Source organism: Solanum dulcamara, chromosome 12 (assembly GCF_947179165.1).
Source record: "Solanum dulcamara chromosome 12, daSolDulc1.2, whole genome shotgun sequence".
Taxonomy (NCBI): Eukaryota; Viridiplantae; Streptophyta; class Magnoliopsida; order Solanales; family Solanaceae; genus Solanum; species Solanum dulcamara.
In genome coordinates, this window is record NC_077248.1 from 45,329,980 (window position 1) to 45,402,068 (window position 72,089).

At 36.1% G+C, this 72,089-nt stretch overlaps 1 protein-coding gene across 1 annotated transcript; it reads right to left on the bottom strand.

The window, feature by feature from the left end:
• Positions 1-37,043: 37,043 nt before the first annotated feature.
• LOC129875737 (uncharacterized) lies at positions 37,044-37,385 on the bottom strand. Its single transcript, XM_055950990.1, has one exon. It carries the CDS (start codon positions 37,383-37,385, stop codon positions 37,044-37,046), a length of 342 nt encoding a protein of 113 aa, XP_055806965.1.
• Between the last annotated feature and the right edge of the window lie 34,704 nt (positions 37,386-72,089).

Consider the following 72,089-nt stretch of genomic DNA (forward strand, 5'->3'; position numbering starts at 1 on the left):
TGTAGGAGTCAAACCGTTAACATGGGACAACTAGATGGCAGCCTATGCCCAACAATATGCATCCCAATTGGCTACTGATTGCAACCTCATTCATTTTCAAGGCCAATATGATGAGAACCTAGCTGCCGGTAACAGTGACTACATGACGGCCACAAAAGCGGTAGATATGTGGGTCGATGAGAAACAATACTATAACTATGACTTAAATACATGTGATGAAGGTGTTACACCCCACACTCTCGAACTCGGAATGTCTCTTAAGTTCCTTAGACATTATCATGTGAGACGGATAATCTACGACACTATCAAATGACTCTAAGGAAGGGAGAATGTGTTACCCCATAGTAGAGAAGGTTGGAAATAGAGTCATAAGAATCCGGAAGGAATTGGAGGCCAAATAATGAGTCGTAGGACTCGATTTACCTACTTAAGCTACCAACTTAGAGGTCTTACATACTTGAGCTACTTCAGGACATACTAAGCTTACGTAGCATGGATTACATAGGCTCCTAAAATAAGATGAGATTACGAACCCACGAGGAAGGGGAAAAGACGACACATGGCAGCTAATGGAGGAATGACACGTGGCAGCACCTCAAGAAAGCAGGTAACCCACCTGCTTGGGGTCAAGTAGGTGACCCACCTACTTGGGGGAGGTGAGCCCCACTACCACGTGGCAGCCCCTCCTTCAATTCATGGATACGGTGGCCCAATAGGGGATGGATACGTGTCCCCCTTAGGGAATGACACGTGTCACCTCTTGGAACCACATATATGTATGTATATGTAACATATACTTCAGTTCCTGCACCTAAATCTGCAGCAAAACAAAGAAAACAAACCCTAAACTTTGAGAGAAAAGTGTGGCGGCTTGGAGGAAACAAATAGGTAAGTCCCAATTTCGTTCCATAAATTAATTATACATCATATACCATGATGATATGAAGGTATTAGAAGTATAAAATCATGACTTGGTGCAGCCAAAATGGACAGCAAATAGTCCACACAGTTTCAACGCGACTAGAGAAGTTCCGAGGAGAGTTTTGGCGAGTTTTGGCTAATTTCGGGTAAGGTAAGACTTCTCCTTTAAATTTGAACTTTATGGGGTTGTTATGTAGGGTATTATATACCTTGTATACTGATGTAAGTATAAAAAAGGTCGTGTAAATGTTCAACAATAGAAACAATCGAGAGTGAAGTCGTCGTAGTTAAATTATAGTCGAAATGGGGTGTTGTGCATGTGGGGTGATGCTGCAGGTGTGTGGTGATGTGTTGCAGGGCCTAAATGTATTTTAAAAGGGGTGTGGGTGATTCTGTTTGTATCCAAATGACCCCTCATTTTGTATAATTAAAGGTTTTGCAAAACAAAGACTAGAAACTCTATTTTGGTATTACAATTTTCAGCAAGTTGGGTGGAGTTTATATTGTGTAATGTTGCCATGTTTTACTTGTATGTGAGCTGAAGTTTGTTGTTGTTGGTTGGATGTAGTAATTAGGTATGTAATTAAGAATTCGGATAGGACATATTATAGGGGAGATGCTGCCCAATTTCCGGTAACTCTTTAAACGAGTTAAGGAACTAGTCAAAGAGGCGAGCAAGGAAATGAGTTATGTGAATACTAAGGTGCAACCGAAGGCTCTGAAAAAGTTTAAGGTTTTGATACTCGCCTTTCTTCCATGTTAAATAGGTTTGGAGGATGATGACGTAGACATGATTAAGAGAAGTCTATCATACGAGGTATGTGAAGCTTTCTTTTGGCGTGTTTTTGGAATAAGTATGTAGAGTTATCTTTCTTTTCTTTTGGCATGTCTTAGATGTAAGTTATGAATGATATGTATGTGATATTTGGGATTCAATCCATTCATAAATCCCTGAATATAAGTTGAAACTCTTATTTACTTTTGATGTTAGAACTCGTGCAATATCTGGGTTGTTGCCTTTAAGTCTTTTATGTGATGAAAAGTAGTACATGTAAAGCCTATCTCTTCTTTCCTTTAGAATGACTTAATTTTAAGTAAAATGATATATGATATGGGTTTAGAGGTAATTCCATTTATGAGATCTGAGTGTAACTCGTGACTTGTAGTCACTTCTCAACATTAAAAGTCTGAAAGTAGTCAAACTACTATTCTCGAGCCTGCTATATAATGAATAGTAAGTGGAGGTACCAGCTCTTCTTTTTAAAGGCTCTGAAATGATAAATGCGTCTGATTGCATAAGTTGAGTCTTTGACTAGATAAATTGTGTTTTTGATTGCATAGACTATATTTTTGATTGCATAAATTATGTGGCATTATCTTGATGCATGTCTATGATCCCTGAAGCCCCAACTAATATAAGCCCTAATGATATCTAAAGGGGTACCTCGGATAATTACTCCCTTGGTCTTCAGGTGATGGTTCACTTGACTATTTCATGGAGTCTCAAATAATGACTTAGTTGCATATGGTTTCTTACTACTCTACTCGTGCATACTATAACCCATCCTTCCTCGAGTCCCACGATGGGCTGGGAACGTTATCGTGCACAGTTTTACTACTACTTCTTTCACCACGTCCTAGGCCAGATATGTATTATTCCATACACGAGGAGACGATTCCGTATGTGAGGTGTGATATATGTTATATGTTATGACTATATGATTATTCACTGAGTCCTGGGCCGACTGTAATATGATGGCATTGTGGTAAAATAAGGAAGGAACATCGAGTCCCTCCTTAGAGGGCTGGATATAGTATGTATATTATGATGGTACGCTATAGACGTACACCACTCCATTAACCGAGTCCCTCACTAAAGGGCAGGATACTTTATGTAGGCATACATATGAGATTAGAGTGATATATTTGTGACCCCAAGCCCCGTAGTGAACCAGATATAATATGATGACATATATGATAAGATTATACCGTATACGATGATATGATGAAATAAAATGCATGATGATACGATGGCATATGAATATGATGAAATGATTATGACACCGAGTTCACTAGAGGACTGGGCACAACATATGATGATGTATATGATTATGTGTCCTAAGTTACAGGTACAGAAAATCATTAAATTATTATACTTGTCCCCTGCATCCCTATTTTAGTTATGGTCTCAGTTATGATGTGTTATGCTTTACATACTCAGTACATATATCGTACTGACCCCCTTTTTCTCGAGGGGCTGCATTTCATTTCCGCAGGTACATGTGTTTATTTTGGAGTTCTGTCAGCTTAGGATTTCCTCCCAGCTATGTTGGAAGTGCTCCATTATTCTGGAGCCTAATTTTTGATACTAGTCATGTAATATGTATATATTTGTATATTCAGGGGTACAACGGGGGCCCTGTCCCGCCATATGATATAGTTATTACTCTTAGAGGTCTGTAGATATATGTATGTAGGTTATTTGTAAGTTTATTTCAATTGTGCTCATACGACTTATTGTAAATGTTTTCATAGTATGACAGCCTCGTCGGCTCGCGTGCCCTTTCTGGTTATGATACAGGTGAATGAGGCTACAGGTTTTTGGAAATTTTTTTTGACCCATTAGAGTTGTATATAGTATCACATCACACATGGTTCAACTTAAGTGTAGCTGATAGGTACGTATACGGTGGTCTAGGTCAGACTCTAGTCGCGGCCTACGGGGTTGGGTCGTGATAGAAGGACAGGTGTGCGGACATTATACTCAAGTGGTTTGACAGTTTTGAAATGTTGAATTTGGTCTAGAACAACCCTTTATTTTCTTCCCGAGGCTTCTGATCTAATACCAAGGTCCATTATGGAATTTGACTCAAAATGGCACTTGGGTGTGGGACTCATATTTTGTTAAGATAAACTCGGATGGAAATTTCGAGTGCGTCGTTGAGTTTAGAGCGTCGAATTTGGTGGGGTAGCATAGTTTATTTGAGCGCATGGGTTTTGAATGAATCCTAAGGACCCCATATGAGATTTTAAAAATGAGAATAATCTACTAGTGCGCTGGTGCACCGTATCTGGTGCGCTGGTGCACCGTATCTGGTGCACTCTACCCTATAAGACAATCTTTCTCATAATTCTTCTTTTAATTTCAAAGTTCCATGTCTTGAGCAATTTAAGCCCGAATTTAGTGTTTTAAAGGTCTATCTTGCATGATTCTTCGTGGAGATCATCATGGTATAGTCGAAATTTGTTGAAGACTAATCTTTGAGGTAAATTGAATATTTTTCTGGTGCCATTATTGAGTTTTGAGCTAAGTTTTTTTAGAGAAATTTGAGACTTGATTTCCTAGGAATTTTAGGTCCGAATCTAGTAGTTCAAGACGCTAATCTATGATGTGTTCCGGGTAGAATGCGTTGGTGTGGTTGGAATTGATCTGATTCAAGATCATTGAGAGATAATATTCATTCATTGAATTTACAGGCCAAAGGCATATTTTTGAAGTTTCGTTAGAGGTACGAATCGTGATTTAGCTGAATCCATAGCTTATTTCCGAGCTCCAATTTTGTGGAATTATGGAGGATGATATCTTGCTCATTTTAGGTATGAATTTGGTGATTCAAGAGCCTAGACTTTGTGATTTTTCATGAAGATCGTTATAGTGTATTTGATTTCAGCTGTTGGGCATTTGTTTTTTGTAATTTCTTGGATATAGCTTCTGCCCTTGTTGTCCTTTTTAGCTTATTTTGGGTTATTTTTCATGTTCGCGTTGGGGCTGTTTGGAGCCTCGAATTGTGTTCCTTTTTGGAATGTAAGTTCGGGGTAGCATTTAAGATCTTTTTACGGAGTCAATTCCATAATTTACGTCCATATTCCAATTTTTGACTCCAAAATTTGGCCCATCTACGATTTTAGTAACTTTGGTGTTAAACTACCGTATTCACATTGTGATTCTATTGTTTATAGCATGGAAGCATTCTGAGGCCATTCAAAAGGAAATAGCTCCAGTTCCTTGAGTTGGAGCACGCACGGTTGGACTACTGGTAGGCTCTCATTTCTCCCTCTTTAGATTGATCATATTTAGGCATTTATATACTAATTTGTTTGTGTTTGGGGATGTTTGGATTTCGAGCATGCTAAATTCCTATAATTTATATTGTAGGCTCTATATTCGGGGAAGTCGGGCTAGTGAAGCATGTCTCTTGTCAAGTGTTGATCATCCATACCTTGTGGCATGTATTATGTGTTTGGTTTATGCCCTTGGAAGCATGTTTGAACTTAGTCTAGGCTTAGACTAGTGTTTCCTTAGACTTGGATAAATTTGGTGTCGGCTGGCCTTGAAACTTCTCCGACGTCATTTCGGACTACTTAGCTCCTTGTACATTGATAGCAAACTTGAGTCTAATAGTCTGAGCCTTATCTAGGCAATAAAAAAGCTTTGGAACCTTATCTCTATAATATCCTACCATTCTACCTGTTCCGTATCACCTGGTTCTTTGTTCTAGAGGTCTATTCGTCGATCTTGGTTGGATGTTGATCGGGCTGGAGTGATTTATTGATGGCACTTAGATTAGGAGTACTCCCCGTGATGCCCGATTGGTCCCTGACCCTAATTCTGGCCTCTGTTCATGGTTCAAGTCCCCAATTCACTCTATCGGATGCAATTTAAGTCCCTACCTTGGGATTATTTCCTCGATTTGAGTCCATTGCTTTACTTGGCCGTGGTTCAAGTCCACCGCTGCTATTAACCTTGCTTTAAGTACATAGTTACTTACTAGCCCTGGTTCAAGTCCATAGCTACTATTACCTAGGTTCAAGTCCTTGGTCTCTCCTGCACGTGGTTCAAGTCCATGATTATCCATACCTTGGTTTAATTCCTTGGTCTGTTTTGCATGTGGTTCAAGTCAACGATTATCCATACTTTGGTTCAAATACTTGGTTACTATAAAATCTCAATTCAAGTCTCTAATCCTATATGATTGTTCAGTCCAAGTCCTTAACTATTGTTCAGCTTTGGTTAAAGCTTCAAGCTTACAGAATAATTTGTTTCAAGTTCGCGGGAAGTTGCGACATTATAGGAACTTCATCGTATTCTCTTATTTTACTTCAACTATCTTTGATCCTGTCAAGCTTATGGGATTTCGTTCAGGTTGGTACTTTTAACTTGTGCACGAGCGTACCCATTGGGTTTATGGAAGCCCGCTAGATTTAGATACTTTCTCTCCTTCTCCTTGTATGTTGAGTAAGCTAATGTACATACCTAGCTTGAGTTCTTTTTTCTATCTTTGGTTGTGGTTAGTTCTTGCATTTTAGTTTACTTTTGCTTATCTTGCTCAGTTAGCCTATGATGCTTACTAGGTACCTATTCTTTTGGTACTCATACTACACTCTACATCCGTTTTCGTGATGCAGGTTTGAGTTTTAGCTATCAACATTGATTTCGAGCTAGCTGTATCGTGATCGGAGAGCACACAATGTTCTGGATTTACCTGTCTCCTATATATATATTTATTATTTTTTCTATCTTTTTCTCTTTGAGATAGTCTTATTTCTGTGGTCCACTTTTGAGACTTGTACTCATTTTATTGTAGCTCTGTACATGTGAATTCTAGGTTCTGGGAAAAATTGTTTGGTTTGTATATGTTTTTATTTGCTTCCCCATCTATTTGTGTTCTTGTTCTTTCATTACTTCTTTTAGTTTAAATTGTTAGTCTTCTACCCTAACATCCTATTACTAACAATTTTGAGATATGGATCAGCTTGCCTATAAGAGGGTTATAGTAGGCACCATTATGACCTTATAAATTCAGTCATGATAAATTGGTATTAGAGCCCAGGTTCACCGGTATCACTTGTACAGAGTTAATATCTATAAGAGGGTTATAGTAGGCACCATCATGACCTGATAAATTAGGTCGTGATAAATTGGTATTAGAGACAAGGTTCACCGATATCACTTGTACAGAGCTAACTTCTAGTAGAGTCTAGTAGATCGGTGCGGAGACGTCCATAACTTATCTTTAGGAGGCTACATGATGTCTTTAGGAACTTGTCTCTTTTGTATCACTATCGTGCAGTGTGTGTCTTATCATTTTCTAGAAATTTCACTTTGTCCACTCTTTTATAGCATGGCTCACACATATGATAGGTCACCAACTAGGGGTAGAGGCCGACCCTGAGGTCATGCTAGGGCTGTAGCTCTAGCCCGGGACAGGGAGCAAACTCTGGACCAGAGTTGGAGCTACCAGTAGCTCCAGTAAGGAGGAGTTAATATTCAAAATGGGTATGTATCATCCCTTGTGGAAGTTGTGAAAGAGAGGCAAGATCAAGATCATATCCTTCTTCGATTAAAGTAAGTTGTCCATAAATAGAAGGTGATGATTTTCTCCAAAGAGGGAGATAGTGTGTTGAGGTACTAGAATAGATTGTGTGTCCTGAATGTTAATGATGTACGAGAAAGGATTATGGGAGAAGCTCATAGTTTCAGATACTCTATTCATCATGGTTCTACAAAGATGTACCATGACTTGAGATAAGTCTATTGGTGGAGTGGAATGAAGAGAGATATCACTAAATTGTTTCCAAGTGCCCGAATTGTCAACAAATTAAAGTTGATAATCAAATGCCATGTAGGCTAGCTCAGAATATAGAGATTCTAGAGTGAAAGTGGGAGATGATCAATATGGACTTGGTTACAGGTTTGCCGAGGTCCCATAAGCATAATGATTTGATTTGATTGATTATGAATAGGATGACTAAATCATTCACTTCCTGATAGTTAGGACTACTAACACCGCATAAGACTACATAAGATTGAATATCCAGGAGAATATTAGATTGCATGGGTTTCCTTGTCTATCATCTCAGATAGAGGAGCTAAATTCACTTCTCAATTTTGGAGATCCTTTCTAAAAGGACTACATTCAAAGGTGAATCTTAGTACAACCTTTCATCCCTAGATAGATATCCAGGCAGAGCACACTATTCAGACATTGGAGGATATGTTGAAGTCATGTGTACTTGACTTTAAAGGAAATTGGGACGACCACTTACCTCTCATTGAGTTTTCATACAAAAATAGTTATCATGCAAGAATTCAGATGACTCCCTATGAAGCACTGTATGGAAGGATATGTAGATCACCAATTGGGTGGTTTGAAGTTAGTGAAAGTGAGTTGATTGGGCCAGATTTTGTTCACCAATCTATGGATAAGGTGAAGGTTATTCGAGATAGGATAAAGACAACCCAAAGCTGCCAGAAATCTTACACGAATATGAGAAGGAGAGACCTAGAGTTTGTGGTAAATGATTGGGTATACTTGAAAGTATCACCCATGAAATGTGTCATGAGGTTTGAGAAAAAGGGAAAGATTAGTCTCCGATACATTGGTCCTTACCAGATTGTGAGGAGGATTGGAAGTGTCGCTTATGAGTTGGATTTACCTTCTGAGTTAGCCGTTATTCATTCGGTATTTCACATCTCGGTGTTAAAAAAGTATTTGGGAGAACATTTATTGGTAGTGCCCATTGATAGTATTGGTGTTAAAGATAGCTTGTCCTACGAAGAAATTTGGTACAAATTCTTAATCGTCAGGTTCAAAAATTGAGGACCAAAGAGATTGCCTCAGTCAAAGTCCTATGGAGAAATCAATTTGTTGAGGAAGCCACATGGGAAGCTGAGGATAATATGAAAGCTAAAAACCCTCACTTATTCATGCCCAACGATGAGAATTTTGGTACCTGCGGGTATGAAATGCAGCCCCCCAAAGAAAAGGAGAGTCAGTACGACATATGTACTAAGTATGTAAAACATAACACAATAGGACTAGAGGCATATCTGAAATAGAAAAGTAGCGGGTAAAATATCAAATTAGAAACCTGTACCTGGAGAAGTAAAATCATGCATGCTCAAATTTTTAATATATCCGGCCCTATCAGAGATCTGGTGAATCATAACTGTAGTAACATTACCTCCTTATTACAACACATCATCATATCATTATATATATATATATATACGTATTGGGCCCTCTAGTGAGGGCGCAATGTTACAGTATGCACGAGTAGAGTAGTGAGAAACAAAACACCAATACCCTCAACGTAATTTATAGTATTCTAGGAACATAATCTCATGTCGTTTCTCCCCCTCTATTTCAGATTCTTTCATCTCGCGCGACCACACCCGCACTATCACACTAAATTCTACCAGAATTTAGAAGTTAAGCATGCTTAGGTGAGAGAAATACTGGGATGGGTGACCTCCTTGGGGAGTCCTCATGTCGTATTTCATGGTAATCCTTGCAATAATGTGTGGGGCACTCAACTTAGCCCAAAATTTATCTTAGCGTCGTCTCACTAGTCTTTATGTGTTGCCTTGCCATTTTCTCTGTTATCTTGCAATTAGTATAGGGGTAGATCTTTAGTTCAACTACGACCATGTCCCTTTTGGGTCAATTTGGTTTAACTCCTCCTATTGTATTCCCCTATTTTTGTACGCACCCATTCATTGGGGTTGGCTACTGAGTAGCACTAAAGTTCATTCATATAGTGACCTTTAGAGCCACTTTGAGTTCCATCTATCCTTAGTTGGTATAGTCCCGAAGAAGTTTGGCATATGAGCTCGCCATCTTGTAGTAACCAGCTAGTTTTGCCCGTCTTACTTAAACCATTTTACACTTTCCTTACCCCAACTAGTAACACTTTATTATTGTTATCTCGTGTCTTCCTTTACCTTTACGAAACTGTGAGAAGGTGTTCAACTTAACTTGAGAAATACCCTAGCATCATCTCGCTAGGTCTCACCTTGTCTCACTTCTTTCCTTTCCCCTATTTACTCTATGTTCTTCTCATTTCCTACCATAGGAGGCTTTCTATTCTTTTGTCCTTGGTTATACATCTATCATAATATCATTTGCGACCAACTCTATAGCTAACATTTTGGCATTTGGTCTAGCCGCTGTCATTATCTTTTGTAGTGTCCCTTGAGTTATTCGATATCCTTTCATTGCTATATTCTTTTTCTTTTATACGTACCCACCTTCTAGCATTATGTTATCCAGGTCTTGCTGGAAACTTCTTAACACTATCTTGCATAGCATTCTAACTTCTATCCAATTATTGACGACTTCCAAATCCTTCTAACTTGGTTCAACAAAGGATCCTATTGAAGTTTAAGCATCCATCTCGAACATGTTGCCATATCAATTGCCTTTATCTTACCCTTTGCAGTTTTCTAACTTGCTTCCCCCCTTTAGAGGGTACTTATACCTTTATCCGCTTATACCTTGCTCTATGTCCAGTCTCAATTTGATCCAGTCTCCTTCCCAAATATATTTGGTACTGTATCATGTCCCCATCTTTCTGCATTATTATTTTTTTGCCAACCTGATTATCCAGGTAAGGAACCTTGGCTAAATTACGAAGCTTCGAGAACCCTTTTCATACATAGTGTGACACCTCATCTATTAATCTATACTTGAGTAACGGGACCCATGGAACAACTCGTCTGAGGCCACATTCTACTTGTGTTTATAAAAAGTTAATATACACTTGTAGCCGTTCTAAATTTTCTTTTAAACTAGGCAATATTTGTATTATGGCATTCATTGTCCCATGTTCTCTTGGAGTAGGGGCTTTCCCAACTTATATCCTTTGTTTCTTGAGATGAATGGAAGCTGCGCCTTTTATTCCTTGGGGTGAATGTAGGTTACACCAATTTTTGGGCGACATTGTGTACACGCGTCATTTCTTTGTATCTTAAGCTCCATGCTTTTACTGCGTACTCAACGCAGGCTTTTAACTTAGTCAACGTATACTAAGTGCGCTTTACTAGTGGTCCTACTTTATCCCTGTATAATTGTATCATCCCGTTCAATTCATACTTACATATCTCCCCTTTTGTTCGTACTCATATTTAGTTCCTAACATCTCTTTGTGGTGCTCCTGTTCGAAGCTCTTTCCCCAATTAGTCGGTGGAGGACTATAAATTATTATCGTAAACCATTTTCCAACCATTATTTAAAGATACTACAATCTCTTAAAGATCACAGTACTTCTTTTAATACTTGACCTACCTAGTCTCCTTCTAGGTTTATCCTCGACTTATGAACAACTTATCTAATTTACAATTAGGAGTTGGGGGCTTGGTACTTTCAAAATGAGGGAAGCTCAATTACTGGACATCTTACCTTTCAACCTGAGCTTCTCTTTTTTTTCTACAACATAATTACGGCTGGAGATACTGTGGTCTGAACTGTACTGCTCAGACAGACTTTTATTTTTCCGTAATAAAATTCCCCGAGTAAAAATGGTGTCCCTTATCGTCGACATGAAGAGTACCTCTTACAGCTTTAATTTGGCATAATATGGGTACTCGGTATCAATTTCGAAGACATGTTATAAAGCTATGTTTTATCCCCTTTTTCTTGTTCTGGGAAAATTTCGGCAGAGTTTTCTCTATATTTCTTACTTATCCCAAACCTGCACACAGAAAATACCAACAATGCCTCACAGGGCCAACACATATATATTCGTATCATATCACGGCCGCACAGGGCTTTCAATATCATCTATATTATAGCCACACAAGGTTTTCAATGTCAATAATAATATAAAAATACTGGACTTACCTCGTATCTCCAACTTCAAACTACATCTGTTGCACTTCCTGTCTGCTTTCCTTTCAGGTTTCAACTTTATATTTCAATCACATGTCAATACCTTACAAAATAGATCTCTTTTGGGCCATTACTTTACTTACCAGCGTGCTTCACAACTTCTCATGTCGTCAATTACTTCCTTCTGTTAAGATCCAAGGTTAGTATAAGGAATTTTCCAATGACTCGGATCTAAAGCACGATCTCAGATGTGGAAGAAAAGTAACATTCTAAATGTCCTATAGCTTCCTGTTTATGGATGTGACGCGCAACACAGGGATAATCAAGACTCTACTAGACACGGTCTGCAGACAATCCAAGGATGAACTGCTCGGATACCACTTCTGTCACGACCCAACCCCATAGGCCGCGACTAGGATCCGACCTGGACCCTCCTCCCCCCCTCGCCATATACCGAACTATCAACTGTGGTCAAATTGAATTGTAAATAAAACAATATCATATAACAGAGCCCCATTGGGCGATAACATTTTCATAAACCTATAGCCCTTTTCATTTGTGTCGTAACATGAAAGGGCATGCAAGCCGACAAGGCTTCCATAACATAATAACATATACCATACATCATGTAAACCCAGTTGAATCAAACTGATATACACAACCCACATTTACATATCTCCAGACCTCTAACAATATCAATGACAACATATGGCGGGACAGGGCCCCCACCGTACCCCGGAATAACAAAACAATACTACACATCAACGGCCAATGCTAAAAACTATGCTCCAATATAATAGAGTCTGTTCCAGCTGAGCTAAGCGGGATCCTAAGATGACAGACTCCCAACACCTATACCTGTATCTGCGAGTAGGAAATGCAGCCCCCCTGAGAAAAGTGGGGTGAGTATGACATATGTACTGAGTATGTAAAACATAACACAATACCACTAGAGGCTTATTTGAAATAGAGAAGTAGGGGATAAAATATCAAATCAGAAACCTGTACCTAGAGAAGTAAAATCATGCATGCTCAAATTTTTAATATAGCCGGCCCTATCAGGGATCCGGTGAATCATAACTGTAGCAACATCACCTCCTTATTATAACACATCATCATATCATCATATATATACATACGTACCGGGCCCTCTAGTAAGGGAGCGATAAACAATGCAGTAGAATTGTGCACAATAACTATTCCCGGCCCTGGGGTCGATAAAAGAAGTGTTATAATATGCACAAGTAGAGTAGTGAGAAACAAAACATAATTTAAATCATTATCTGAGACTCAATGAAGTCATCAAGTGAACCATCACTTAGAAGTAATTGAAGTACCTGCTAGGTGTCACGAAGGACTATATGGAGCATCAGGAACCATAGACATATGTCAAAATGTTGCCAAACAGCTTATAGGATCCAAACATCTGTCCTCGTGGATCTTTTAAGGATAGAGGCCTATACCTCCGGTTACTATTTAACCTATCGAAGACTCGAAGATAGTAGCTTACTACTTTAAAGTTTAACATTCAAAAGTGAGTGAGGGTCCTGAAGTCATATTCAGAACCTTGGAATGGAATTACCCCCAAAGCTCATATCATATCCTTCTTACATCTACTAAGACATGCCAAAAGAAAGAGACAAGATAGGCTTTACATACCTATACCAAAAACATATCAAGAGAAGCTTCACATACCTCTTATGAGTTACTCTTTATCCCGTTTGCCTAGTCGTCCATTGAACCTATTCAATACAAAAGAAATACAAATATCAAAAACCCTTGACTGTTCAGCACCTTTAATTATATACGAGCATTCACAGAACTCATTTTCTCGCTCGTCTTCTCGACTAGTTCCTTAACTAGTTAAAGAGTTAACGGATATCGGGCAACACCTCCCCTATAATATGCCCTATCCGAATTTCCAATCACACCCATAATAACTACAGCCAACCAACAAGAACAACCTGCAACATATATACAAGTAATTCACACCAACATTACACAATACAAACCCCAAGCAACTCACTCCAAACTATCAAAATGTGAATTCTGGATAGCTTACTATCTTGCATTGTCGCTTAGTTTCGAAGGGGTAATTGAGGGAAACAGGCCTTATGTCCACATGAACGTTATAGACATATGTCTTAGGGTCTCATAAAATTTTGAATCACCCCTACATAAATTCTGTACAAAAAGATATGCCCAAAATACCAACAGCAGTCCATGTAAGATGTCCAAAACGAAAATTTGGGCAATATCTCTTCTATATTTCATCACCTTTTTTCGAGCAGATAAAAGCAAAACTGGATTTTAAAGGCTAAATAAAAGTTATATACCTATAAAATATCTTTCCAAAACATATTGAATCACTTAAAATGAATCTGTACACAAGAAGTTATGTTGATATTACTAATAACAGTCGCATTCAAAAATGGGTTTGTTAACTAGCTCTTAACGTTTTCCCTCTTTGTTCTTTCAACTTTCTCTCAAGTTTTCAAGTGTAAGGCTGAAGTAATGACTCATTATTCATCCTAATACATATATATACACCTCCACATGTCCGAGGAACACCTTCGATAATTAATTCACGAAGAAAATTTGAAGAACATACCTTTAATTTCTCAAGAACATGGCTGCCTTGTTCCTTGTCCTTCTTCATGTTTTTCTCTCAAATTCCTTAGATGAATTTTGGATAATGAACAAGTTAAGAGTCATATAATACATATATATATACACTTCTTTGGAAGGTGCCACGTGGCATCCCATAGGGTGACACGTGGCAGCCTTCTAAGGTGCCACCTCAACTTGTTCGGCCAATCACATGCTGCCATATGGAAGTGGGGTCCACCCCAAGCTGCTGCATTACCTACTTGACCGTAAGTAGGTGAATCACCTACTGGTCCAAGTAGGTTCATCACCTACTTACTTCGAGTAGGCGCGTCATTTCCTTATTTCTTTTTGTGAGCTCGTAATACCATCTTACATCAAGAGCGTATGCACTCCTTGCTACTTAAGCTTGACGTGTACTCAAGTAGCTTACGTGTGTAGGGCTTCTAAGTTAGTAGCTTACGTAGGTAAGTCGAGTCCTACGACTTCTTACTTGGCCTCCAACTTCTTCCAACTCCTCATAATCCTACTTCCAACCTTCCCTACTATGGGGTATCACATTCTCCCTTCCTTGGAGTTGTTTAATGGCGTTGTAGATAATTCGGCTCACATAGTAATTAATAGGAAGCTTAAGAGACATTTCGATCTCCAGAGTGTGGGGTGTAACATATTAATCTGTACTTAAGTAAGGGGACTCGTGGAATATGCGTCCAAGGCTACATTTTACTTATCTTCAGCAAAGTTTAACTAGTACTTGTAATCATTCCAATTTCACTTAGATGGTGCTAGTATTCCGAAGATAACTATTCAAGGTTCTTTTGAAATAGTATCTTTACCCCAACCTATATCCTTTATTCCTTGGGGTGAATGTAGGTTACACTAATTATTCCTTAAGTTTGCCGTCTTTGTCTTCTAGGGGTTTTATTATTTTCGAGGCAACGTTATGTACACGTGTCATTCCTTTCTACCTTATTCCCCTTGCCCTTATTATGTACCCAACACAGACTTTTAACTTAGTCAACGTATACCAAGTGTGCCTTCATAGTGGTCCTACTTTATCCCTATATAATTGTATCACACTGTTCAATTCATACTTATATATCCCCCATTTAGTTCGTACTCATATTCAGTTCCTGACATCTCTTTTAGGTGCTTCTGTTAGAAGTTTTTTCCCCAATTAGTCGGTGGAGAGCTAATAAACTGTTATCATAGAGCGCTTTATGACCACCATTAGAAGAAAACTAGAATCCCTTAAATATCACAGTACTGCTTAACACTTGCCCATATGGTCTTCTTCTGAGTGTATCCTCGCGTTATGAAAAACTTATCTAGTTTACAACTAGCAGTTGGGGCTTAGTACTTTTCAAGAAAAATAAAACTCAATCGCTGGACACCTTACCCTTCTACCTATTTTTTTTTCTTATACCACAATTACGGCTGGAGATACTATGGTCTGAACTATACTGCTCAGATAGGCTTTTGTTTCTCTGACATAAACTTCCCCAAGTAAAAAGGGTATCCCTTATTGATGACATGAAGAGTACCTCTTACAGCTTTAATTTGGGATAATATGGATACTCGGTAGCAATTTTCAAGATATGTTATAAAGCTATGTTTTATTCCCTTTTTCTTGTTTTGGAAAAATTTTGGCACGCAACACATCGATAATCAAGACTCTACTAGACACAGTCTGCAGACACTCCAAGGACGAACTACTCTGATACCACTTCTGTCATGACCCAATCCCGTAGGCCGTGTCTAGGGTCTGACCTGGACTCCTGTATATATATCTACCAGCTATGGTCAAATCGAGTTGTAAATAACATAATATCATATAACAGAACCCTATTGGGTGATAACATTTTCTAAACCTGTAGCCTCTTTCATCTGTATCACAACATGAAAGGGCACGCAAGCCAACGAGGCTGCCATAACATAACCACACGAACAATATATCATATAGACCCAGCTAAACCAAACTGACATATACAACTCACATATACATATCTGCAGACCTTTAACAATATCAATGACAACATATGGCGGGACAGGGCCCCCGCCGTACCCCTGAATAGACAAAATAGTTCTATATATTAGTAGTCAGTACCAAAAGCTAGGCTCCGATACAATGGATCCTCTTCCAGCTGAGATGAGTTGAATCCTAAGCTGACGGACTCTAAAACCTGTATTTGTACCTATGGGCATGAATACACCCCCCTCCTACGAGAAAAGGAGGGTTAGTACGACATATATATTGAGCATGTAAAACATAACACAATACGACTAGAGGCATATCTAAAATAGAGAAGTAGGGGATAAAATATCAAATCAGAAACCTGTACCTGGAAAAGTAAAATCATGCATGCTCAAATTTTCAATATACATGACCCTATCACGGATCCAATAAATCATATCTGTAGTACCATCACCTTATTATTACAACATATCATCATATCATCATATATATACATACGTACCCGGCTCTCTAGTAAGGGCACGATGAACAATGCAGTGGATTGTGCATGATTACTATTCCCAGCCCCGGGGTCGATAAAAAAAGTGTTACAGTATGTACGATTAGAGTAGTGAGAAACAAAACACAGTTTAAATCATTAATGGAGACTCAATAAAGTCATCAAGTGAATCATCCCTGGAGATTAGGGCAGAAAGTACCTGACGTATACCCTCTAAACGTCACTAAGGACTATGTACAAAGGAGTTTTGGAATATTAGACATATACCAATATGAAATATCTTATAGAAGTTAGAGCATTGGTTATCTCAGAGCCATTCCTTTTTTTACAAACAAGAGCTTAGTCGAATCAATCGTCATACAGTTGTATAGAAGACTGGAGGAGTAGGAATTTAACTACTTTAAAAGTCTTAACATCCAGAAGTGATCAAGAGTCCTAAAGTCATATTCAGAACCTAAGAGTGAAGTTTCCCCGAAGCTTTCATCATCCATAGCCTACATCTAAGACATGCTAAAACGGAAGAGAAAAGATAGGCTTTACATACCTATGTCAAAAACATGCCAAGAGAAAGCTTCACATACCTCTTATGGGTTACTCTTTCTCCCGTTCATCTCGTCGTCCTTTAAACCTAAGTAACATAAAATCAATACGAGTATTAACAACCCTTGGATTTCCAGCACCTTAGGCTACACATAAGTATTCATAGAACTCAACCCTTTGCTTGCTTTCTCGACTTGTTTCTTAACTAGTTAAAGAGTTTACGAAAATTGGGCAGCACCTCCCCTATAATGTGCCCTATCCGAATTTCCAATTCCACTCCTAATACCTACAGCCAACCAAAAATAACCTGCAACATATGTTTAAGCAGTTCATATCAACAATATACAATATAAACTCCAAATGACTCGTTCGGAGCTACGATACCAAAATATGGTGTCTAGCCTTTATTTTGTAGACCCTTTACCTATACGAAACGAGGTGTCGTGTGGATTCAAATAGAAGCACCCCTACACATTTTAGAACATATTTAGGCCCTGCAACAACACACCATACCCCTGCAGTAGTACCTCATAAGAACAATACTTTACTTCGACGACAATTCAACTATAACGACTACAATATAGTTTATTTCGAATGTCAAGCATTACTATGATATTTACACATTTCCAGCCACCTATAGGGCGTGTAAAATACTCCATGACAACACCATAAGGCTCAAATTGGAAGAAGGAACCTTACCTTACCCGAAATTGGCCACAATTCGCCAAGACGCACCTCAGAACTTCTCTAGACGCGCTGAAATTGAGTGGACTATTTGTCTGACTTCCTCGCTTACCCAAATTGGAATTTATTGTTATTAAACATTTTTATATAACCGTGGGATACCATAAATAATGAATTCACGGAACAAAACTCGAACCTAACCTTTTTCTTGAAGTAAACCCGTAGCTCCCTCTGCTTATGTCCCTAGCATTTTTGTCTTTTCCTTTCTCACTTTTCTAGGTGTAAAGCTAAAGAAATGATTCCGTAGACATCATAAGATACATATATATATCTCCCCATGATTAAGGAACACCATAGGTAAGTAATTCATGGAGAGAAACTTGGAAACTTACCTTGGTTTCCTTGTTGCCGCCATAGTACTCTCTGTTAGGCTTAGGTTTTCCTTTTTTCCTTTTGTTTAGCTCTTGGCTGAAATTTTGAATAAGTAATGAACTCCTTAGTCACATATTAAGCATATATAGGTGGGCTTTGGAGGTGAAACGTGTCATTCCCTAAGGGTGACACGTGTCTAACCCTTATTGGACCAACGTAGCTAGGCAACCAATTAAGGGATGCCATGTGTCCTCGGTGGAGCCCACCCCCAAGTAGGTGGGTCACCTACTTGACCCCAAGTAGGTGGATCACCTGCTTCCACATGTCACCTTTCTAGGCTGCCATGTGGCACCTCCTCTTGCTGCCATATGTCATCTTCTCCTCTTCCCCATGGGTTCGTAATCTTATCTTATTTTAAGAACCCGTGTAATCCTTTCTATGTAAGCTTGGTATATCCTTAAGTATCTCAAGTGTATAAGACTTCTAAATTAGTAGCTTACATAGGTAAATCGAGTTCTACGACTCATTGCTTGGCCTCCAATTCCTTCCGGATTCTTATGATTCTATCTCCAACCTTCTCTACTATGGGGTATCACATTCTCCCTTTCTTAGAGTTGTTTGATAGCATTGTAGACTATCTAGATCACATAGTAACTTTTAAGAAGCTTAAGAGACATTCTGAGCTCAAGAGTGTGGGGTGTAACAACCCAAGGTCGTATATAGTAAGATGAGGATCTAATTAAGTTTATGATTTTCTATGTATGCTAAGTAGTATATTTGGGTTGTCAATATGTAGTAGATTGATGGAAGCTTCCTTTATTAGCCTTAAGAGTTTGGTTGAAGGGATCATATATAAAAAATGATGAGCCTCTTAAATATAGTTCAAGTGCCCTCTAGTTAGGTAGTTATGAACTTAGAAGAGTAGTATTAGCGAGTTAAGGAGTAGAAGTCAGACTATTAAGAGTTGAGTAATGTTTCTTTATAAGGTGATGCGGGTGATAATTATAGAAAGACCTCCATAGAAACCAGATGAAGTTAGGAGAAGGATCTCAGAAAGAAGCCCTAAAAGGAATCTTAGTACCTGCACTTAGAGAGTTCAATAGGCATGAGATTGATATTTTTCTAAGTATTAGAGTAAAGAGAATATAGACCAGTTTGGAGAATGTGGAGTAGGTCCATAGCATTAGAGTGTCGGCTTCAGAACTAAAGGAGATATGATGAGTGAGGAACCAAGCCAAGTGATGAGAATCAGATAATGATGTATTTAGAAAAAAAGTTTTGGTGACATATAAATCCATTCCTACTCTAGCGCATTCCTCAAATTTCTATCATTATAACACCGCATTGATGTCCCACATATCAGTAGTATGACCATGACCTATGCTCATACACTTCAACAGATTTACGTTTATGCTCGGTTTCCAGAATAAGAGATGGAGAATCTAGCTTATTGATCTCAAATTTTACTCCATAAGGTTTCAAATATCAGCCTCAACATATGAATTTACTCATATAAGAAGTCAAGTATCATAGTACATTCAGTCTCGAGGGTGCATGATTTACCCTCAGTGGCTTATAAAATAATGTTACATCATGAATGTTCTCAAATTAGAAATCTTTAATGAATCGTCCTTATGATCTTCTGATCAAAGTCTTTTTAATGACCCTTTTTTTCCGTCTTGATAGCAATTTTGATTATAGTAGTTGAGTTATGATAGATGGGAGAGAGTGAGTGCTCTTGATTTTGATATTTGTGGTGTACTTATTCTATTTCAGGTTATAAATATAGAGGAGAAGTGAGATGAGATTTTGTTATGTGCAACAGATAGGTAAGAGTATATCCGGTGTACATCTTAGTAGAAATTGATGTAATTGAAGGTGTAGAGATGATAATGTTGGAATGAGTAATCTTAAGATATGTTGAACTCAAAGAAACCATAAAGTGATTAGAATAATAGGCTTGAATGAGTGGTTGCCATTACGTAAGTGACTGCAGTAGGCTATTGATGTCCTCTTGTTAAGGGTTTCGAGTAAGTGTATTGGAATAGTAATAGTACTAGGCTTGAATGTGGTATTGATGGAATATGGATGAATGCAAGATGCGTTAGGTACTTCTTGATTTGGACTCGAGGTTGGTTGAATATAATGATAGGAGTAGTAGTCTTGGGATAAAATTCCTTGTAGAGGTATAGAACATGAAGCTTATGGTTTAGAATAGCATAATCATCTTATGAGTAGTACCCTATGACTTAGAATTAAGCTTGAACATAGTAACAACATGAAGTTACACTTAGGCTTTGGTGGGAGTTATAAGTTCAGCAAATGAAGCATAGAATTCAAAAGAAGAGCATTGTTCAAAAGAGTTACTATGATCGAAAGCTATCAGTCATATCACGTAATGCATAGTAGTCCTATTCTTATATCAGGCCCATAATTATCTTCCCAAAAGTTATAAGAAATTTTGATGAAAGCTTTTGAGGTAATACTTCTTTCCATGATTCAAATTTAGTGTCTATTTATGAATAAATATTTTAGTTCCAGCATTGCATTCATGCCTTTTATCTTTTCCCATCTAGGTCATCATTTGAGGATGAATGATCCCAAGGGGAAGATATTATAACAACCTAAAATTTTTTATGCTAAGACCTGAAAAATTCTTCATATACTTATAGGCTCAAACTTGATAACTTCTAATTGTATATATGTTTTAGGATCAATTCCTAAGTATTTAAGGTGTATTAAATGTGGTTTAAGGTCATAAGAGATCTCTAACACCAATCCAAGTCCAAAGAATTTCTATCGGCTAAGTTTTTGTATGCATATATGTATAAGGGTCAAATTCAAATGACCATATCTATCAACATATAAGAATTTAGGTAAACCACCACCTATAAAATTAAAGGTCTACATGTCTTCCTTTCAACAACACCAAGATTGCATCAATTGGTGTTAAGAGTAAAAAGTTATAGCTATTTTACCAAAGACGCTCCAACCTGGAAAAAGTCCATGATGGCTCCGCGATGGGGAGAGGATACAGACTTCAGTTCCAAAGCTGAATGACATCTATTTTATTTTGGAATCCTTAAGTTAGGGAATAGGTCTACGACTCATACCTGTGAGTACATATTTTTCCAATCATTCTTTTTAATAAGGGGCATTCCGATCTTTTTTCCACCTTTTCAAATTACCCAATCTATTTTGGGACTAAAATATGTCCCTTATTAGTACCCAATTTGGGGGAGGGGGGGGTTCCCTCATTAAAACCTGAAATATTTGAGAGCAAGAACTAAAGAAAAAAGGAAAAGCTAGGTTTCAATGATTTCAAGCCTACTCTTCAATTGTTTCTTAAGAAATCTTCATTCCAGGTTTGTAAAGCTTAAATGAGAGTATTCATTTCACTCTCATGTCTAAATATATTTAAAATCTTCAAAAACTAATGATATATTGTTGGAATCAAAGCTAGAGTTCTTTATGAAGCTATGGGTTTTCTCCAATAAGATAAGATTTAATTGTTCACTTTGATTTTAAACCTCATGGTACTGATTTAACATGATTTTATTTATGGTCATTACACCCTTATGGCATATTAAGTATGAGAATAAGCATGACACAAATTACAACTTTATGTATGTTATTTTATGATATGACTTATGATCTTAGCCTCTGATATTATTGAAATGATAAGTGATTTTAATACCTATGAGCACTATATGTATACACTGTTTTGGGAGGACTATTTTTTACGAAGAGGATACGGATTTTAGAAAATTACAAGACCCATAACTATGTGCCAATGTAGGATTTGAGTGTACCACCTTATCGGGAAACTCCATAGTCCCTGAGAGGCATACACTAGTGGATCCATCTTGGTATGATATGTTCCTATACCCCAGCAAGGTATAGGATAACCCACCCAATTGGGTTAGCTGTTGGACATTATAAGCTCACATGGTGTATGTCGGTTATAAGAAACTCCTTTATTTTAATTTTGCAATATTACGATGTGTTTTCATATGTTATGATTATTTTAGCATACTCTATTATATATATGTATATGAAAATTTTATGAAACAAAAATTCAGCGACATGTCTATGAATATTTGGAAATAGATTTTTATGATACTTGTTTGGACTCCACTGTTTTCTATTCAGTTCTCATATCATGCATATGCTTTTGAAGGCTTTATTTCACTGTCCACATACATGCACTCTTTTAAATGATTATACTTGTTCCTCTCACTTAGTACATTCCATATACCAATGCATATTTACTCTATGACGTATCCTTTTATGATATAGATTCCGATGCCCGTTCTCAGACTCATGGCTAAGTGATTGCAGTAGTTCCAGTCAGCAGTTGGTGAGTCCTACTTACCTAGGGACTTCCTGGATTAGTTGTTAGTAAGATTTTAGTAGTTTATGTTTTTTTGTTTAAGGTAACTAGAGGCCATGTCCCGGTAAACTTATTTGCTTCAGAAAAAAATTAAAGGCTTTATTCAGGCAGTAAATGTTCAGTTATCATAGATTTATTGACTTCTAATTAAGACTTGTTAATAATATGTTTCATCTTCCACATTAGTTTCATACGATATTCTTATATATGTTATGCGAAGGTTAGCTCGGAGCCACTCATGGTTTTAAGTATTGTGTCTCGGCTAGGGTGTAGACTCGGGTCATGACATATAACTTTCCTAGAGCATTGGTGTTTTTGAATAGACAACTTAGGCCAAAAGCCTAAATTAGGGGTATGATAAGAATGAGGAAATAAACTGGATAAAAGGTTTGAGGAAGTGATTGTTGAAAACATGTGATGAAAGAGATGGAACCCCTCCATATAAAAAAGAGAGAGAGAAGAAAAGGGAAAACAAATGAATGAAATGAACCTGTTGTATTTTGTTTTGAAAATAAAAGGGGTGTCCAATGAGCTACATCAAAAATTTGTGTGCTATGAAGATACCAAGGATGATTTGTGAATTTGAGAAGAATTATAGAAAAGGAAAAAGAGTGAATTTTAAGTCATGCTTGAAGAAGGTAGAGTCAACTGAAATGATCATACCATTGCCCTCAGCCTAATTACAAGTCTTGAAAGACCTTTGTGATATTTCATAAGCCAATTGATGTATTGGTTGAAAAATACGGGCAAGTCTATGGGTGAAATTGTGCATTTTTTTCTCTTTGGGACTATGAGAATTATTTTTTATTCATTAATTATAGTCCTTGATTGACTTTGAGAGAGAATCAAATCATTATTGATGTGAGGGTATTATAATACTTTTGTTGAGCATAAATTTGCATCTGAAGTAGGCGTTTGTGAGCATGAATTCTAATTGATAATGGATAGTTATCGTTTGAAGCTTTGAGTAAATAATTGAACATTGCATGTTTAGATTGAACCTTGTTTGCACTTTCATGTTGATTCTCAATGATTACTACCTGTAGACATCATTTTTGAACCGATTGATTTCTTGATTTACTTGAGGGCAAGCAAATATGTAAGTTGGGGGTGTTGATGAGCTGGGATTTTTTACTTATTTAGGGCTTATAATATAATTGAATAGTGTCCTCTTTGCCTATATTGTGTCCATAACTGACGTAAAAGTGTTGATTTGCAGATATAAAAGATTAGAGATAATGCATTGGCACAACATCGAAGAAAACAACTAAAAATTTAGCAAAATAGTTAAAAAGGAGGTTGGCTCTCACAAAGAAGGTATTGGCGACTAGCCAAGTTGCACCTTTTATCGCCTAAGGGCCTTGAAAGATGAAACCAATAATAAACTATGCTTGGAGAGCCCAACTCCTAAAATGCGACTAATCAAAGTGAAAGGCAAATGCGATCGAGCTCGCAGATATATGTTGAAAATCTTACCTAGGTGACAAGATAAAAAAGCGAGAGGACTGAGAGAATGGCAACACGCCAAAGTGCTAGGCGAGCTCAACTAAGCTCAACCCAAACTTCCTACAGTAATTGAGCACTCTAAGAAGATAAAAAGTTGGGGAGAACTCCAATTGGCGACTCGCCAAAATGGAAATGCGGGGACTTACCAGCTCTCTGTAAGGTCAACCTGAGTCCTAAAGAATTGAGTAACTGGAACAGGAGAATTCTTCTCCATTGGTGACTCGCTGATCCGATCAGTGAGCGCGACTAACATCACTGAAGTGGTCCAAACATGGTTTTCTGTCATATTTTGGGGAAGTTATAAATAGTCTCGGAGAAAGAAAAATGGGTATCTTTACACTGCTATAAACTCAGAGAATAGAACATTCCTACTGATTAGGATTTTAAACATTGCTTTTGGGTTTGGGATTTTGAGCATTGGGCATTTGAAATTGAAGTGAAATTTAGCTGAAACTAATGGGAGAGAATTACTTTGGTATAATTTCTTTCAATTTTGCAATATGTAGCTAAACTTTATCCTTTTTGTGGGGGGGAGGGGTGCTAATATAGTTAAATTGTAATTTCTGAACTTGGATTTTTATGCTAGCTCAATACTTTGTTAATTTGATATAGGTTTTATTAATTCAACATGTGTTCATTTATGAATTAGTTAGGGTTGCAAACTTAGTTCTACTTTTTATCTTCATATTTGCTTGAGAAGGTTATATGATGTGGGTGAATTAATGAATAGTCTTTGATTTATGCTTATCAATTGTGAATTTCTCTCTCTCGAGAAAATTGTGCTAAGGATTGGGTTAATTTGTAACAACATCCATGTTTAGGTTTGACAGAGCTTGCATGGAAAGTCAATTAGTGATCGAAAAATGCTTAACGAGTGATTGTTTAATCTATCCTACTCATTGATATTTAACTATATTGAGTTGTAAGTCTACCTCGTTTGTACTATAATTCTAACTACCACCTCCCCTAGAAGTCACTCCTATACTTGTTTAAACTCTGTGAACAATAATCTTGTTAGAGATAGACTATTAAACTCTTTTAATTTATAATTGAAACTCAGAATTTATATTTTGTTACACTTTTTTTATTTCAACTCTTTTACCAGTTAGAACACTTTCTACTTCATATTTGAATTCTTTTCAAATGCCATTCCTTGTGGGATTCCACCCTGACTCTTAGTTGTGTATCTTTTATTGACAACGATCACTTATGCCTGAAATTATAAAAGTACACCTGAGTGTTATTAGGTGGGCAATGAGCTCTAAGAGCCATGGATTTAAATTATTCGAGTTTTAATGGACATCAAAAGTGAAATCCAAAAAATATTGATATACGAATTAAATTAAATAGGACCTGTTTAAAAAAATGGAGTGGCCTACAATTTATCTACTTCCTTTGTTTCAATTTAGGTAAAACACATATGTAGATCTTTAAACTTGCCCCTAATTTTATTTTGACATTCCAACTCAACCTTATTCCCTTTTAACCTTCAACTTCAATTTTCATGTACCATTTAAATACAATATTTTTACATAACATAATTATTAGGTGAGTGTTAGAAAAGTAAAAAGTATTAAATTACATACTATCATTTATTTTATTTTCTCCATGAAATCAGGATTAACTCAACTCTAATATGGATCCTTATAATTATTTTCTGTCATGACCCAATCCCGTAGGCCGCAACTCATACCTGAGTTGGACACTCATACGTATCCTTAGCCCAAATTAGCATATTACCAAAATAAACAAATATAAAAATTAATTAAGATCACTAGATTGCACACGAAAATAGATGCAGCTCACGAAAGACGATAAGGCCGTCACGGAACACAAAAGCCCAAAATATATACAGAACCCATAAATACATATCTACAGACCTCTACAACACGATAGCATAATCATATGACGGGACAGGGCCCGTTCGTACCCCTTACCAACATATACATATAGACATAGCATAACGAGAGAACTAATAAAAGTGAGCCTTGTACTTAGATAAGGATAGGGATCCTTGCTCCAATCTGTCAAACTTATCTCTATACTGATCATGGAGGATATAAGGCACAAACCTCTCAAGAAACACCTTTGTAAAATACTCCCAACTAATCATAGGGGAAACAACAGGTCTACGGGAAATAACCGATCTCCACCACTTTTTTGCGACCCCTGTAAACTGATATGAAGTGTAAGCTACTCCATGTGCCTCAAGGATTCCCAGGTTGAACAACCTTTCCTAGAGAGCACTGTCAAACAGTAGAGTGGATGTTCTATGCAAGTAGATCGGCAACTCAAACGTCTATAACTCCGAACATGTAATACAGCCCCCAAAGAAAGGGGGTCAGTACATAAAATATATTGAATATGTAAAGCATGGACTGTAGTAAATAAATTTATCACCAGAACAGAATGTACAAAACAAATGAGCGAAATATCCAGAAATATCAAAATTCTTATCACAACCCCTAATAATGCATGCAGAAAAACATATGTCATATCCGTCCCTATTATGGGAAGCAGTGAACAAAACGTGGTCTCCATCCCGTCAACGGCGCCACAGCACAACATAACTCCAGGGTAGGGAATATCTTTGTAACAGATCATATCATATCAAATGGCCATATCATATCATCAGATATCAACATATGTGTAAATGGCACAACATAACTCCACAACCCATGTACAGGGTATACCTTCCCCCTCACGTCGAGGCACGGCGAACAAGGCAGAGAAGTACGCACGATCATATATCTCCTAGCCCGGGCTCAGTGAAGGACATATTGAGGAATCCACGAGTAGAGTAGTGAGAAACTAAATATAATTTAAATCATATTTGAGACTCAATGGAATGATCAAAATGAGATATCATTCAAAAATCAAGACAAGCGCCATATCAAGTACCTTTTGAATGTTACTATGGATTGCATCAAAATAGAACCTCTGGAAATCTAAAACATTGGAAATCCAAGTGGCTCTAAGAATAGGAACTTACTTGGAAACATATAAAAATCATATATTTATTTCATAAAGACCATGACAAATAAAGGAAGATAGCTTTATATTTTTTTACTACTCTCCATCATATAGAAGGCTTGAGAGCCATAGCTTTATTATTATGGAAGTTCTAACATTAGGTAGTAGATAAGAGTTATAAATCATGCTCGGAGCTTTATGGATGGGATAACCACCAAAACATACATCAAGTAATACTTATCTCAAAACATGTCAAGAGAAGAAAGGGGTAGCTTTACATACCTATGCAAAAAACATGCCAAGAGAAAGAAAGTAGCTTCACATACCTCTTAGGGATTACTCTTAACCACGTTCACCTCGTCGTCTTTTGAACCTATTTAACATGAGAGTAATAATAAGATTAATAACCTTTCACTTTCCAATTTCTAACTCTACAACCACGTATCCATAAGAATCATTTCCTTATCCATTTCCCTTAACTAGCTTATTACTAGCTCCGGAGTTACCGAAAATTGGGCAGCATCTCCACTATAACTTCCACATCCCCAAGATTTCAACTCGGCCAAAATATCAACAAACATACCAACAACAACAACCAACAACATATTTACAAGTAAATTACTTCAACTTTACACAATACAAACTCCAAACAACTCGCTTAACTACGATACCAAAATAGAGTTTTTAATCTTTATTTTGTAAAACCTTTAACAATATGAAACAGAGGGTCATTGGATGAAACCAGCATCAACCACACCCTTATTAAAACACCTTCCATACCTTCACCACGCAATCAAACCATCTGCAACTGTAGCACCACAATCACAACACATTACCCGACTTCGATTCAACTATAACGACTTCAATTTAGTTCATTTCTAACGTCAAGCATACTTATGCAATTTTTCCACTTATAACCTTATTTAAGACATTTAATATACCTCATAACATCATCATCAAATCCAATTTTAAAGGAAAAACCTTACCTTTCCCAAAACTCGCCAAAACTAGCCAAAACTCGCCTCGAAAGTTCCTTTAGCGCGACTAAAACTTTGTGGCTGCTTGTTGTCCTTTTGGTGCTGACCCAAATCTTAAATTTATATTGCTAACACCTTAATATCATCATGGTATACCCTACATAATTAATTCATAAAACAAAATTGGAGGACTTACCCTTTTTTTCTCCAACCTGTGGCTCTCTCTTCTCTAGCTCAAGGTTTCTCTTCTCTTCTTTTTTTCTCTAGAAGTTTGTAGATAAGAATGAATTTGGTTATAGATAAGAATGACTCATAAAATATATATATATATATATATATATATATAGGCTACCTTAGGGGGGGACACATGTCATCCCCTAAGTGGTGACACGTGTCAAACCCTTAGTGGGCCAATGCATCACCTCCTTCACTTAGAGGATGCCACATGGAATGTGGGGCCCACCACCTTGATTTAGATGATTCCACATGGCACTTCCAGCTGCTGCCCCATGTCACTCTCTTTTCCTCCTCGTGGGTTCGTAATCTCGTCTTACTTTACGAACCTATGTAATATTTGCTACGTAAGCTTGGTATGTACTCAAGTAGATTAAGTATGTAACACATCCAAAGTAATATCTTACACAAGTAAGTCGAGTCCTATGACTTACTACTTAGCCTCCAATTCCTTCCGGATTCTTATAACCCTATATCCAATCTTCCTTATTATGGGGTATCACATTTTCCCTTCCTTAGAGTTTTTTGGTAGCGTTATAGATTATCCGGCTCACATGGTTACTTTTAAGAAGCTTAAAAACCTTTCAAGGTACAAAAGTACGGGGTATAACATTTTCCCCCAAAAGACTTTGGTAATTATTTCTCCAAAACAAACAAGTTCCATAACCTACTCGTTAGAGAAACCTTTTAAAACAACAATTCTTCCCCAAATTCTCACCCTTAGAAGATGAAACCTTCTGCAATTATCAATGATTTTTTCCCATTTAAAGACTAAAATCATCTAAAAGTAAAAATTGTTTTGGTTGTTGTTAAAAAGGAACTTTGGTTGGTGCTGGTAAGGGAATCGATTAACCATGCTTTGTAGTTTTTTTAATGCTTTGTAACTTTTTCTTTTATTTTTTTAGTGTTTCTCATTAAGCTATTTTTGGTAGAAAACATAGATGTTTAGTTCTGAAATTCACAGTAAGTCTTCTGATGATATTCTTCTTTGGCCTTTTTTTTCATGTCAGTGTAAATCTAATTCATGGCAAAAGATACATTCTTGTTCGATTTCATCATGATAGGACTTTTACCAAAGCTCTGAACCTAAAATATGTTTGGGAGAGAGAATTAAAGATAACTCCTATCGACAAAGATCTTTTTCCTTTGTTGAATTAAGTTGTTATACAAAGGATATAGGGTATGCATATGTTGGGGGTTTATATGTATTTAACTCTAATTCCAATAAATTTGTTTTGTTGGAAAATGACAAACAAATTTTAAATATTGTATCTCACCTTAAGCATGGTGCTTTTTTTTAGATTTGTTTATTAGCCATCTTGTTAAACAATCCATTTTGGTGGAAGGAAGACTCCCATTTGGATTTTTAAGTGAGATTGGGGTGGTCCAAAATAGTGAAAATTCAATAAATAAAGGGTCTAGGGATGCATTAGGTGAAAACTCTCAACTTATTTCCGAACAAATTACTGTACACCCTAAACTTATTGCTCAATAAACTCCTGTAAACCCTCAACCTATTGCTAGAGATGCAAAAATCAATTCATATATGACCGAGGATGAAGAAACAATAGATATAGGAGATGAAAATACTAATGTAGAGGAAGATGTTATACCTGAGCAAGATGATAGAGATTTGCCTGCAAATCTAGTCAGTAGTGAGTCTGAATTAGATGTTATACCTGAGGAAGATGATAGTGAGTTAGATAAGGATCTAAGAGCATTTAGAACAGAAAGAATAAGAAAAAATCATCATCATCAAAAGAGTAAGGTGTCTGTTCCAGCACTAGAGGTTGAGCTAGGGGAGTCTGGAGTAGAAAAAGGTTTTAATAACATTAATAACATGCCAAATAAAAGGGATAAGTATGTTGTAAGATTGGGGGAAGACGAGGACTACTATAGTACTCAGATATTGGAAGTGATGTCAGTAAATATGAGTTGAATGTTCTATATCAAAGAAGAGCCGACTTATCGGCTAAACGAAAGAGTAGAAAATTAAGGTTTGGTCCTGGTTGTCAGATAATTATATTTGAACTTGAGAGTGTTGTATAGTTTAGAAAAGCTATGCAATCTTATGTTGTAGAGAAAAAAAATGCAACTCAAACTTAAGCCTAATGAGAACCACATAGTTAGAGTCAAATGTAAAAATAAAATACTATGCAAATGGGAGATATATGCAAGCACTGAATTCTGGTGACTTTATTATGAAGAAGTACCACCCATTTCATCACTACACTACCAAATAAACAAGAAAAAATTGTGTACTTCTGAGTACATTGCATATAAATTTCAAGATAGGATTGCATCTCAACCAAACGTAAAACTTTAGGAGATTCAGGAGTTGATAAAGGATAAATTACGTTTGTATGTAGAATATGCTATCTGTTATAGAGCCAAATGCAGGGTAATGAGTCAGTTTATGGGTGTAACACCCCCAAAGTTCTGTCACAACCCGAATCCGGTCCATGAAGGCGTCTACTATAACCCCCGAGTAGGCAATTCAAACCTCACTCAAGCGGAAGTTTACATTAATTTAATTAAATTAAACAAATATCATAAGAAAGCGGAAGAAAGACTATTATAGAAAGAGATATTGGACCAAGGTATAGATATATAAATATGATACAAAATATACAAAAAGTCCCGAAAGTGACCAAAAACTAGAACGAACTCTGGACCTGGTGTCACCTATTCATGAGCTACTAAGTACAAAAGCTGACAATATCAATATATAATATAGAACTGACTGTCCAAAGTGCAAAATACAAGTCAATACAAATGAAGGAATATAGCAAGTCTCTGAATGCTGGAAGCTCACTACAGTCCAGAACTGGTACCGCTAAGGATGATCAGGCACGCACTGGGGTGTCTCACACTGGGAACTGCCTCAAAAAAATGCAAAAGTGTAGTATGAGAATCAAAACACGGGGTACTCAGTAGGCATCATAGGCTGAATGACCTCAGAAAAAACTAATATATAATAAACAATACGATGATACTAATAATAAAAGTAGAGAAGCATAAAACTACGATTACGAGGAAAGAGGGTACAAGAAGATCATGTAATGGTCAAGTAAATCCAATCAATTAGGTAATCACATTAATAGTCTCCACTCACAAAATATTGGAAGGATGCATAAATGTAAACTAGTAGATATGGAACAATACTTCCAAAAATATCATGGAGCGCCCGGAATAACCCCCGAGCTCATCGATATCAAAATAATAACCCAAAATATATGTCAATGGGCATCCGGAATTTACACCTCGAGCTTATCAATGATGAATATAATAGTGTAGCCCAAGGTTAATAAAAAGGCCACTCGAAATCATACCTCGAGCTCGTCAAATAATGAAATGCCATAAATAAAATATCATCGGTATTTCCTTAAATTCCTTATACTTATTCATCAACCAAAATCTTAGTCTCATCGTTTATTATTCTTTAAAAGATTTTTAATCATCGGCGATGTAATCTAGGCAAGTAATATGTCAAATCACATTTCAGTCAAGTTGGGTAAAATCCCGCCAAGGACATCAATTCACTAACCTAAGACTCTGGTGTACCAAAAGCACGACCTCAAGGCCCAACATTTCAATGCCAAAAGCAAACAAGACATAAGTATAAGCAAAATCACAACAAGAGGAAAACTGAAACCAAACATGTCAAACAAGCAACATCTTAAGCTCAAATCACCTAGAGGCAATTCTAAGGATTCTAAGTGATGCAAACAAGTCAAGATAGCACCTAGACTAGGGCTCCAAGGGCTAAAACTCAAACTAGTTACTAACGATGATCATCGACTCAAAATTTCTCAATGGGTATCAACACCTAAATCACCAATCTAATCACACGTTACGACTGAAAATATATTAATTTTACCAAGCCAAGTCTAACAAGAGGAAGCTATAACCTATCTCAAGGTCAAAACCGTACAAAAAATGATAAACCAAAGCTTTTCCTTTCCTGACCGCCTCCGAACGATGCCACTCTATCAAATTATCGAAGAACACATCAAAACAAAGCCAAAGATACCCATATTACTATAATTAAAAATAGAACCAAAATTGAGTCAACATTAGACATTAGGATCCGCGCACAAAATCAAAAAGAAAACTCCATCACAAGTTCACAAATAGCTTAAGGAACTTGTACTCCAAAAATGGGTCGATTTTGAGCATTGAAAGAGCTCACAACCCCCCTCCCCCAACCAATTTCAAGCCCTAGAATAGCAAAAAATGCAAGGAAACAACAAATGTACGTGAGACTTACAGGTTTTTTTAGAATGAGAAAGGGTCTCAAAATGTCCCCATAAGAATTTCCAACTTAGCAGAACAAGATTCATCAAAAAAGACGAAAAGGATCTCTCAATATTGAAATTTTACTAAGTCCCAAAATGGGACTTAGCTGTTGGAATGGGTATGATGTATTTAGTTAAATAAGTGAAATTTCCCCTTCGCAATCGCGAATTGGGCCATAACTAATCCATCACAATCGTGATGGTCAACCACGTGATCACGATGCCCAAATTTTCATGGATTAGCGATCGCGGACCCCTGGGTCGCGAACGCGATGAGTAAAAGGCCCAACACCAGTAGTTCAGCTGGTGTTGAAGTTTAAGGACTTGAATTTTCTTTGATGGGGGTACAAAATTTATTCAAAACCCCATCAGCGCAAATGAACTATGCCACCCAACTGGAAACGACATTCTAGACTCAACATAATTGATGAAATGACCAACGAGGTCATCTTGTTGAAATATTAACCAACTCAAATAGCCAAAAGCTCACTTCAAGAACCTTGGGAACCAAACCAAAGGTCTCTCTAGACCAAACTCAATATTTTGAGGCTAATCGCGCTTACAAAATTTTCATTCAAGCAAGTTTACTCAAAATGTCGACCGAAGTCAAACTTGGCCAAATCTTAAAGTTAAAATGGCAAAACCACACAAACTCAAAATGAAGACTCCTTAACCCAAATAGACCTTTCTTCTAGACAAAAATGGACTTTTCGGAGTTGATGGAACCATTGAAATTCCCATCCAACACCCGAATCTCGAGATGTTGACTAAAGTCAACTCTTTTCACTTAAATCTTCTAAAAAGAGAAAATCTTGCACAAACTCACCAAACCACCTCGCGGAGCGTACCTCCCATCCAACATCATATAAGAGCTATAAAAGAGCTAGGGAAGGGGTAACATGGTAAAAATAAGCAAAAGCACAGAAATGTTATACCCTGCACTTTTGCACCTTGAAAATTGTTCCTGAACTTCTTGAAAATGGCTATGTGACCCCTACTGTCCACACACATCAAATAACTCTAAAGAAAGAAGAATGTGATACCTTGTAGTAGGGAAGGTTGGAAATAGGGTTATGAGAAGTCGGAAGGAGTTGGAGGACAAATAATGAGTCGTAGGACTCAACTTACCTATGTAAGCTATTAATTTAGAAGTCTTACATACTTAAGCCACTTGAGTACATACCAAGCTTACATAGCATAGATTACATAGGTTATTAAAATAAGATGAGATTATGAAACCACGAGGAGGAAGAGAGAATGACATGTGGAAGCATAGGGAGGTAACACATAGCAGAAGGTGACCCACCTACTTGGGGGGTGGACCCCACTGCCATGTGGCATCTCCTAATTGGCAGTATGTATGTGTTGGCCCAATGGGGGCTGGACATGTGTCGCCCTTAGGGATGACATGTGTCACCCCATAAGGCAACATATATCTACTTTTTAAATGACTCTTAGTCTTATTCCTTATCCAAAAACTTCAGCAAAGACAAGGAACAAAAACCCTAAACTAAGAGAGGAAAAGGTGATGACCTAGGGAAGAAAAAGAGGTAAGTACCGATTTTGTTATATAAATTAATTATCTAGGGTATACCAAGATAATATGGAGGTTTTAATAGAATAAAATCATGGTTTGGAGTAGCACCAAATGGATAGCAAGAAGCCACGATTTGTTAACTGCGTTAGAAAAGTTTCTGAGGCAAGTTTTGGCCAATTTCGGATAAGGTAAGGTCTTTCCTTACAATTTGAAGTTTATGGTGTATTTATAGGTTGTATTATACACCTTTTATATGTCTTTAAGTGTAATAATGTCGTATAAATGCTCGACATTAGAAGTAAACTAAATTGGAGTCGTTATAGTTAAATTATAATCAAAATAAGGCTTTGTGCGTGTGGGGTCCTACTGCAGGTGTGTGGTGGTGTGTTGCAGGGATGGAACATGGCCTAAAATAGGTGTGGGTGATTCTGTTTTCATCCACCCGACCCTCCTTTTTGTATGGTTAAAAGTGTTGCAAAATGAAAGCTAGGAACCCTATTTTGGTATCATAATTTTCAGCAAGTTTTTTGGAGCTTGTGTGGTGTAATGTTTCCATGTTTTGTGTGTATATGAGATTCAATTTATTGTTTTTGGTTGGATTTAGTACTTAGGGATGTAATTGAAAATTCAGATAGGGCATGTTATAGGAGAAGTACTGCCCGATTTCCGGTAACGCCTTAACTAAAGAACTAGCTGAGAAGACGAGCAAAAAATGAGTTCTATGAATACTTGGGTGCAACTTAAGATGTTGAAAATTCAAGGGTTGTTGATATTCATATTTATTCCGTGTTGAATAGGTTCAAAGGATGAAGAGGCGATTGTGATAAAGAGTAACTCGTAAGTGGTATGGGAAGCTTCCTCTTTGCATATTTTTGGCATAAGTATGTAAAGTTATCTTTCTTTCCTTTTGGTATTCTTAGTCTTAAGTGGGTTGTATATGAAATGTGGGGGTAATTCAATTCTTAAGCATCTATTATTTACTTCTAAATATTGAACTCCTATAGTAGTTGAACTATTTCCCTGGAAACCTCTATATGTTAAAGAGGTACCAAATGTACAGGCTCCAAGTCTTAAAAACTATATGATAACAAGTGTTCTGGTTCCATAAGCATTTTGGCCTTATATTAATACATGTCTAGGGTCCCCGAGATTACAATTGATATAGCCCATAATGGCATTTAGAGGGCACTCGAGATGACTACACTATACTCAAGTCCTAAGACGAAAGTTTAATCTTCTTATACGGTCAAGTCTCTGATAATATTTTAAATTGCATATGGTTACTCACTACTCTACTAATGCATACTGTAACCCTTCTATCACCAAGTACCGGGCCGAGGTATGTAGATGTGCATAGTTTACTGTATTATCCACTGAGTCCCTCACTAAAAGGGTACACTATACAAGGATATGATAACGCAATGACATGAAAAACTCACTGAGTCCCTCACTAGAGAGCCGGGTACGTATGTATATATGTGATGATGTGTTGTAATAAGGTGGTGATGGTGCCGGGTCTATGATGGTCGTACATATATGATTCACCGGATCCCTGATAGGGCTGGCTATATTGTATAATTTGAGCATGCATGTTTTATGATTCACAGGGTACAGGTACAGGTTTCTGATTTGATATTTTATCCCCTGCTTCTCTATTTCAGATATGCTTCCAATTATATTATGTTATGTTTTACATACTCAGTACATATATTGTACTAACCCCCTTTCTTCGGGGAGCTGCGTTTCATGCCCACAGGTATAGATACAGGATTTGAGAGTCTGTCACCTTAGGATTCCATTTTGCTCAGCTGGAAGAGGCTCTATTATATCGGAGCTTGATTTTTACACTGACTGCTGATGTGTATAATTGTTTTGTTTATTCAGGGCTACGGCGGGGGCCCTATCCTGTCATATGTTGTCATTAATATTTTTAAAGGTCTGCAGACATGTGTATGTGGGTTGTGGATGTCAGTTTGGTTCAGCTGGGTCTATATGATGTATTATACGTGTTATTATGTTGTGGAAGCCTTATCAGCTTACGTGCCCTTTCATGATGTGATACAAATAAAAGAGGCTACAGGTTTATGGAAATATTATCATCCAATAGGGTTCTGATGCATACTACTATGTTGTTTATAGTTTGACTTGACCACAACTGATAAATGTGTATACGAGGGTTCAGGTTGGACCCCAGTAGTGGCCTATAAGGTTGGGTCATGATAGAAGTGGTATCCGAGTAGTTCATCCTTGGATTATCTGCAGACCGTGTCTGGTAGAGTCTTGATTATCGATGTGTTGCGTGCCTCATCTATAAATAGGAAGCTATAGGACATTTAGGATATTACCTTTTTTTTCACATCGAAGATCGTTCTATAGATCCGAGTCATAGGAAAACTCCTTATACTAACCTTGGATCTTAACAGAAGGATGACATCAACAGAAGGAAGTAATTGACGACATGAGAAGTTACGAAGTACGCAGGTAAGTAAAGGCACAAAAGATATCTGTTGGGTAAGGTATTGAAGAAAAAATTAAAATGTAAAGTCGAAAACTGAAGGGAAAAGTAGACAGGAAAGTGCAACAAATGCGGTCTGGAGTTGGACATACGAGGTAAATCCATTATTTTTATACTATTATTGGTATTGAAAGCCATGTGTGGCTGCGATATAAGATGATATTGAAAGCCCTGTGTGGCTATGGTGTGATATGAATATATATATATATGTTGGACCTGTGAGGCATTATTGATATTTTCTGCATATGACCTTGGAGGTCATGACAACATACACTATTAAAAGGACTTTCATCCTGAAAGTCAAGGATGGAAAGACACTTGGTGGCTCAAAAAGATAAGGATACCGGGCCGCATGTCCTGCTCGGTCTCCCAAGTAGCCTTCTAGAACGGACAATGACTCCACTAGACCTTCACCGACAGGATCTCCTTAGACCTTAACTTCCTAACCTGCCTGTCCAAAATAGCCACAGGCTCCTCCTCAAATGCTAAAGACTCATCAAACTGAACCGATTCCCACTGAAGCATGTGAGACTCATTTAGAATGTACCACCGCAACATAAAAACATGGAATACAGGGTGAACACCTGAAAGTGTTGGGGCTAAAGCAAACTCATAAGCTACCTCTCCTACCCGCCTCAGGATCTCAAAAGGGATAATGAACCTGGGGCTAAGCTTACCCCTCCTCCCAAATCTCATCACTCCCTTCATGGGCGGCACTCGCAGGAATACCTGGTCTCCAACCATAAACTCCAAAGGCCGAACCCTTCGATCAACATAACTATTCTACCTACTATGGGCAGCACAGAGTCTATTCTAGATCAAACTCTGTCCATCAAATCACACAGTAAATCAATGCCCCAAGGCCTAACCACAAAAGTATTAAACCAACACATTGTGGGTCAGCATCTTCTATAATATAATGCTTCAAAAGGTGCCATGGGGATGCTCGAATGGTACTTGTTATTATATGCGCACTCTGCCAAAGATAAGGACTGATTCCACTAACCTCCAAAATTAATAACATAAGACTATAGCATGTCCTCCAAAACTTAAATAGTCCTCTCTGACTGAACATCAGTCTGGGGTGGAATGTTATGTTGAGCTTGACTCGGGTATAGACCCCAAAAATGTGAAGTGAACTAAGTATCACAGTTTGAATGGTAGATACTAGCACCCCCTATAATTGGACCGCTTCTCGGATGTAAATCTGAGCCAACCTCACTGAAGTGTAGGTAGTCTAGACCAGTAAGAAGTGAGCAAACTTAGTCAATCGATCTACAATGACCCAAAATAGAATAAAAACATCTGGAGGTTCATGGTAAACCCAATACAAAGTCCATATCTATCCTTTCCTACTTTTACTCTGGAATGGGTAACCATTAGGTCAAACCACCCAACCTCCAATGCTCGAACTTAACCTGTTGATAGTTTAAGCACCTAGCCACAAAAGCAGAAATGTCTCGCTTTATCCCACACCACCAGTAATGCTTTCGTAGGTCAGATACATATTTTCCACTCCTGGATAAATTGAATATTTGGAATGATGGGACTCTTCAAGCATGAGCCTAAATCTCCAATTCTAGGAACATAGATACGACTCTTAATCTTCAAAATGCCCTCCAAATCTAAGGTCTCCTTCCTAGCTCTCTACTGAGTACTCTATCATAAATCACCCTCAGCTATGGATCATCAAACTGCTGTGCCCGAATCTGCTCCATCAAGGAAGACCTAACCTCTACACAAGCTAGTACATTGTCCAGCTCAGAAATATCAAAATAAGCCATTTGGTTAGCTAAGAACTAAATGTCCAAAGCTAAAGGCCGCTCCTTAACTGATAAGAATGCCAAAATTCCCATACTCACCGCTTTTTAGCTAAAAGCATTTGCTACTACATTTGCTTTGCCCGGGTAATAGAGAGTAGTGGCATTATAGTTCTTCAGTAATTCCAACCACCTAGGTGGATCAAATTATGGTCTTTCTGGCTGAAGATATACTGAAGACTATGGTGGTCAGTGCAGATCTTACAATGGGGACCATACAAATATGACTCCAAATCTTCAATGCAAAGACTACCATCCCCAACTCCATACCATGTGTGGCGTAGTTTCGCTCAGGCACCTTTAGCTGCCTTGAGGCATATGCAATAACTCTACCCTTCTACATCAGAACACAAACCAAGACATCATCTGAAGTATCATAATAAACTATAAATACCTTTCCCTCAATAGGAAGGGTAAGAATCAGAGATGAAGTCAACTACTGCTATCTTCGCCAGATCTACCATAATCCCATCCTTAGACATAAGTGCCCCAAGAATGCCAAAGACTCAAGAAAAAATTCACACTTAGGGAATTTGGCATACAATTATTGATCCTGCAGGATCTGAATATCCTTAGGTGCCGCTCATGTTGCTCTCTACTTCCAGAGTAGACTAGAATGTCATCAAAGAATATGATAACGAAGAAGTCCAAGTAGGGGCTGAGCACACGGTTCATCAAATCCATGAATACTGTGGGGCATTAGTTAACCCGAAAGACATGAATAGGAACTCTTAGTGGCTGAATCGAGTCCTAAAAGCAATCTTTGGGATATCTGCCTCTCTAATCCTCAACTGGTGATACCCCAATCTTAAGTCTATCTTAGAGAACACTGCTGCACCCTGGAGCTGGTCAAATAAGTCATCAATTTATAGCATTGGGTACCTATTCTTGATAGTCACCTTATTCAGCTGCATGTAATTGATACACATATGTAAGGTACCATCTTTCTTTTTCACGAACAAAATAGGAGCACCCTAAGGAGACATACTATACCTGATAAACCCCTTACTCGAGAAATCTTAGAGTTGTACCTTAAGCTCTCTCAACTCAACTGGAGCCATTTTGTATGGTAGAATAGAGACTGGCTATGTACCCGGCTCAACATCAATGCCAAAATCAATATCACACTTTGGAGGAAGATTGGCAAATTAGAAAGAAAGCATCAGGAAACTCTCGGACCACATAAATAAAATTAATAGAAGGAGTGTCAGCACTGGTATTATGGACATAATCAAGATAGGCTAGACACCACTTCCCTACTAACCACTGAGCCCTGAGGAAGTAGATCACACCACACGGCAGATGATTAGCCACACCTGCCCATACGATTGGAGAAATATCGAGCATTAATAAGGTAACAATCTTGTAGAAGCCATCCAAAACAACATGATGAGTAGAAAACCAATCCATACCTAGAATCAAGTCAAATTCAACCATGTCTAGCACAATAAAGAGTGCTCTAGTATCACACTCTACAATCGTCACCACACAGAATTGATACACTTGATCTACTCCTAAAGAATCACCTATGGGGGTAGCTACATATATAGACACAAGAAATTGATCACATCAAACATCCCATTGAGTAAATAACGAAAGGACACATACGAGTAAGTAGACCCTAGATCAACTAAAGCATAGGCAGGCTGATGAGAGATGGAGATCATACCTTGAAAGATAGCATTCGATGCCTCCACCTCCGGTTTACCCAAAAAAGCATACATATAACTACGTCAACCTCTAGCACATGTCTGTCCTGCCTAGGCACCACTCCTAATACCCTAAGAATTACCTTTTCCACCCTGTATACCTTTACTTATAGACCTGCTGACTTTGGCATCTGCGATGGCAAATAGTAGGACATTTCTAAGTAAAATGGCCTATCACACCATACTCATAGCATAAATCTCTAAATGAACCTCCTTGTGATGTCCTATCTAAACTTCAATAGCCACCACGGCCTAAATACCTAGAAGTCTGACCTTGAGAAGACTGACCCGAAGGCTGCCCGCTCTGACCACCTGCACCTATTGCCACTATCGGTAAGCTATAATATTGCCTAAATTGGTCTACTAGGTGGATACTATTAGGGATGACCTCTGCCGAAGGCCTCTTATCGCTGCCTTCGTAGGCCTTACGATGTATAGCCTCAATAGTATGGGCATGGTCTACTATCTACAAGAATAAATAGCCCGATGCAACTATCTGCTTTATAGCCAACCTCAGAGGAATAGACAACTCTCTAACAAACTGACACACCCACTCCTCCTCTATCGACATAATCATGGTAGCATGCTTGGATAACTTATGGAACTAAGATTCATACTCTGTAACTATCATCGGTCCCTACACTAATATTGTGAACTAGTCTCTCAGCCTCTCTCGCAAACTGCACTGTGCATACTTCTCCAAGTAAAGCTAATATGGTTGTTGATGCTCTTAGAAGGTTATTTATGGAGAGCACTACTCATGTTGAGAAAGGAAAAAAGGGATTTGGCTAAGGAGGTATATAGACTTAAACATTTTGGAGTCCAGCTTATTGACTCCAGTGAAGGTGGTGCCATTACTCAAAATAGGGCTGAATCATCTCTAGTTGCTGAGGTGAAGGAAAAGCAAGACAAATATTCCATCCTAATGTAGTTGAAAGATGATGTTCAAAAGCAAAAGGTTATGGCTTTTGCAAAAGGGGGAGATGGAGTATTGAGGTACCAAGGCAGAGTGTGAGTTCTAAGTATTGATGGTATTTTAGAGAGGATCATGGTAGAGACCCATAACTCTAGGTAATCTATCCATCTAGGTTCTACAAAGATGTACCATGACTTAAGAAAAGTTTATTGGTGGAATAAAATAAAGAGAGAGATAGCAGAGTTTATGTCCAAGTCTCGAACTGCCGATAATTTAAAATTGAGCATCAAAGGCCTTATGGTGTGGCTCAAAATAATTAGATTGCAGAATGGAAGTGGGAAATAGTCAACATGGAATTTATCACAAGTTTACCACAATCTCGCAAGAAGCATGATTCAATTTGGGTGATTGTGGATAGGATGACTAAATCAGGTCATTTCTTTTCCATTAAGACTATAAACTTAACAAGGGATTATGCGATATTGTATATTTAAGAGATAGTCATGATGAACGGAGTTCCCTTGTCCATCATCTCAGACAAAGGTACTCAATTTACTACACAGTTTTGGAATTCGTTCTAGAAAGGTTTGGGTTGAAAGGTAAATTTTAGTACTACTTTCCTCCCACAGAAAGATGGTCAGGAAGAGCGTACCATCTAGACTTTTAAGAACATTTTGAGGGCTTGGATCATTGATTTCAAGAGAAATTGGGATGACAATGGTCCACTTATTGAGTTTTCATACAATAACAATGTTCATTCGAGTATTTAGATGGGCCTGTGTGAGGTTTTTTATAAGTGGAGATGCAGATCGCTAATTAGTTGGTATGAGGTTGGTGAAGCTGAGTTAATAGAGCAAAAATTAGTTCATCAAGCTATAGAGAAGTTAAAGAACATCCAACATAGGCTAAAGACTACTCAAAGTCGATAGAAGTCCTATACTGATGTTAGGAGAAGAGACTTGGAGTTTGAGGTGAATGATAGGGTGTATTTGACAGTTTCACCCATGAAAGAAGTTATGAGTTTTGGGAAGAAAGGGAAGTTGTATCCGCGTTACATTGGTCATTATTATATTATGAAGAGAGTTGGCATTGTTGCCTATGAATTGGAGCTTCTGCCAGAGTTAGATATTGTTCATCAAGTGTTCTATATTTCTATTCTTAAGAAGTGTTTGGGATATCCCTCACTTGTTATCCCCACTGATAACATTTTCATTAAAGAGAGTTTGACTTATGAGGAGATTATAGTTCAAATTCTTGATCGTTAGGTTCATAAATTGAGAAACAAAAAGGTTGTTTCGGTCAAAGTCCTATGGAAAAATCGGTTTTTGAGGAGGCTACATAGAAAACCGAAGAAGATATGAAAACCAAGTACATGCATCTATTCATACTTCTAATGATGATAATGATGGTAATGTTCCTCTTTCCTATCTTTGATTTGATGTTCATTCCGAGTTTGTGTATATGATATGTATTCTTAAGTCCGTATAGTGACTGTTTGATTGTTTGAGTATATGAGTTCTTTTTTTGCATTCGTGCCTTCAGTGGATTCCTAGCTTGGTCATTATTCGGGGATGAATTATCCCAAAGGAGAGATATTATAACACCCCCACAGTTTCTAGCCTTAACTAACTCTAGGAAATTAGAGAAATTGCACCAGGAGCATACCATGAGACCCTTCATGGGCCATACTCCTCTTTATGGCCCGATTTTTTGGCTATATAGTTACTGAGAAATCTTCTAATTCAAAACTTGATGAAGGTTCCATTTCTATAGGAAAGGTACTGTGGTGGTGTCCTTGATTAGGGGAAAAAGGGGAAAGGTACGCAGAGGGCTCTACGGCCCGTGGTGCGTACTACGGACTGTGAAGCCATATGTGAACTTGACCACCAAGACCCTTAAGGAAGGAGAGGACCACGTAGGAGGACCATGACCCATGGTGAGTACCATAGACTTAGTGGTCTTCGGGGTAGCCACCTCTCCCAATCTAGCGTAAGTTTTAGGACCATGACCATCACCACGGATTATGGTAAGCTCCACAGGTCGTGGTGGCCTCCCGGGAAGGTGTCCCACTTAATCTTTAATGAAGGACATTCTGGTCTTTATCCATTTTTTCCAATTGAACCCTACATATTTAGGGACAAGAAATAAGTCCCTTAAAATACCAAAATGGGATTTTCCACTCATTCACACATATAACTTTTGAGAGAAACGATTGGAGAGAAGAAAGAAAGCTAGGGTTTAAGGTTTTCAAGTAATTTCTTCAAATCACGATCGTTCCTTTGATTTTTAGGTATTTAAGGATTATCCAAATGTTGGACTAAGTTCTTCCACATTACCTACATCTTTATTGAGTCGAGATTGAGTCTAGAGTTCAGTTTGAGTCCTTATATACATTGAGTTCATGAGTTAATTCTTCTTCTATTAAGTTATGTATAATTATTCATTGAGATTATCGTTGTTTACTATCTCTCAATAGATTGTAATTGTTGTTCATGGCTACTTTCCTATGAACCTCAATTGATGGATGAATATGACTTGGACATGTATATTTTTGAGTAAGAATGATGACTTTCAGGCATTGATGAAGAGAGTGAATTGAACTAAAATGATATATATATATATATATATATATATATATATATATATATATATTATTGAGTCTAAATGAGTCTGAGGTCTTTTATGATTGATTTAAATTGAGAAAGATCTTTGATGAGATGTGAATATTTTTGAAAGCATGTTTTACTGAATGAATCTAATTTGAGCATTAGCAGTGATTGTAAATGAGTCTAAAAATATGTTTTTTCCTAAATAAAAGAGTTGACGATTGAGATGAGATGGAGATTTATTAAAATATAGAAAGCTTTGATGAGATGTGAATATTTTTGAAAGCATGTTTTACAAAAAGAAACTAATTTGAGCATGAGCATTGATTGTAATTGAGTCTGAAAGTATGTTTTTTTTCTAAATAAAAGAGTTGATATTTGAGATGAGATGGAGATTGATGAGAGTCCAATGAGAGTAGATGAGATGATTTGAATGAATTGATTTGGTTGAGTATATGAGCATATTGAGTGTTGTGGGAGTAGTATCGAGCACTAATTTGGGTAAGAGTAAATAATAACTCGAATATCATAAACTACGTAGTCAGTGTAGGATAAAGACCATCCCTCTCTAGTACGAAAACCATGGGCTTTTATTGATGGTGGATCGAATGAGGTTGATCAACCCTTACCCTGGCAATATATTGGATGACTGGGGTAATGGCAGTGCAAAGTGTTATATCATCACTAGCTCATAAGTGATGGTTGTCTGCAAGAAAAACTCCCTAAAATGAATGGTTGATTTGGTTGAGTTGCATATCATTGACTCTATTTTCAAAGCACCGTTTATTTTTAAACTTGCATGCTTATTGAGTTGAGTCATTTCAGAGTAAGTCCTTTGAGTTGAATTGCATGAGGTTTAGTATTGTTGATTGTATTCCTTTCCAACTATCTTACATACTCACATATACTGACACTATTTGGTCTGCATCATTTTATGATACAGGTAAAGGTGCTTGGGATCATCAATAGGTGCTCCGCTGAAGATCCATTTCTTTTCTAATAGTGGCGAGACCTCCTTGCTTCTAGAGGAATCAATTTAATTCATTTATTCTTTTAGGTAATTTCTTTGGGGTAGTCGTGGGCTTGTCTCAGCACCCTCTTGGCATTTGATAAAGGCTTCATAGTCATAAATTGAGTAAATTGGAGTTGAGATGCTCGAGATTCATTTAGAACCCCATGTACACAAACCATATATGCAACTCTACTAAGTTCAATGTTCCAGACTCAATGGAGTCATTGGAATCGGAATTTGAGGTGTCCTTGACGTGATATTTGATAAGTTGCAACTAAATTAGCTTTAGTGCTTGAAATATCCAAAATACCCTCGGTACCTCTAAATATTACAACAAATCCATTTCTAGCATTAGAATCACCTCTCAAAACTATTGGAACCATCAAAAATTAATTTCGAGCACCCGAACCCCAAATATTGACCAAAGTCAAAATTTAACTAAATTTCAAACTTCGGACCTAAAATCCATATTTCAACTCCAAATCTGGTTCTGACCACTTTTCTAGACCAATTTCCACATTTTGGGACTGATGGAATCAACAAAATTCGATTCGGAGACTCAAAACTTCAAATGACTCCAACTATAAATTTGAAAACTTAAGACTTTAAAACTCATTTCTTTGGCAAAACCATAATTTTTCACAAGCTTTCCAAAACCCAGCTTTCGTACCCAATCAAAAGTGATTCAAAAAAACTAATAGAAGGGATAAAATGGTAATTTTATTTAAAATATCAAAAATAATCTTCAAGGTCATTACAATGTTCTTGTTAGGTTAGGACAAAGAAGGATACAATACCTAGAAATGACTTGTTTGTGTATTCTTATATATGTGTTGATGAACTTAAAAGGGGTTGGTCAGAAGGATTGAGGAAAATTATTGGACTCAATAAATGCTTTTTGAAGGGATTATGTAAAGGTGAGTTACTAATAGCTGTTGATGAAAATGGGAACAACCAAATGTTTCCCGCAGCACGGGTTGTTGTTGATTAAGAGACTAAACATTCTTGGACTTGGTTCATTGAATATTTGATTTCATATTTGGAGTAAGAAGGTGGTGTTGGCTTAATGATACTTAGATTGTCAAAAGGTACTCGTTCGATGATCATTATTCTTTACAACTCACTTCTTTATTTTATTTTATAGTGTTTGAGAAATTCTTTCTAATTTTTATATTTTTTAGGTTCTTATTCAAACTATTCAAGAGCTTTACCTAATGCAGAGCAAAGGATGTGTGTTGGACATATATGGTCTAATTGGTCCAATAATTGGAGGAGAAAGAAGGAATCAATTTTGGCTATGTGCTAAGGCTTAATTTGAAGTGAAGTTTAAGCATGAATTTGCAAAATCTGATGAAGATATATGTGAAGAGCTACTAGCATGCAACAAAAAACTTTGGTGCAGGGAGTTTTTTTCCCTACATCTTCTAACGGTGATGTTTTGAAAATAACATGTCTAAAACCCTTTTATCCTTGGATAGTCGGTCCTAAACATAAGTCAATAATTACTATGTTAGAGGAACTCAGACACAAACTTATGAATACACATGTCTATATGAGGAGATCCGCTAATACTTGAATAATACATATTTTGACAGTGGGAAGTTAATCTTAGAAGAAAACAAGAATGTCTCTGTGGTGGTGTCCTTGATTAGGGGAAAAAGGGGAAAGGTACGCAGAGGGCTCTACGGCCCGTGGTGCGTACTACGGACTGTGAAGCCATATGTGAACTTGACCACCAAGACCCTTAAGGAAGGAGAGGACCACGTAGGAGGACCATGACCCATGGTGAGTACCATAGACTTAGTGGTCTTCGGGGTAGCCACCTCTCCCAATCTAGCGTAAGTTTTAGGACCATGACCATCACCACGGATTATGGTAAGCTCCACAGGTCGTGGTGGCCTCCCGGGAAGGTGTCCCACTTAATCTTTAATGAAGGACATTCTGGTCTTTATCCATTTTTTCCAATTGAACCCTACATATTTAGGGACAAGAAATAAGTCCCTTAAAATACCAAAATGGGATTTTCCACTCATTCACACATATAACTTTTGAGAGAAACGATTGGAGAGAAGAAAGAAAGCTAGGGTTTAAGGTTTTCAAGTAATTTCTTCAAATCACGATCGTTCCTTTGATTTTTAGGTATTTAAGGATTATCCAAATGTTGGACTAAGTTCTTCCACATTACCTACATCTTTATTGAGTCGAGATTGAGTCTAGAGTTCAGTTTGAGTCCTTATATACATTGAGTTCATGAGTTAATTCTTCTTCTATTAAGTTATGTATAATTATTCATTGAGATTATCGTTGTTTACTATCTCTCAATAGATTGTAATTGTTGTTCATGGCTACTTTCCTATGAACCTCAATTGATGGATGAATATGACTTGGACATGTATATTTTTGAGTAAGAATGATGACTTTCAGGCATTGATGAAGAGAGTGAATTGAACTAAAATGATATATATATATATATATATATATATATATATATATATATATATATATATATATATATATATATATATTATTGAGTCTAAATGAGTCTGAGGTCTTTTATGATTGATTTAAATTGAGAAAGATCTTTGATGAGATGAGAATATTTTTGAAAGCATGTTTTACTGAATGAATCTAATTTGAGCATTAGCAGTGATTGTAAATGAGTCTAAAAATATGTTTTTTCCTAAATAAAAGAGTTGACGATTGAGATGAGATGGAGATTTATTAAAATATAGAAAGCTTTGATGAGATGTGAATATTTTTGAAAGCATGTTTTACAAAAAGAAACTAATTTGAGCATGAGCATTGATTGTAATTGAGTCTGAAAGTATGTTTTTTTTCTAAATAAAAGAGTTGATATTTGAGATGAGATGGAGATTGATGAGAGTCCAATGAGAGTAGATGAGATGATTTGAATGAATTGATTTGGTTGAGTATATGAGCATATTGAGTGTTGTGGGAGTAGTATCGAGCACTAATTTGGGTAAGAGTAAATAATAACTCGAATATCATAAACTACGTAGTCAGTGTAGGATAAAGACCATCCCTCTCTAGTACGAAAACCATGGGCTTTTATTGATGGTGGATCGAATGAGGTTGATCAACCCTTACCCTGGCAATATATTGGATGACTGGGGTAATGGCAGTGCAAAGTGTTATATCATCACTAGCTCATAAGTGATGGTTGTCTGCAAGAAAAACTCCCTAAAATGAATGGTTGATTTGGTTGAGTTGCATATCATTGACTCTATTTTCAAAGCACCGTTTATTTTTAAACTTGCATGCTTATTGAGTTGAGTCATTTCAGAGTAAGTCCTTTGAGTTGAATTGCATGAGGTTTAGTATTGTTGATTGTATTCCTTTCCAACTATCTTACATACTCACATATACTGACACTATTTGGTCTGCATCATTTTATGATACAGGTAAAGGTGCTTGGGATCATCAATAGGTGCTCCGCTGAAGATCCATTTCTTTTCTAATAGTGGCGAGACCTCCTTGCTTCTAGAGGAATCAATTTAATTCATTTATTCTTTTAGGTAATTTCTTTGGGGTAGTCGTGGGCTTGTCTCAGCACCCTCTTGGCATTTGATAAAGGCTTCATAGTCATAAATTGAGTAAATTGGAGTTGAGATGCTCGAGATTCATTTAGAACCCCATGTACACAAACCATATATGCAACTCTACTAAGTTCAATGTTCCAGACTCAATGGAGTCATTGGAATCGGAATTTGAGGTGTCCTTGACGTGATATTTGATAAGTTGCAACTAAATTAGCTTTAGTGCTTGAAATATCCAAAATACCCTCGGTACCTCTAAATATTACAACAAATCCATTTCTAGCATTAGAATCACCTCTCAAAACTATTGGAACCATCAAAAATTAATTTCGAGCACCCGAACCCCAAATATTGACCAAAGTCAAAATTTAACTAAATTTCAAACTTCGGACCTAAAATCCATATTTCAACTCCAAATCTGGTTCTGACCACTTTTCTAGACCAATTTCCACATTTTGGGACTGATGGAATCAACAAAATTCGATTCGGAGACTCAAAACTTCAAATGACTCCAACTATAAATTTGAAAACTTAAGACTTTAAAACTCATTTCTTTGGCAAAACCATAATTTTTCACAAGCTTTCCAAAACCCAGCTTTCGTACCCAATCAAAAGTGATTCAAAAAAACTAATAGAAGGGATAAAATGGTAATTTTATTTAAAATATCAAAAATAATCTTCAAGGTCATTACAATGTTCTTGTTAGGTTAGGACAAAGAAGGATACAATACCTAGAAATGACTTGTTTGTGTATTCTTATATATGTGTTGATGAACTTAAAAGGGGTTGGTCAGAAGGATTGAGGAAAATTATTGGACTCAATAAATGCTTTTTGAAGGGATTATGTAAAGGTGAGTTACTAATAGCTGTTGATGAAAATGGGAACAACCAAATGTTTCCCGCAGCACGGGTTGTTGTTGATTAAGAGACTAAACATTCTTGGACTTGGTTCATTGAATATTTGATTTCATATTTGGAGTAAGAAGGTGGTGTTGGCTTAATGATACTTAGATTGTCAAAAGGTACTCGTTCGATGATCATTATTCTTTACAACTCACTTCTTTATTTTATTTTATAGTGTTTGAGAAATTCTTTCTAATTTTTATATTTTTTAGGTTCTTATTCAAACTATTCAAGAGCTTTACCTAATGCAGAGCAAAGGATGTGTGTTGGACATATATGGTCTAATTGGTCCAATAATTGGAGGAGAAAGAAGGAATCAATTTTGGCTATGTGCTAAGGCTTAATTTGAAGTGAAGTTTAAGCATGAATTTGCAAAATCTGATGAAGATATATGTGAAGAGCTACTAGCATGCAACAAAAAACTTTGGTGCAGGGAGTTTTTTTCCCTACATCTTCTAACGGTGATGTTTTGAAAATAACATGTCTAAAACCCTTTTATCCTTGGATAGTCGGTCCTAAACATAAGTCAATAATTACTATGTTAGAGGAACTCAGACACAAACTTATGAATACACATGTCTATATGAGGAGATCCGCTAATACTTGAATAATACATATTTTGACAGTGGGAAGTTAATCTTAGAAGAAAACAAGAATGTCTCTGTGGTGGTGTCCTTGATTAGGGGAAAAAGGGGAAAGGTACGCAGAGGGCTCTACGGCCCGTGGTGCGTACTACGGACTGTGAAGCCATATGTGAACTTGACCACCAAGACCCTTAAGGAAGGAGAGGACCACGTAGGAGGACCATGACCCATGGTGAGTACCATAGACTTAGTGGTCTTCGGGGTAGCCACCTCTCCCAATCTAGCGTAAGTTTTAGGACCATGACCATCACCACGGATTATGGTAAGCTCCACAGGTCGTGGTGGCCTCCCGGGAAGGTGTCCCACTTAATCTTTAATGAAGGACATTCTGGTCTTTATCCATTTTTTCCAATTGAACCCTACATATTTAGGGACAAGAAATAAGTCCCTTAAAATACCAAAATGGGATTTTCCACTCATTCACACATATAACTTTTGAGAGAAACGATTGGAGAGAAGAAAGAAAGCTAGGGTTTAAGGTTTTCAAGTAATTTCTTCAAATCACGATCGTTCCTTTGATTTTTAGGTATTTAAGGATTATCCAAATGTTGGACTAAGTTCTTCCACATTACCTACATCTTTATTGAGTCGAGATTGAGTCTAGAGTTCAGTTTGAGTCCTTATATACATTGAGTTCATGAGTTAATTCTTCTTCTATTAAGTTATGTATAATTATTCATTGAGATTATCGTTGTTTACTATCTCTCAATAGATTGTAATTGTTGTTCATGGCTACTTTCCTATGAACCTCAATTGATGGATGAATATGACTTGGACATGTATATTTTTGAGTAAGAATGATGACTTTCAGGCATTGATGAAGAGAGTGAATTGAACTAAAATGATATATATATATATATATATATATATATATATATATATATATATATATATATATATATATATATTATTGAGTCTAAATGAGTCTGAGGTCTTTTATGATTGATTTAAATTGAGAAAGATCTTTGATGAGATGTGAATATTTTTGAAAGCATGTTTTACTGAATGAATCTAATTTGAGCATTAGCAGTGATTGTAAATGAGTCTAAAAATATGTTTTTTCCTAAATAAAAGAGTTGACGATTGAGATGAGATGGAGATTTATTAAAATATAGAAAGCTTTGATGAGATGTGAATATTTTTGAAAGCATGTTTTACAAAAAGAAACTAATTTGAGCATGAGCATTGATTGTAATTGAGTCTGAAAGTATGTTTTTTTTCTAAATAAAAGAGTTGATATTTGAGATGAGATGGAGATTGATGAGAGTCCAATGAGAGTAGATGAGATGATTTGAATGAATTGATTTGGTTGAGTATATGAGCATATTGAGTGTTGTGGGAGTAGTATCGAGCACTAATTTGGGTAAGAGTAAATAATAACTCGAATATCATAAACTACGTAGTCAGTGTAGGATAAAGACCATCCCTCTCTAGTACGAAAACCATGGGCTTTTATTGATGGTGGATCGAATGAGGTTGATCAACCCTTACCCTGGCAATATATTGGATGACTGGGGTAATGGCAGTGCAAAGTGTTATATCATCACTAGCTCATAAGTGATGGTTGTCTGCAAGAAAAACTCCCTAAAATGAATGGTTGATTTGGTTGAGTTGCATATCATTGACTCTATTTTCAAAGCACCGTTTATTTTTAAACTTGCATGCTTATTGAGTTGAGTCATTTCAGAGTAAGTCCTTTGAGTTGAATTGCATGAGGTTTAGTATTGTTGATTGTATTCCTTTCCAACTATCTTACATACTCACATATACTGACACTATTTGGTCTGCATCATTTTATGATACAGGTAAAGGTGCTTGGGATCATCAATAGGTGCTCCGCTGAAGATCCATTTCTTTTCTAATAGTGGCGAGACCTCCTTGCTTCTAGAGGAATCAATTTAATTCATTTATTCTTTTAGGTAATTTCTTTGGGGTAGTCGTGGGCTTGTCTCAGCACCCTCTTGGCATTTGATAAAGGCTTCATAGTCATAAATTGAGTAAATTGGAGTTGAGATGCTCGAGATTCATTTAGAACCCCATGTACACAAACCATATATGCAACTCTACTAAGTTCAATGTTCCAGACTCAATGGAGTCATTGGAATCGGAATTTGAGGTGTCCTTGACGTGATATTTGATAAGTTGCAACTAAATTAGCTTTAGTGCTTGAAATATCCAAAATACCCTCGGTACCTCTAAATATTACAACAAATCCATTTCTAGCATTAGAATCACCTCTCAAAACTATTGGAACCATCAAAAATTAATTTCGAGCACCCGAACCCCAAATATTGACCAAAGTCAAAATTTAACTAAATTTCAAACTTCGGACCTAAAATCCATATTTCAACTCCAAATCTGGTTCTGACCACTTTTCTAGACCAATTTCCACATTTTGGGACTGATGGAATCAACAAAATTCGATTCGGAGACTCAAAACTTCAAATGACTCCAACTATAAATTTGAAAACTTAAGACTTTAAAACTCATTTCTTTGGCAAAACCATAATTTTTCACAAGCTTTCCAAAACCCAGCTTTCGTACCCAATCAAAAGTGATTCAAAAAAACTAATAGAAGGGATAAAATGGTAATTTTATTTAAAATATCAAAAATAATCTTCAAGGTCATTACAATGTTCTTGTTAGGTTAGGACAAAGAAGGATACAATACCTAGAAATGACTTGTTTGTGTATTCTTATATATGTGTTGATGAACTTAAAAGGGGTTGGTCAGAAGGATTGAGGAAAATTATTGGACTCAATAAATGCTTTTTGAAGGGATTATGTAAAGGTGAGTTACTAATAGCTGTTGATGAAAATGGGAACAACCAAATGTTTCCCGCAGCACGGGTTGTTGTTGATTAAGAGACTAAACATTCTTGGACTTGGTTCATTGAATATTTGATTTCATATTTGGAGTAAGAAGGTGGTGTTGGCTTAATGATACTTAGATTGTCAAAAGGTACTCGTTCGATGATCATTATTCTTTACAACTCACTTCTTTATTTTATTTTATAGTGTTTGAGAAATTCTTTCTAATTTTTATATTTTTTAGGTTCTTATTCAAACTATTCAAGAGCTTTACCTAATGCAGAGCAAAGGATGTGTGTTGGACATATATGGTCTAATTGGTCCAATAATTGGAGGAGAAAGAAGGAATCAATTTTGGCTATGTGCTAAGGCTTAATTTGAAGTGAAGTTTAAGCATGAATTTGCAAAATCTGATGAAGATATATGTGAAGAGCTACTAGCATGCAACAAAAAACTTTGGTGCAGGGAGTTTTTTTCCCTACATCTTCTAACGGTGATGTTTTGAAAATAACATGTCTAAAACCCTTTTATCCTTGGATAGTCGGTCCTAAACATAAGTCAATAATTACTATGTTAGAGGAACTCAGACACAAACTTATGAATACACATGTCTATATGAGGAGATCCGCTAATACTTGAATAATACATATTTTGACAGTGGGAAGTTAATCTTAGAAGAAAACAAGAATGTCTCTGAGAGGTGTAAAATATTACGAAATGGGGATTCTGAATTTGAGATTAGTCAGGGTGATATTAGGTTTATTGTTGACCAAGTAAGAAGGACTTTTGTACTTGAAGAATTTGGTAGTTGAGAGGAATTCCATGTCCTCATATGGTGTGTGGCTTCTATCACTTTACATTAAAAAACTGAGAATGAAATTGAAGGTTGGTACAAACATGAAGTATTCATAAAGTCTTACCAATACTTGATACAACCTATTCCTAATATTAAAATGTGGAATAAATCCAAAAATCCTTCTATTATTGGAACACCCGAAAGAAGTAGGAGAAAACAACAGAAATTTGTCAAAGAAAGGGGCGAATATGATTTGTTCAATATGTCATCAATTAGGTGACAACAAATCTTCTAGTAAATCAATGGTAATAATTACTTTATATTCAATTTTTGAATTTATTTTGCATTCATCCTTTTGAATTAATTTTCTTGTGTTCTTGTCTATCAGCCTGAAATGATTTCATCTCAATCAATCCAACCAATGATACACCTCAAAATAGATTTTCTTACAATATCAATCCACCTTGAATATGTACTGACAAACCTGCTGTGAAAAGAAGTCGCCAAAGTCAATCTATTCTAAAAGGCAGGGAAAGTGATAGAGTAGTTGGAGGATCTTTTGTCACAAATGCTATTGGAAGAGGAAGGGAAAGCTCGTCCACGTTCCCTATATTTTTATTGAGTCGAGGTTAAGTCTAGAGTTCAGTTTGAGTCCTTATATACATTGAGTTGATGAGTTAATTTTTCGTCTATTGAGTTATGTACAATTACTCATTGAGATTATCATTGTTTACTATCTCTCAATAGATTGTAATTGTTGTTTATAGCTACTTTCCTATTACCCTTAATTGATGTGATGATTATGACTTTGACATGCATATTTTTGAGTAAAAATGATGACTTTCAGGTATTAATAATATATATATATATATATATATATATATATATATATATATATATATGATTGAGTCTAAATGAGTCCGAGGGTCGAGTATGATTGACTGAAATTGAGAAAGATCTATGGTGAATGTGAATATTTTTGAAAGCATGTTTTACTGAATGAATCTGATTTGACCATGAGCATTGATTGTAAATGAGTCTGAAAATATATTTTTTTCTAAATAAAAGAGTTGGTGATTGAGATGAGATAGAGATTGATTGAAATTGAGAAAGATATTTGATGAAATGTGAATATTTTCGAAAGCATGTTTTACTGAAAGAATCTAATTTGAGCATGAACATTGATTGTAAATGGTCTGAAAGTATGATTCATTTGGAACTCCGTATACACAAACCATATATGCAATTCTACAAAGTTCAACACTCTAGAATCAATGAAGTCATTGGAATTCTAATTCGAGGTGTCCTTGAATCGGGATTCGATAAGTCGCAACTAAATTAGCTTTGGTTCTTGAAATACCTAAAATACCCTTGGGACCTCTAAATATTACAACGAATCCATTTCTAGCATTAGAATCACCTCTCAAAACCATTAGAACCATCAAAAATCAATTCTGAGCACCCGAACTCAAATGTTGACCAAAGTCAAACTTTAACTCAATTTCAAACTTTGGACCTAAAATCCACATTTCAACTCCAAATCTTGTTCTAACAACTTTCCTTGACTAATTTCTACATTTAGGGACTGATGTAATCGACGAAATTCAATTCCGAGACTCAAAACTCCAAATGACTCCAACTCTAAATTTGACAACTTCAGCTTTTAAAACTCATTTCTTTGGCATAACCTCAACTTTTCACAAGATTTCCAAAAACCAGCTTTCATACCAATCAAAAGTGATTTGGGAAAACTAATGAAAGAGGTAAAATGGTAATTTTATCAAAAATATTAAAAATAACCTTCAGGGTCATTACAACGTTCTTGTTAGGTTAGGACAGAGAAAGGTACAATACCTGGAAATAACTTGTTTTGTGTATTCTTATGTATGTGTTGATGAACTTAAAAGGGGTTGGTCAGAAGGATGTAGGAAAATTATTGGACTCAATAAATGCTTTTTGAAGGGATTATGTAAAGGTGAGTTACTAATAGCTGTTGATGAAAATAGGAACAACCAAATGTTTCCCGCAGCACGGGTTGTTGTTGATTAAGAGACTAAACATTCTTGGACTTGGTTCATTGAATATTTGATTTCATATTTGGAGTAAGAAGGTGGTGTTGGCTTAATGATACTTAGATTGTCAAAAGGTACTCGTTCGATGATCATTATTCTTTACAACTCACTTCTTTATTTTATTTTATAGTGTTTGAGAAATTCTTTCTAATTTTTATATTTTTTAGGTTCTTATTCAAACTATTCAAGAGCTTTACCTAATGCAGAGCAAAGGATGTGTGTTGGACATATATGGTCTAATTGGTCCAATAATTGGAGGAGAAAGAAGGAATCAATTTTTGCTATGTGCTAAGGCTTAATTTGAAGTGAAGTTTAAGGATGAATTTGCAAAATCTGATGAAGATATATGTGAAGAGCTACTAGCATGCAACAAAGAACTTTCGTGCAGGGAGTTTTTTTCCTACATCTTCTAACTGTGATGTTATTGAAAATAACATGTCTAAAAAACTCTCACCAAAACTCCAAAGCTAAAATGCCTAATGGCTCAAACTTAAAATGAAGGCCTCAAATCCCAAGAAAAACATCACACTAGACTAACATGACATTTCAAAGTTGATAGAAATGATGGAATCCTTATCCAACATCAGAATCTCTGGATTTTGACTGAAGCCAACTCTTTCATGCCTTAAGCCTTCAAAATAGACAAACCAACTCAAAACTCATCCAACCACCTCAAAAATTGTTCCACCCATCCCAACACCTCATAAAAGCTACAAGTAAGATATAAAAGGGGGGAAACAATAAACGAACATAAATGAACACAAGGATCATTACATCTTGTGTGTAGAAAAGCTTTAACAAAATATGTTTCGTTCTATCACCTTTTATGAATCCTCCCTTTAGTTGTGCTATGCATGCTACATTATCTTCAAATACAATTGTTTATACTTTGTCATGTTTTCAACCATAATTTTCTTGACATATACATTCTCAACTTGCTTCATGAATAGCTATTATCTCAGGATGATTTGTTGAAGTAGCCTTGATAGAGTGCTTTATAGATCTTTGAGATATGAAAATACCTCCACATATGAACACTAGCCTATTTAAGATCGAGGTTTTTGTAAGTCAAATAAATACCCTGCATCAGCATAACTAACAAGATCAAAACTTCAATTGTGAGAATAAAATAAGCCCATATCAGTAGTCACTTTTAGATACCAAAATATGTGTTTGATTCCATTCCAATTCCTCCTAGTAGGAGTAGAACTATACATGGCTAATAAATCTACTGAAAATGATATATCAGGCATTGTAGTATTAGTAAGATATATTAGAGCACCAACTTTACCGAGATATGTTACGTCAGAATCAAGAATTTCCTCATTCTTTTACTGAGGTCAGAATGGATCCTTATTTACATCAAGAGATCAAACAACCATTGGAGTACTTAATGGGTGTGCTCCATCCATATAATATCTTAGCAATACATTTTCTATCTAGGTAGATTAATGAACAAAAATGTCATTTGTCAAATGCTCAACTTGCGAACATAGACATAATTTTGTTCTTTCAAGATCTTTCATCTCAAATTCATTCTTTAAAAAATCAATTGCTTTTTGAAGCTCTATTGGATTTCAAAATAAGATTTATGTCATCAACATAAATAACAACTACAATAAACTCCGATATTATTTTCTTTATAAAAATACATGGGAAAATTGCATCATTAATATAACCATCCTTATATAAATACTCACTAAGACGGTTATACCACATGCATCTAGATTGCTTCACCGTAAAACGAGCTTTGCAATCTAATGGAATATATTTTTCGAGACTTTGAACTATATGCTTTAGGAATCTGAAATTCTTCAACGATTTTCATGTATATTTCATTATCAGGGGATCCATAAAGATAGTTTGTAACAACATCCATTAGATACATATCAAGTCTCTCATGGATAGTAAATGTCACGACCCAACCCACCAGGCTACTTGGGCACCTATTCTAACACCTAGGTAGGAGAACCTTCAATCCCCTAAGCAGAAATAACATGTGAAAGTTTAACAAGGTACCAAATTACATCCAATCGAAAAAGAAGATGTGATATTTATTCAATAAAATCCCCAAGGTCAATCTCACAAACATTCTAACACCCCCAAAGATACTAGTCTAAAAAGGTATAAGATATTTTAAAGATACAGTATATAAATAGAATAATGACACAATTCCCATAATCTGTCAACCTGATGCCCACCGCATAATATAAAGAAATCAACAAAAAGAAAACATGCACTTAAGGAAAATACACCCGCCAAACCTTATGCACAACTATGACCATTTCCATTAGACTCCCACTATTCTTCAAGCCTAACATTTATCCCTTCTAGTTAGTCTACTGCCAACTCTAATATTGATGAAGGCCTATTCATTCTATCACATAGAAAAGTTTTCTGAACTATGGGCCACCACTAACTCTGTCTAACCAGTTTATATTCCATAATCTTTCGCACCAACACCTGGCCCTAGAATAATTAGCATCTCACTTGCAAAATAGAAATATTTAAGTGGGTTAAGACTCCTCTCTTAACCATACTAGCCCGCAATGGCTGGGCCTAACCTGCTATGGCAGCCTCATTCCTCCCACCAAGGCAGCATATCTAGAGGCAGAACCTCCGAATTCTCTTCCAATCCCCTCTTTTACCCATGTAGCAATAGGACACCATCAATATTTGAATGTAAGTCACTAATCTTACTAAACAACACATCAACTACTCTCAACTTGTTTGCCCACAACATCATACCTACGATACAGATGCATCTAGTAACCATAACATAATCTAAAGAGGCTTATTCAGGAACACATTAACAATTTACCATTTCAGGAGAAATATACAGTTTCACAGTGTCAATCTCAAATATAATAGTCAACGTGGTAACACTTGGACCTTCGGTCCTTTCATTACAATTATAACACATGATAGACATGCTCAATTATAATTGGGTAAGTTTCTCTATCATCATACACATAGTCAAGATCAATTCACAGATGACAGTCATATAATGGTCCACTCATGGAACTGATAACCGAACTGTTAGTTTGTATCAAAATGTGACACCCTATCCAATATGTATATATATGTGTCAGAACGTGATACTCGATCTAATATATATGTATTGGAACATGATAATCAATCTAGTATGTATATGTGTGTGTATGTCAGAATGTGACATCCGATCTAATATATATGTGTGTGTGTCCAAACGTGACACTCGATCTAATATATGACAATCATAATCAAAATCACAATCCATAATAAATAGTTCACATACTTGCACATTCAAGTAATAGGTTCATTGCATGCAATTGCTAACAATAGTCATTTCATTAGTTGCATTCCATCTTTCCCTCTTTAACAATATTTTATCAAGCCTTCTTTATTTAAGGCTTCACTTTTAATAAAGCAAGTTCAAGATTATGAGTTTCACGGTCTTGGAATTGTAGTCCAATCATAATAACATATCAATCACCCAAGCCACAACAGTTAAATGCATTGAAAATTTCACAATATTAATCAATCACTATTAACTAGTCTTTCTATGATATAGTCTAAACCATAACCTACAACCACAAGTAATCAAATAGTTTCATGGCATAAGATTTATCAATACTAAGTCATTTTCATTCGTACTTTATTTCATCATATGTATCGCTCAAGTAATTCACAGGGAGTAGCCAACTTGTATACACACAATTATTTGTATAAACACATCCTTCTATATACATCAATAGCCCATAACCTATAAGTCTCAGGATCTCATAATAACCCAACAATTGTCTACATTTAATCTCGCAAGATACATTGGCCTTGTAAATAATTTTCACCAAGGTTAACATTCAAAGATTGAACATTTATCACTAGTCATATCATAATCATGACCCACATCATACATTCCAACTTTAAACAATAATTGACAATTATTAAAACATCTAGACTCCGTGCTCGAAGGCCTAAGCGTGAAATCTCCCATCAATCTACTATATATTAAGCGATAGGAACAAATTTATAAATATTCAATTTAGAAAACCTAGGCTAACTAGGAGCCAAACAGTTGCAGAAGGATTATCACATTATTTCTAACTTTTAGAAGGAGAAACTATGGACACGGGCCTGAAATCCATGGTTTGTAGCCTTTCTTGTGCTAAAAATCTCTTCTTTTCTTTTCTCCAAGCCTAGAGAAACCTTTTGGGGGGTTTCTATGGTAACCCTCCTCTATTTTGGCACTTAAGAGAAGAAGGAGATAATAAAAATTCATGCGCCTCAACCTGGATAGTATTCAGTAAAAAAAGTCACAACTGTTTACTCTGAACTATAAATATGGAAAACTTGGTGGCGTTGAAAAAAAGACTCATAGGCATTTAATTTGATGGTTCATGAGATACCTAATTCATTATAGGATGATAGCTATGGCCATTTGAAGTTAACCTTAGTTTAAACTCAAGTCCAAAACTAAAATGAAAAGACACTTTCAACTCAACTTTGTGATAGGGGAATTACATGACCTAAATTCACAAATAATGCACTCGCATATCAAGGAATTGATCATAATCTTATCAAAAATGAGTTTCGTATATCTTTACTGAGGAATATTTTTAGTAATGATAGAATAGGTCATTACAATAAATATCTATTTACCCCTCGTTCATCCCTAAATGACAACTTGGAGGAGAGGGGACGAGTGCATCTAAGAGTTTTTCAAATCCAATGATGAGACACCATTACAACTTAGGGAAAATCACATCTCGGACTAACCCCTTTACGTCAAGCGATATATCCGGAGTTCTACTAACCAGAATTTTATTTTGAAAGTTTCTATGGGATACTATGTCCCTCACATATCATGTTACCACCATAATTTTCTCAAACACTTCACCTTGAGAAAACAAGTAGCTCTAAACCACCCAATGCATAAATTTCATTGGAATCTATCCTAGCATGAATTCTTGTCAACTCTCATACTAGGGGGAACTTTACCCATACACTTACACCCTAACCAATGCAGTAAATGGCACATCACCCTCACTCAAGAGCAGTAACCACAAAGTATTATCATGACCTACCATAGGGATATGACTAATTAGGAAACTATTTACTAACCCCACTCCTCAATCAACCCTACTATTATGGTTCATCAATCATGAACAATCCAACCTATGTGAGATTCTTTGTGATTTTTCTATACCCTTTCTAATGTTACTATCAGCTAATGGTCATTCTCATGAAATAAGCCTATGAGCAATGCCTAACACTACTTAGTTAAATATGAATTATTTTGCCAAATGTTGAGCGAGTGACTATTCCAATTAATGGACAATCATAATTTCACAATACCCAAAGACTTGGTCCTAACACCATCTAATGGTTTCTCCTTAACTACACTTTATTACTACAATGTGAGTTATCACTCAATAAAGGATAAAAATCATCGAGTAAAATAAGGTCCGATTTTTAAATATATATATAGGTTACCTCAATTAGAAAACATTACCCACATCAATTTAATAACATATATGCCCATTATCAAATAAGTTCTAAAAATACTAGACAATCATGACCAGTCACAATAGTTAACCATATATTAGACCCTAGTCATCTGTCTAACTTAACAACTACCATTTCTTGTTACTGTGCATTGGTATGAAAATGAAAATTAACCATTATACATCCTAGAGTTGAATGGTAGAATAGGGCAAAAATAGGGTAGAGAGGGATGAGATTCTGTTTTGCCTTGTTCTGCCATGGCAAGAGAATTCCCACTATGGCAGGCTCAACTCGCTATGGAAGACTTAGGTGGGATCAGTTTGCAGAGAACAAATCTCTGAATGTTCCTCTCCCTCCTCGCTCCTTGAGATCACTATTGACTTCCAGGGTCAAAATTAAGCCAAAAACTCTCCTAATTAGACTCCCAGACCAAATATTGTACACACAAGAACTTCTCCCTATTATCTTAGCATAAAAAAAACATACACACCATAGGGATCTGTTCATCACCCACACTAAATGAATAACATCATGATAATGAAAACTCAATTTAGAAATAACTAAATCATTGAGTCCCCATAAACTCAATCTAATAGTTAAAATAATTGTAACCCTAAGTATAACATAGGTCGGACTCTCATTCTCAAGACTTCACGTAATAAGCACATGAAATCACATTATGACCTTCAATATAATTCCAAGACCAGACCAGGGAATGCGTAGAAAAGAACTCAACATCACATTATTTTAAACCAGTTATGAAGCAATTTAAGAAAATCTTTCATAACAACAAATCCCACTATTAAATTATAATATCCCTTTTCTCACATGGTTCCCAACCAATCCTGGCAGTCCTAAAATAGAACTTTCCTTACAATCATAAATCATTGTTTTCCCTTACTATCTTTACTCATGGTAAGTTCACGTACAATTAAGAGTTGCATTACCTCACCTAAGTGTATCATTTAACACGACATATATTCATTTGTTAATTACATGGTGGTTTATTACTAGACTATTGCACATAACCAAGTTATGATCTCACTTAATCTCAAGCATTCAAGAAAGTATGTTTGCATACTTGTAGGTATTTCAGGCAACACTATGCATATAATCTCATCATATCATTAAGGCAAGTACACTTCACACACCAGTAGTTATTTAGACAACACTATGCACATAATCACAATTTCAAGCCACATCACACAAGCAAGTTAAAATTATTAATTTAGATTAAATTTATGTATGACCATCAGTTGATCATTCATAGAGTTATACACCCTGTAAGTCTAGATACCAATTAGAAGCATCCTAGTTCTAATTACCCTTTCTTGTATCCCTTCAGCCATGACAAGGATATCAAGTTTTACTTCATTGAGATACCAACTAGAATCTAGAGATACAAATTAGACTCAACGCATACCACAAGAGACAAAATACAAAAAGAAAGAGAAAAAGTAGAATGACTTCCTAGAATGCTTCATAGCTGCTCGAGGATTAGGTGTGGAAGTCAACATACCAAACTGCAAGAGTCTATTCCATATTTTGCTCTTATACTTAGAGATCGATAACATGGGCTATAATACCAACTTATCATGACCCAAACTACAGAACTGCGTAGGCACCTACTCTAATACCTAGGTAGGATAACCCTTAGTCCCTTAAGAAAAAATAACATGAGAGAGTTTAACAAATTACTAAATTACAGCAAGGCTGAAAAGAAGACACAATATTTATTTAATAAAAGCTCAAGGTCGATCTCAAGAAATATTACAATACCCCAAGTCTACTAGTTTGAACAAATATGAGAGCTTCTAAAGATAATTATATAAATAGAATAATAACACAACTAACATCATAAGAAAGGAAGAGTAGAAGCTATTAGAGAATCATCTACGTCTTCACCTGTGAAACATCACTAACCTTGCAATAAGACTATGCTAAGTGGCATGTCAAGAGTAGTGTCAATACAAATACACATACTGATAGGCTTCATCGATCAACTCAATTCCCATTGCATATACAAAGAACAACAAGAAGAAAACATGCACTTAAGGAAAATACACCCGTCAAAGCTTATGCACAACTCTAACCATTTCTATTAACCTCCCAATGTTCTTCAAGCCTAACATTTATCCCTTCTAGTTGGTCCAGTGCCAACTCTAATACAGATCAAGGCCTAGCCCTTCTATCACATAGAGGATTTTTTAAACTACAGGCCATCACTAACTATGTCTAAGCAGTCTACTTTCCTTAAGATTTCACATCAACACCTGACCCTATAATAATTAGCATCTCACTTGTAAGAAGGAAATATTTAGGTGGGTTATGGCTCCTCTATTAACCATACTGTCCCGCCATGGAGGGACCTAACCCACTATAGTGGCCTAGCCATAGTGGGATTCCTTCTGCCAAGGCAACCTCTCTGGAGGTAGAACCTTCGAATTCTCTTTTAATCGCCATTTTTACACGTGTACCAATAGGAAACCATTAATATCTAATGCTAAGTCACTAATATCACTACACAACACATCAATTTCTCTCTATTTGTTTATCTATGACATCATACCTAGGATAAAAACTCATCTAGCAACCATAACATAATTTGAACAGGCATATACAGAAACACATTACCAATTTACCATTTCAGGAGAAATATGTAATTTCATAGTGTTAATCTCAAATATAAAAGTTAACATTGTATCACTTCAACCTTTGGTCCTTTCATAACAATTATTACACAAAATGGGCATGCTCAATGATAATTGGGCTAGTTTCTCTATCATCACACACCTAGTAAAGATCAATTCACAGATGATAGCCACACAATGGTCCTCTCATGGAACTCATACCCAAACTAGTAGTTGTTGTCAGAATGTGTATATATATATGTGTGTGTGTTTATTTATGTGTGTGCCAAAATGTGATACTAGATCCAATATATATATATATATATATATATATATATCATAACATAACACTCGACCTAGTATATATATATATATGTCAGATTGTGACACTCGATCTATTATATGTCTCAAACCATGGTACTTGATCCAATATATGACAATTAAAATCACAATCACAATCACATTCCATAATGAATTGTTCACACACTTGCACAATTAAGTAATAGGTTCATTGCATGTAATTTCTAACAATAGTCATTTCATTAGTTTCATTCCATCTTCCCCTCTCCAATAATATTTCACCAGTCCTTCTTTATTGAAGGCATCACTTTTGATAGAACAAGTTTAATATTATGAGTTTCACGGTCTTGGGATTATAAACCAATCATAAGAACATATCAGTCATCCAATCCACAACAGTTAAATGCATAGAAAACTTCACAATATTACTCAATCACTATTAATCAATTTCTCTATGGTATAGACTAGACCATAACGTACAATAAAACTTAATCACATTGTTTCATAGAATGAGATTATCAATACTAAGTCATTCACATTTGTCCTTTATTTCATCATACGCATCACTCAAGTATTTCAAAGGGAGTAGCCAGCATGAACACACATAATTATTTATATAAACAAATTCCTTTATATACATAAATATCCCATAACCTACATGTCTTAGGATCTCATAACCCAGCAATTGTCTACATTTAAACTAGCAAGAGCCATTGGACTTCTAAGCATTTTTTTCCAAGGTTAACATTCAATGATTGGACCTTTAGCACTAGTAACATCATAGTAATAACCCATATCATACATTCTCACTCTAAACAACAATTGACAATTATTTAACCATCCAGACTCCATGTCCAATGGTCTAGGCATGAAATCTCTTGTCAATCTACTTTATATTAAGTGATGGAAAAGAATTTATAACTACTCAATTGAGAAAACCTAGCCTACCTAAGAGCCAAGCAGCTGTAGAAGGATTATTGCACAATTTCTGACTTCTAGAAGGAGAAACTATGAAGATGGGCCTAAAGTCTTTGGTTTGCAACTTGCGTTAAAAATTCCTTCCTCCTTTCTCTCTAATCCTAGAGAAGCTTTTTGGGTGGTTTCTAGGGTAACCCTTCTCTATTTTAGCACTTAAGAAAAGAAGGAGATAATAAAAATTCATCTCTTTGTGATTCTGGCCCGTCGATTCCTACCATTATGGGTCCCATCCTATAATGGCGCCTAAGCTTGGACAGTGTTTAATACATATTTCATAACCTTTTACTCTGAACTTCAAATAAGGTAAACTTGGTGGCATTAGGAAGAAGGCTCATTAGCCTTCAAATTTATAGGTTATGGGACATCTAATTCAATATAGGCTGAGAGCTATGGTTATTTGAAGTTTATCTTAGTTTAAACTTAAGTCCGAAACTAAATTAGAAAGACACTTTAAACTTAACTTTATGATAGGGGCATTATACGACCTAAATTCATAGCTAATACACTTACACACCAAGGAATTAATATTGACCTTATGATAAATGAGATTTGTTTACCTTTACTGTAGATAATTTTGGTGACGATGAAATATTTTTCTTATTTTTTTCGCACAAAGACTCATTTATAGACAATAGGTTTCACACCATTAAGTGATTGAACTATTAGTCCAAAAACTTCATGCTTGACAAGCGAGTTCAACTTTAATTGAGTTTCTTCTTATCATTTTGGAATATCATTTTTTCCCGATATTTTACAATAGATTAAGGTTCAAGATCCTCATTGTCTTGCATGATTTTTTCAACATTATATGTAAAGACATATCCACTACTATTTTCGACCGATTCAGATTTGTTTTTACATCACTTGAATTTATGGATAGTTTCTCATTTTCTTGAGTCTCAAGCTTATTAATTCTTTCAGGGATTTCAAAATTATTCACATCTTAAACTTCCATATGAAATTCTTTCATAGTGTCATCTTAACCTTTTCTTTTTTTTCTAGGATTTTGATCCTTAGAATCTAATGGTATACTACGCTTTAAGCATGCTTTTAATTCATTAGCTATGACACTAGTAAATGGTCTATAATGACCTTGAGGATCATTTTTGGAAATTTGGAAAAATTTATCATTTAACCCCTATTTTTAGTGCCCTCGAGTGTTATTTGATCGGTTTATGTTGTGGATTTTGTTAAAATCTTAATAGGTTGTGAATTTGTGAGTTTTTATAAGTTTTAAGTGTAAAAAGGTGATTTTTGGTGCCAACTGGAGCTACAAGTCTCAGAATGGGGTTTCATTAGTTCCATCAATTCTGGAATGTGGAAATTGGTCTAGGAAAGTTGTCAGAATCACATTTGGGGTTAATACAAGGATTTGAGGTCTTGAGTTGAAAAGTTTAATTTTTGTGAGCTAAGTTTGACTTTGGAAAATAAATCACGTTTCGAGTGTCAGATGGTTATTCTTCTAGTTCCATTGTCTCCGAAACATATTTTCAGATCAATTTGCACTATTGGTTCATATTTATAGAGTTCCGAATGAGTTTTGAGGGTTAAAAACATGTTTTGAAGGGTGGTGGGTAAGTTGGCCGCAGTCAATGTGCGGTCAATACGCAGTCAGCAATCAACACGCGTGAACAGTAACATTTTGGGCAGAAAATGCCCCTTTCTTCACATTTTAATATTTTTCACCATTTGTTTGAGTTCTTGAACTCCTTGAAGCGATTTGAGAAAAGATTTTGTGGAAAAGTGTTGGGTAAGTAATTTTTGACCTAAAACCTTCCTTTTTCATTAAGTATTTGATGATTTTAACTCCTCAATTTTTGTTTCAAATTCCCAAAATCTTTGTTTCTTCCATAATCCGAATTTAAGGAAAATAGTGATTTCTAACTCGTTTTGAGCTCTATGTTTATGGGTTTTTCAACCATGTGTTCCTTATTATTAGTAGAATGTGATTGTCTAATAATTTTTCAGATTTGACCCTTTTCGGAAATAAGTAATTTTTGGACCATTTTACCCCCGATTCCGAAACCTATCATTATGGGTGTCATTGAACTCCTTGTGATATGTATTATCTAGTAGAGGTATTTGGGTGCGATTTCGATAATTGAGTTAGGTTTGACTATCCTTCTTTGAGATTGAGATGGGGTAATTAGTTATTCATATGTTATAGACTTTGGGATGGGGTTGTAGTATCAGTTGAAAATGTTATATATATTGTGATGCTCTTGTGGGGGATTATTTATTAATGTGTTCCCGTGTGGGGGCCTTATTTATTATCTTATTTGCTTTGAGAGCATGTAATTCGTTATTTACCTAAGAAAGAGGCTTGAGTATATTATTTGACTTGTGATGCCCACCTAAGAGGTTGAGTTGGGGGTTTTGAACATGCTTGAGTATTGAAATATTATTGAGAAAGGAGTGAATATTCAAATACAAGTATTTCCTTCCCATTACTATTTATTGAGGGTGAATATCATGTCTAGGTTACGTTTTGAGAACTTTGAACCTTGTACCACATGTGAATTGAATATTACTTCCATGCCATATGTGTTTTGATGCATTTATCCTCATTCATCATATCATGAAACATGGGAAGTTGAGAAATATGAAAATTCTTTTTGAGAAAGAAAATGAAACACCTTTAACCTTGTATCTTGAGTCCCTGACTGAGGAAGTTTTACGATAGAGTAGTGGATGCATTGTGATCCATTGACCACGAGGAGGTGGCAAGGATAATGAGTTATTGTGATTGAGGTGTATGGTCTGCGAGACCCCCATGGGTCCTTTTGGTAGCACAACTCTGCAAGTCTATATGATAGGCTATGCGACAGTCTTGATTCCACTGTACCACCACATCATTGCATCATCAAATTGCATTTTATTACATTGATATCTGTACTACTTGAATTATCTGGTTAATTATGATGATGAGCTGTTATTATGGGTTTACTTTACTCACGCAATTATATATATAAACTGGTGGCACCGATGCCGAAGTGGGACTTTTCTGTATGCGGGTGAAAGTATTCCTTAGTTTATTTCATATGTTTGATTAATTCCTTACATTCAGTAGGCTAAAACCTACTGACTACATATGGATTGTACACACCCCTACTTCTGTGTCTCTTTTTGATGCAGATACTAGTCAGGGTACCTCATGTGGTAGCTGGTATTCTAGCGGAGTACATATTCTCAGATTAGTGGTGAGTTCTTAGGGTTTGGATTATCACTAGTCTATCTTTATTTCTCCGCCTCTTGTATTATTGAGAGGCTTATGTTGTATCTTCAGACTCGAACCTTGTAGTAGATGCTCTTTATACTTATGACATCAGGTTTTAGAATAACTTCTTCATTGTCTTTCTTTTCATTTAAATCATAGCATGACTTTCCCTTTGGGAGTATCGTATGATTTTTACTTTTAGACTTACACATCAGGTTGGATTTTGGGATGTATGTCATCATGACCATGATTTTTGGGTTGTGACATGGTCCTACAGGAACATCAATTCGAATTGGGACATTTTTTGTAGGAAAATGTGATTTAGTAATCCTTTCATATCTATAAATGCATCTAGCATTTGATATATAATTTTTTGCTAGTGAATAATTTTAGGTACTTTTTTCTCACAAATATAAGTATGTGGATCAGATTGTCGGTTTGATGAGATACTTTTTCCAATATTAGGGAGAGAAAATAACATCAATTCAAATTGGGAAATTCTCTGCACAAATTTGTGATTTAGTAATCATTTCAAATCTGTAAATGCGTCTAGCATTTGATTTATAATTTTTTGCAAATGAATAATCTTTTGTACTTTTTGCTCACAAATAGAAGTATGTGGATCAAGATTACACAATGATGGATTTTTCTATAAAATTTTTCTTTTATTTCACTATTTTGTCACCCTAATTTGGGGGAAAGTGTCTCATCAAACCGACAATTTTCAACACTAACAGTGAACATATCTCTATTTAATGGTCAAAGGCAACTAATAATGGAGGGGTGACTCAATCCCAACATATATTCCTAAACTCTTTTGGAGGCCTATCTTAGTGTAATGTGTGGTGCTACAGGCACAAATATAATGTATTTATAAATTCGTAGATAAGATATATTAGGTTGTTGACCCAAAATTAGTTGCAATAAAGAAAACTTAGGATAATTTATTGATTTGATATGAATAAGTGTTGTAGCATGCAAAATTACATGACCCCACACATAAATAGGCAACCTAGTTTTCATAAGCAATGGTCTTGTTATCAACTGCAGACGTTTGATTAATGACTTAACTAGACCATTTTGAGTGTGAATATAAGCTTCATAATGTTCAACTCTTATTCCAGTTGATAGGCAATACTTATTAAATGATTGGGATGAAAAATCTGCAATGTTATCAAGGCAAACAAAGTTAATCTTATTATCAAGAAATGTACCCATAATCAGATTATTTGTACCTATTATTTTGTAAATGCTAAGTTACGAGATAACAATAGGCGCACATGAAACCATTTAGAAGAAGAATCTATTAGGATCATAGTATCTAAATGACCCACTAGGTGGGTGAATAGGTTTTATTCTCTGAGCCTACACCCTGGACGTGGACGACATTCGGAAATCATTGTTGGTCCTAAGAGAATTCTTGGCTTGACTGAAAATAAAAATGAATACTAAGCATACATACGAAAGTTTTAAAAAAAGTGAACCTTTAAAATATTTAAGCAAAACTCAATTCACACAAAGTTTAAAATAACTCTTAATATAAGTAGTAATAGTGTTTAAAATATTAGAATAAATAAACTAAACCGAGTTATTAACTTTGACTATACATGAAACCTCTGCTAAGTAAATATAGTGAAGAGATAAGACCCATAACTACTTGAATATAAAGCAAATAAAATAGACCAATAAAATAATTGAACTCGAACAAACTAAATTGGAGCCCTCTGAAAGAAAGGAGGTCTCACCAACTGCTGATGCGATTAGAACTTACTATAGTGTTTGCGATAGTGAGTACCTGAATCTGCATCATACAATGATGAAGTGCGAAATGGCATTAGGGCATGGGATGTACGGTACGTAAAATAGGATAAAGTAAACTTATTCAAAATACTCAAACTGAGGAACTCAACTTTGAAAGTAGTTCAAATCAATAAACTATACAACATATGTAAGAGAATTCTTTAAAAGATATAGATAAATGCAAATCTTTGTATAAAAATATATTATTTTTCTATTGGGGAGTTTCTCTAACCAAAAAACATCACTATGAGCCTCTTGATGATATAATATTCTGCCCATATTGCTAGATTCATTGAATATATTCCTAGGGTATAGGACAATAACTGAACTATAGATCCATCTAAAAAATCCTCTTTTGGGACTATGAGGAGTTGCCCGAATAAATGGTACTATCCTATCTACGCTGGCAGCGTAGGTTATGGAGTTGGAGCTATTTAAACTCGTATCCAAATGAATGCTCGATACTTCTTCTAAAATATATTTACTCTGCTCATATCTTATGTGAGTGTATGTACTCAAATAGCTCATTTAGTCTGTTTTGGACGTAGCTCAAACTTAACTTTTTTCAACTCATCTCTTTTGTTTGAGATAAGTAAAGTCATCATCTCAATAATGCATTTAAAAGCAAACTTTGACTTCTTAAATCAATCTCAAAAATAGATGTTTAAGTGTATTAAAACTCAACGCATTTATACTCAAAATACTCATGCTCAAAATAGAAATAAAGAGACTTCTTCAACTTAACTTGACTCATTCTTAATTAAATGATGTAGGTAATCATTCTTTACTTAAAACAACACATAAAATATTAAATGCAAAACTCAACTGGGGTTCATGTGAATGCAAAGATGAATCCATCATATCAAAAGTCAATTCATCAAAGTATATTAAATATACATACTAGAATTCATTAAAGAGTTATATAGATACTCAAGAATTCTCTTTATCAAAATTGAAACTCAAATGCAAAGCTTATATTTGCTGTCCGAAGATGTAGGGAATGAGGAAAACTGCAGTCCATCATTGTTATTATCCTTATATACTTGGAAGAACTAGATTTTTGAAGAACTTTGAAGAAGATGCATGAAATACCCTAGCTTTTCTCCTCTTGATTATTGCTCTAATACTTGGAAAAGTATTTGGAGTAATACAGTCAAATATTAATGTTTAGGACCTTAATTAGGTGTAAACCATTGGGATTTAGGCTTAGGATGGGTGGGAAAAGACTAAAATAACCCTTCTTAAAACACTACTGAAGTCGTCTAAGGGGCCATCTATGGTCCGTCGAAGCTTCTATTTGTAGAAACCAATCATAGAAACTTTGCTGGAGTTTACGATTATGGACTTTATTCTATAGTCCAAAATTATATTAAGGATAAAGAAAGTGTAAAGAAAAGAAAAAAGAGTTGGAGTTCCTCAGAATTCTAGTCGTCGTATCGCACCTAGGGCCTAGCTTGGGTCGTGACAAACTTAGTGTCATAGCACAAGGTTTAAAGTGTCCTAGGAGGTCTAACATACTACATCAAGTAGAGTCTTGTTCATCGATGTAAACTACGTCACATCTTTGAATAAAAGGCTACGATGCATCTTAGGAAAAATCTCCATTTCTTTTATGATCTTATCATGCAATAGAATTTAACTCTAACACTTCTCCTTCTAACGTTTTATCTTTGTGATTGCATAAATATGCCTCTATTAAGAATCCCCATCTAAAAGAATGTTGAGGAGGATAAACAAGATTCAAATAACCCCTTCAATGAGCAAGTCACTCATGCAAAGTTCCGAGTTGCTTCTAAGTTCTTTCTCAAGTGGTGGCGGTTCAAGCCAATCGAGAGGTAGTTGCTCCCATGAACCCAAATATGGGTATGACGATAATAAGAGTTCATGATTTCATGAGAATGAGTCCCCAAAGTTTCATGGATCCAAAGTAGATGAGGATCAACAAGATTTCATTAGGGGTATTGCCAAGATTTTTAAGATCATGGGCATTAGTCCGATGGAGAAAGCAGACTTGGCAGAGTATCAAATCAAGTGAGTGATTCAAGTTTGGTATGATCAATAGAATGACAAAAGATTTATACATGATGGTTTCGTCAATTAAGAAGAATTCAAGGGTGCTTTTCTTGACCAGTTTTTTCCTTTGGTGTTGAGGAAAGATAAGGTGCAAGAGTTCATCAATTTGCGATAAGG

Coding starts and splice junctions, on each gene's coding strand:
- LOC129875737 (XM_055950990.1), bottom strand. CDS start 37,385: ATGGTTGGAGACCAGGTATTCCTGCGAGTGCCGCCCATGAAGGGAGTG.